The sequence below is a fragment of the Cynocephalus volans genome, chromosome 2, assembly GCF_027409185.1.
Source record: "Cynocephalus volans isolate mCynVol1 chromosome 2, mCynVol1.pri, whole genome shotgun sequence".
Taxonomy (NCBI): Eukaryota; Metazoa; Chordata; class Mammalia; order Dermoptera; family Cynocephalidae; genus Cynocephalus; species Cynocephalus volans.
Window position 1 is genome coordinate 24,512,502 of NC_084461.1, and position 72,089 is coordinate 24,584,590.

The following is a 72,089-nucleotide window of genomic DNA, read 5'->3' on the forward strand; positions in this document are numbered from 1 at the left end:
TCATTATTGAATGAAGCCGCTTCCCTCAAGAATCTTGCAGTCTAGTGGAAAGAGAAATATTCACATTTAGAGTGGAGATATGAACCAAGATTGGTGAGAGCACGGGACGGAATCCTGAGTAGGTGACAGGTGTCAGGGAAGGCTTCATAAGAACCGGATATGTGTTGAGACCAAACACAAACAAGAGGTAGGGAAAGTACTCTGAGCACAACAAGAGCCATATGGATGTCAACATCACCTCAGTTAGCTGCACATCTACAAAGCCCTTTGACTGAAAAGACATTCGCCTGTCACGATCCCAGGCCCAGCATTGCCTCTACAAATAGCTCAGTCTCATTATAAAGTCAGAAATAAGACTTGAATCAACTTGAGTGGGTATCCACTTAAAAGGGATACCCCAGTCTCGCATCCCACAGTGTTGTCCCAACCTGAATTTCACCCATGAAGACAACTTAATCCCAGACACTGAGACTACTTTCCCAGCAATGCCCATGGGCTGCCTCTCCTAAGGCACTGACACATTGAACATGGAGAATTTATTGCTTTTCTATCTTTAGTATTAGGGATTCTATTACATTTCCTGAACTCACTGTTTGCTCAGCCCATGATCCAGATATACATCTTGTTCTCTACCAAATATATACCCCTACACTTACATGCCTGAAGGGGAATCTTGAAAAGGTTGTTACTATGTCACTCTAAAACTTAATGGATACTACTTCTTTCTCAGGAAACAACTGCTTCATATCACTTTACCGCCTTGGACCTCAGAGAAAGGATCTCCCACTCACCAGCACCTTCTGCTACCGCCCACCAACTTTCCACTCTAAGTCTTCAGTCATGACCACCACAGCCACTCCTTTCCCTTGGTTACAAATACCACTAACGTTTGCATGCCAGGGCTCTTCAAAAAGTTCCTGGAAAAATCCATATTATCTTTTAATTCCATTTTTCCACAAACTTTTTGAAGTACCCACGTATATGTTACTGGACTATCAGCTCACGCCCTCCTACAAGGTAACCTGTGACATTGACCCAAAGAATACAGCAAGATATTACTATCATAAAAATATATATAACCTACACTTTAAAGATACCATGCAACCTCATCAGGATATTGATAGAGACTCAAAAAGGCTCAGAACTGTTTTCTTGGCTGATGTCATATAAGTGGGGAACTGGGTTATGGTTGGCCTACAAGGACTCTACTTGCTTTTCTCCTTTTTACGCTCATATTAAAATATTTTACACACTGTTTAGTGCAATGTATATCCTGCTCTCTAGAAGTCCCTTCTCCTTTTCAGGTCACTCAAATTCCCCAAATAATAGAGCTCAGGGGTCAATTGCAATGTATTTATTTATTTTAATGCTGTCTTGACTCAGTTTTGAAGCTCTGACTAGAGGTAGTTCAGCTCTCCTATTCATTATCTGCCTAGAAGCAAGGCAATACTGGGTGTGGGTCCTGCAAAGAGTGGACATCAGCTTGTGAGATAATTCCTTCATATGAAGGCATTGATAAGTTTTAATGCTGGTAAAGCCTGATTCCCTCACATGGCTTAGAAATTGCCTGAACTGGCAGAGAATGTTTAGAAAAATCAATGAATCAAAAATTCAGATTCTAAGATTCATCACTTTTCACTCGAATGCCTATGTTCTCTGCCTCAGAGCAATGTTCTTTTACCACCAGTCTCTTTACTTCTGTTTGAAAGACTTGAGTGCTGTGCATTTAATTGGCCATTCAGCCTTGAAGCCCTTTCAGTTATATCTGGACTTGGTTCTAAGCCCACAACTTGCCTGTATCTAGTGAAGGTAAGGTACCATCAAATCTTCCATACAGTTCTTCTCATTTTGTTCTGAAATCAATATTCACAGACTATACTTTTTAAAATACACACTCTAGAGTTGTTAGAAGTCATGCGACCCACAATCTTTTTAACCAAACTTACAAACACTGTTAATTTCTTACAGCCTTAGCCTCCCTCTGCAGATTATCTAGCACCACCTAGCACCACCACGACTCGTGTTAATACCACATTGCACAGATTGCTGACATCCGTCTTTACACAATAAAGAATGTTTTTTTTCTCATGCTTCTAAAATGTATAAGTAGCCCAATAAAAAGATCTTATTATTTTAAGGATCTATTTGTTGTGCCATTCATGATACCCTATCAATCAAACTCCCAGTAGGAAACATGTCACTCTCAAGTTAAAATACTTGAGAAACAGTTTAAGTCAAAGGATTATTTATAAGATAGGGGTGATATGTAGAGGAACTACAAAGGATATTTAGTACGCAGGGCCTAGAAACTGCAGGGAGCAGATACTAATCCTTGGAGAGATAGAAGGATCTGTATGAGAGCTACTTGACAGAAATTGAGGCAGAAACTGTGACACCACCAGCTGGAGCTAGGGAAATACCTGTAAAATATCCCAATCTTACTCATTCTTTTCTTTGAGCCATGCCCTTGCTCCTCATTGTCCAAATCCAAATAAAATTCCGAGACAAAAGGGCCCATTAAATGAAGCCTATGATTTTCATGGACAGAGAAAACAGTAGAGAAGTAGGAGGTGTTGTAGAGGGGCAAATGAATGATAGTCTGCAAAATCAATCAATCAATATTTTGCTCATGTGTGTGTAGGATATATGCTAACCTAATAACTGGAACTTGTGAATATGTCACATTACATTAAAAAATGGACTTTGAAAGTAAAATTAAGGTTACAGACCTCAAAATAGGGAGATTATTTTGGATTATCAAGGAGAACACAATCTAATCACACGAGCTCTTAAAAACAAAAATTTTTTGACTGGAGTCAGAGTTGAGACAGGAGAATTTGGAGTGATTCAAAGTGTGGAAGGCATTCAGGAAAGTCCATCCTCTGTTGCCAGAGATGGGCCTCCTGGAAACAATGAGAAGGAATCCAGAATTGTCAATGAGTAAAGAATGGCTTCTGGCTGACACCCAGAAAGGAAACTGGGGCCTTAGTCACACAGCTGGAAGGAACTCAGTCACTACCTGGATGAGCCTGAAGCAGATTAATCCCTAGAGCCTCTAAAAGGATCAAAGTTCTGACAACGCCTTGATTATGGTTTTATGAGGCCCTAAGCAGAGGACAAGAGGACCTAGATGAACCACACTGTGTAAGGCCGTTTCTGTTGCTTATAATGGGAATACCAGAAACTGGGTAATTTGTAAGAAACAATATTTATTGCTTGCAATTTTGGAGGTTGGAAGTTCAAAGTCCAGGGAACATACTTGGTGAGGGCTTTGTTCTTGGTGGTGACTGCAGTGAGGAAGGCTGTCACATGGAGAAATGGCAGAAACTTCTCACGTGCTCTCCTTTTAAAGCCATCAGAACCACGCCCGTGACTACCATTAGACCATCAATGGATTAATCCATTTACTAAGGCATGATCCTCACAATCTAATCACCTCTTCAAGGCTCCACTTTTCAATTATCATTAGAGGATTTCCCACCCTCTTAACATGGTTACAGTGAGGATTAAGTTTCTAATACATTAAACTTTGGGAGACATAATTCAATTCCATAGCACACACCTTACAGGGTCTGCTGATCCATAGAACTGTGAGATAATAAATGTGCATCATTTCAGATGCCAAGTTCATGGTAATTTGTTATGAAATCAATAGGAATTGTGTGTGTGTGTGTGTGTGTGTGTGTGTGTGTGAGAGAAAGACAGAGAGAGATACTTAATGGATATTTCCATTCCAAATTTTTCACAAGGTCATATTCAGAGTTGGCCTCTACATTTTAAAAATGTTTATATGTACACAACTTGTTTAATAAACAAATTTAACTAAACTCTCCTTCAGTTAAATTTCTAAATTACCTACAAGAGTATTCACACTGGCTAGGTAAAGGAGAAAAGAAACATCTTGAAAAGTAGTGCTTCTGAGAAGACTAGAGAGCCAATCTTCTAAGATGTACAGCAAGATTAATGCACTGGGGGCATTACTGGCAATGGCACCAATTTTTTGTCCATCCTCATCAATACTATTTATGCCTCTTCAAGTCATATCAATTACTCTCAGGGTTACTGGCCAAAAACTTTATTATGGTGGCTCCATATGATCACACTACCAAACAACCTAAAACATAGTTTCTATATATGAATGGGATATTTGATTGGCAATGTCAGAGACCAAGCAGCAAGCAAAGATATAGAAATCAGTTCTGGGGTACATCTTAAGAAAGCAATAGTCCTCATATGGGAAATAGCACTCAAATGCTAACACTGACACAGGGCTAGGTCCAGCTACCTGCTCTCTTTCAAAAACAAACCTCTCTAAAATCAAGTGTTGGTGAAAGTGAAAGTCAGTTTTTATTCAAGAATACCAGTGACTTGAGGAGTGATGTTAAGCTAACCTATCTCTCTGGTAAACCTAAAGGAGAATGGCCAGACTAAAGCTGATTCAAAGACTCAGATTTATTGTTGGGTTTTTAACGAAGGGGTTGAGGGAATGGAACATGGGAAGTGAAAAGCAGGAGAGTGGGGTCATGAGGCATGGGAGCTTTGGTGAGACTGTGTAAGATCTCACCAAAGCTCCTTCTGGTTTCTGCTCCTGTCCTTGCTGCTACCTCAGTGTCCTGCTGGAGAGGTGGAATCAGCATAGCTTTACTAATGTCTTCTTTGGTTTTCCAAGGTCTGGATAGTACGTGAGAGTCTGAAAGTTTGCAGCTTCAGGCTGGCTGGAAAACAACTTTACATTTATGTAAGTAATGTCATATTGACCCATAACCAAGATTAAAAATATCAAACAACCATGAGAAAAATGGAAACTCAGAGAAAAATGGAAACTCATGTATAACAAGAAAAAAACTGTGTCCTTTTAAAATTTGCCTACAGCCCATTCAGTTTTAGGTCCTAATATGGCTTTAGTCCTGCTAACTCCAACAACATGGCTACATATTCTTAGACTTGAAGTTCCTGCTAAATGTTACGTTTTTTTCAGTATAATTATTTTCATAAAAATTATGTTTAATTCTGTGAAATAAGCCTGTTTTTTTCTTATATCCAGTGCCACGGAATTTACCATATTTGTAACACGACATTCCAGAATATCTGAAGCTAAACAGAATTAGTAAGAATATACAAGGTAATATTTGTGTGAAAATACTTTTTAACCAGTAAAACCTGAATGATATATATCCTGGTATTTTCAAAGTGCTCCGAGATTACAAATACAGAAATTAGCTTTAGATAGACCATAGTACCTAATAGTTATAATATTAAACTACACCATTGCTTAAAATTCAAACTATTGGGTTCCATGTTTAGGAAGGTGAATAAAAGTGGCTATATGTTTTGGATCTTTGTACAGAAAAACTATCTGCTGCTCTAAACTGTAAGATATTTATTTCAAGTGATCTTTCTTAATTGTAAGATTCTTAGAAAATCTTCTTTTTAGGACAAAAACTAAGTTATAATATCTTCACATTTTGCTTTATAGCATAATTCAGTGCATGATCAGAACCATAATTTCTAAGCCTGCACTTTGCCTGCAGATTCACTGTAGAAAGCTCATTCTTATCATATGTCCTGTATTAAAACAGGCAGTTTACTCTTGTATACAAATAATGCATTAATAATAATGCATTAATAATAATTATGGATAATATTAATTAATATTTATTAATTGATAAGTTTAATAAATTAATATTTATTAATATTGTTGATATTAATAAAACTATATTAATAATAATAACAAAAACATTTAAAGGGAAAAGTACTCCAAAGTGAAATTTCCTAGGGAATGCATTAAGTTTTTAGAAGGTTGTTAGTTAACAAGGACTAAAGTTATTCATCCATTACTGTTGAATAGTGATAATGTGTCTTGTATGGTTCAACAATAAAGCCATATTTGAAAAAAGTAGAGTGAAATGAATCTTAACCTTGGTGGATCTTTGAACTTGTAGGATAGTTGTTTGATTTCTAAAGAGATGGGATAGAATCTCTGAAAAACAAAGAAAACCCTCTTTAGGTGTCTTGAAGAGAAATTTGTGTAGTTTCAAAGAGAAGGTGATAATGTATTTGCATCTGGTGAGAAGCAAAAGTAAGTTTGCACTGTAAATGAAATGAAGTAGCATGGGGTATGTGTAACCTTTTGCACTGCAAAATCTCAGTGAAAATGACACAGGTAATCCAAGGAATGACGTGGCATCACAAATAACCAAATGATCTCTGGTGGGGTATATGATGAATGCAAAATCACATATTTTGTACAATTATACTGTATGGCTGTCAAATGGGACATAAACAGCTTTCATACCCATTCTAAGCTAAAAATGTACCCACATACCGTCTAGTAATGCTTTGTGATGTTACTCAGATTCAGCAGAACAGAGTCAAATCCTGTCATAGTTTCAAATAACTACCCCATAAACATATTTTTTATTCAAAAAGTTAATTCAGATAAATACTAGACTTAGATCAACACTTCCTTTTGTATAAATGTTATGCCTCTGGGAACTTGTTAATAACATTGTATCACATCTTGTCTTATTTGTTTAATAGTTGAGATAAGCAGAATTCTAAGATGACTCCCCCAACCATGACCCACACCCTTATATAATCTCCTCCCCTTGAGGGTGGACAGAACCTATAAATAGGATGCAATATAAATCCCATGATTAGGTACTAACCAGTTGACTTTTTGTTAATCAAATAGTAGAGTGTTCTGAGTGTGCCTGACCTCATCAGGTGACATCTTCACAGACAGTAAACTGTCCAGTGATTCTCCTGTTCAACTAGAGGAGGAAAACAAATGGCCATGCTATGAACTACACATGGAACAGCATACACAGGGCCTCAGTCTTAAGGCCACAGGAAAATCACTTGTGCCAACAACCTGAAATTGTTTGGAAGAGCATTCAAGCTTCAGGTGAGATAACATCCCCAGCCAGTACCTCAATTTTAGCCTCATGTAAAACTGACCAGAGGCCACTGATCACTTGTGCCTGGACTCATGACCCATAAAAACTGTGAGGTAATAAATATATGATGTTTTGCAGTGTTTAAATGTGTGGTAATTTGTTATACAGCAATAGGAAATTAATACAAAAATATCTTACAAAATAATATGTAGTTTTCTTAAAAATTTTGTAATTGCAACAACTCGTTTTCTATACAGTATGTGTATTTTTCTGTACAGTATGTGTTATTAGTATGTGTATTCTAATAACAGAGTACCTGGGCTTGGGTAATTTAGGAAGAAAGAAATTGTATTTCTTACAATTTGAAGTCTGGGAAGCTGTGATATTGTGAAAACATATATTTGGTCCTTGTCCCCATCTCCTGACATACAATTTCCAAAATCTTTACAATCTCCAAAGTGATTATAATCTTTTCATATGCTAATGATGGCTGGCAAGCCCTAGGTAGCTTCAGGATGGGGACTGGTCACAGGACTTTCAGTCCTTTCCCCCAATCTCTGGGGTCTGGAGCGGGACTGAAGGTTAAATTGATCACCAGTGACCAAAAATTGAATCAATTGTGCCTGTGTAATGAGGATTCCATAAAAACCCAAGAGGCCTGGGTTTGGAGAGCTTCTGGATAGCTGAACTCTTGGAAACTTCTGGAGGGTGGCACACTTGGTGACAGCATGGAAGCTCTGTGCCCCTGTTCCCATACCTTGTCCTATGCATCTCTTCATCTATATCCTTTGTAATATCTTTTACAATAAACCGGTAAACTTAAGTACATGTTTCCCTGAGTTCTGCGAGCTGCTCAAGCAAACTAATCAAACCCAAGGAAGAGGTTATGGTAACCCATATTGTAGCTGGTTGGTCAGAAGTTCCAGAGGCCTGGACTTGCTACCAGCGTCTGTTGGGGGGGTAGTCTTGAGAACTGAGCCCTCAAACTGTGGGAACCAATGTTCTCTCTAGGTAGATAGTATTGCAATTGAAGTGAATTAGAGCACACCCAGTTGGTGTCTGCTAGAGAACTACTGGCTTGCTTGCCAGTGGGGAGAAATCCACCTACATTTGGTATCAGTAGTTGTCGGGCCTTATAAACTAACGCCACCTTAAGTGACATTACAAGTGAGCAATTATGGGCCCACAAGGGCGTATTAATATGGAAGCCTAAGACTGCGCCAGGAGGAAGTAAGGTGGGGGTGTCTGCGGGAACCTTGCCTTAGCCCTTATTGGCCAAATACGTGCTTCTGCGCTCGTGAACACTGCGTGGTTGCAATAGCTAGGCATTGAGACAGGATGCATGCCCTTGACCATTAAGCTGATAGGATTATGTAAAAAACCTCCCTTCCCCATTTGCCTTTAAAAGCAAGTGCTTATGTGATAATAAACGGAACTGCTCGACAGAACCCCTGTGGTGTCTGAGTGTCCTTTTAACCGGGCTGGTTGGGGCCGGCAGCTGTGCTCACCTCCCTTCACGGCTCTCTTCCCCCATCTCCTCCCAATGGGGACCAGAGGGAAAGAGTAATCTGGGCCATTCGCTCACCCACCAAAAGGAACGAGGCTAAGGCTGTTTGGGTCGGCCGGTGGCAGACCCGACAAGTAGTCAGAAATCAGTCTCCTCTCTTCTTGCCGATTGTGCTGCATGGGAGCAGAGGAAAGACAAATGTGTGTCTTTTCCCACTCTCACTCTTTTTGTTTTTCCCACACAAGTACAGAAGTCCATAGTCCAGGGGGCATATCTGGTGAGGGCCTTCTGGGTGGGAACTCTCTACAGGACCCTGTGGTGACAGAGGAAATCACATGGCAAGGATGACAAGAGCTCTTTTAAGGGTGGTTAGATGGTTTGGTTTAAGGATCAGGTTATTTTTTCATGTTTGGGTCGTTTGGGCTAGGGCTGGTTCAAAGTGGTCAGTCAGTGTGAAATCTTCTGGGTGTAGGCTGGATGCTTTGGGTTAAGCTACATTTTGGTGTGTCCAAGTACACTTTGTAGTACACTTACCTTGTTACAACTTGTCTCCTCTAGGTTTGTTGGTTGAAGCTCTGGTAGGGATTTGTCTGCGGTGGTGTTTGAGGAGGGTGACGGGCGGTGTGTGCGTGCTTCTTTAACATGCTCACTTGCTCTCCTTATATAGCCATGAGTGCCACTCCCCTGACAACCCAAACCATTAGCTCATTACTCCACAAATGGATTAATCTATTCACAAGAGCATAATTGTCACAATCCAATTACCAACTAAAGTCCCCACCTTTCAAAACTGCCATCATCTGATTTCCCACCCTCATAACACTGTTACAATGGGGATCAAGCTTCAATGAGATTTGGAGGGACGTTCAATCCACAGCATTCCACTCCTGATCCCCCAAAACTCTTGTCCTTCTCACATACAAATATGTTCATTTCATTCCCGTAGCCCCAAAGTTTTAACTTGTCCCAGCACCAATTCAAAAAGTGTATATCTCCTCTGTGAAATCAAACAAGATAATTTGTTACTTCCAAGATACAATGATGAAACAGGCATAGGGTATGTATTCCCATTCATAAAAGGGAGAAATAGCCCGAAAGAAAAGGATAACAGGATCTAAACATGTCAGAAACCCAAAAAGATAGGCATTAAATCTTTCTTTATATTTATTTTTATTATTTATTTATTTATTTATTTATTTAAATTTTATTTTGTCTATATACATTGTGGCTGATTATTGCTCCCCATCACCAAAACCTCCCTCCCTTCTCCCTCCCCTCCTTCCCCCCAACAATGTCCTTTCTGTTTGCTTGTCATATCAACTTCAAGGAATTGTGGTTATTATATCTTCTTCCCCCCCCGTTTTTTTTTTTTTTTTTTTTTGTGTGTGTGTGTGTGTGTGTGTGTGTGTGTGAATTTATATATTAATTTTTAGCTCCCACCAATAAGTGAGAACATGTGGTATTTCTCTTTCTGTGCCTGACTTGTTTCACTTAATATAATTCTCTCAAGGTCCATCCATGTTGTTGCAAATGGCAGTATTTCATTCGTTTTTATAGCTGAGTAGTATTCCATTGTGTAGATGTACCACATTTTCCGTATCCACTCATCTGATGATGGACATTTGGGCTGGTTCCAACTCTTGGCTATTGTAAAGAGTGCTGCGATGAACATTGGGGAACAGGTATACCTTCGACTTGATGATTTCCATTCCTCTGGGTATATTCCCAACAGTGGGATAGCTGGGTCGTATGGTAGGTCTATCTGCAATTGTTTGAGGAACCTCCATACCATTTTCCATAGAGGCTGCACCATTTTGCAGTCCCACCAACAATGTATGAGAGTTCCTTTTTCTCCGCAGCCTCGCCAGCATTTATCGTTCATAGTCTTTTGGATTTTAGCCATCCTAAGTGGGGTTAGATGGTATCTCAGTGTGGTTTTGATTTGCATTTCCCGGATGCTGAGTGATGTTGAGCATTTTTTCATATGTCTGTTGGCCATTTGTATATCAAGGAAGATATACAAATGGCATTAAATCTTAAAGCTGAAGAATAATCTCCCTTGATTCCATGCCCAACATCCTCTGCACACTGGTGTGGGGGTTGGATCTCCAATGTCTTCAGGCAGTCCTGTTCCTGTGGCTTTCCTGAGCTCAGCCCCTGCTCAGTTCTCACAGGCTGGTGTTGCAAGCTGGTAGTACTACAATTCCAGGATTCTGGTGGCAGTCCTGCCTTAATGGCTCTGGTGGGGGCTCACTGCTGCAAACTGGACCCCACATTTACACTTGGTATTGTTCTAGTGCTGTCACCTGCCCCTGACTGTAGAGCTAGGGCTAGGGTCTGGAGCTCACAGACCCCTCAAGCCCATTCACAAACCCTTCACATGCAGGTCTATGAGCTAGGTAATCAGCAAAAAGGTCCCTGGAGCCCTGGTTAAAGAAGGAATAGATTTTATTCAGCACACAGAACACTATGAGCTAGGCAGTATGAAGAGAAACTCAAAAACTCAACTGCTACTGGGAAAGACCAAAGAAAAAACTGAAAACTGAGAAGCTGCCAGCAGAGTAAACATGCTCTAGTTTTAGACATGAGCTCTCTGCCTGCCAGCCTGCTTCACAAACTGAAGAACACACGATAGCAATTAACTGGAAAGATACATGGGTGCACATGTGCACTAACTCCACCCACACACAACTTGTTTACAAGAAATGTGGAGGGAGCTTGACCACATTATTCTATTTTCCCCACAGTGACAAATCTCTTCCTGGGCCCCCAGGCTTTTCCATACATACTTGGAAATCTGGGTAGAGGCTGCCATGCCTCCAAGGCTCTTATATTCTGTGAGCCCAATAAATTATAAATCCCTATAGTGCAAAATAAAGTAGCAAAAGAGTAAAGACAGCAGAATATAGAAGGCAATAGCAAATTGTAGGATATGTATAGCAAATTAAAAGGTTAGATGTCAAACCCAGCAATTGGTAATAATGTTGAATATGGCTAAATACTTCATTTAAAAAAATAAGTCAAAAATCAATTTTTTTAAACATGGAATCAGTTGGCAACAACATATTCAGCCCTTCAGCCCTCCCCAGAAAGAAGAAAAAAAAGATCTGTATGGATCAAACAAAAATGCCAGCAGGGCACCACTTTGTGACCTGTGATGTAATGTTTAAGAATAAATTTAAGGTCTTTTTTTTTTTTTGAGATCATTCATTTCAATTCCGTGTGTAAACCCTTTCACTTTCTGTTTCATTCATTAATTTTTTTCTGTACATCATTACTTTTTTATTTTTAAAAGAAATGCTATTGAGCAGCTACTATGAAACAGATACCATTTCAGACATAATAAGCAAAATGACAAAAATATCCCATGCCACATGAGGTTATTTCTAATAGAAGAATATATTTATAATAATTAAAATATATAAATGTTGTACAAGCTGTAGATAAAAATCACTGAAAAAATTGAGGAGAGAATGAAAGTTTAGAGATGGGTAGCCAGTTGGAGGACTGTTTAATGTCCATATACTTTATTCCAGCCTATTTCCTATGAACTCTTGCAATTGGGTGAATGGGATATGGCACTTACTCTCAAAGAGCTTATTATTTGGTGAAGTTGACATACAAGGCTATATTCTAACATATACTGTGATAATTTATAGCATACAGTGAAGTACAGAGTATTAGGCAATCATATAGAAAGGCTGGAAGTAAGCTATGAAATTTTATAGAATGTGTGTAAACTATATTTTAATTAACAACTTTCAAATATTTGCTAGGCATTTTAAATAAATAACCTCTAAGTATCCTTCTAACCTTTCAAGAATCTATGATTTTAATTGAACAAATTTCCATTTGTTACTGTAGAAAAATCTTAAGAAATTCTGGATGGGAGCTCACCCTTATAAAACTTATGATCCCTGTGGTATCACACAAATCCTTGGAAAAGCATTTTCCCACATAGATTTTCATATGAAATCATGCTTCTAAAAACTTGTGATATTTTTAAACACAGAGAAAATTCAGTCCTGAATTTTGTGACTTCTCCACAAGTACGACAAACCTAAATATTTTCATTTTCAGAGTAACCAGATGACAAAGGTAATATGAAATATCTCAAATAAATTACAATGAATTTGGAGCCCCACATGAAGTCAGGAGTCCTCAAACTGTGTTAGAGAAGAATAGTGGGTGAGATATTAAGGATTTAGTCTTGGTGTAATATATAGTCTCTCCAGGAAAGAGAGGATCTACACAGAAAGGAAAATCTATACCCAGGATGAAGACTAGTGCTAGTCTTCATAGAGACTTAATAGAGAAGGCAAGAAATATGCCCAGAGTGACCAAAACATCTCAAATTTCAGAAAGCTCTTGCAAAACAAAATTCACCAACATTTAGAGTTATCATTTTGGAAATCAAGGGTTGTGTCCCCTGGTACTGTGACCCGTGAGGCAGTCTGAGAAGAAAGCAGGTTAGACCAGGGACTGCATAAGCTCTCCTGCTACAAGTTGAGTTTTACCTGTCAGAGGAGCTGTGGCTACACAAAGGATCCAGGCTGTAGAGAAGTGCTCTCTATTGTAGCAACAGAGGAAGGAGTCATGGAGCAGCAAAGCTTGAAAGCTTTCTTTCCTACTTCCACTACTTCCTGAAGAAGCTATTATTAACAGTTCAGGAAAATTCAACTCATTCTTAACATGAGAAATAAAACCAATTATACCTTCAGTAAAGACAGAAGTGTATGGGTAAATACATGGTGAGAAAAAATATGAAGAGTAAATTCATTTTTGTCTTCTATATGCTGCTTTCAAACTTTGAAGAATATTCTTTCAAGCTCCTTGATAAAAACCAGAGGGAGTTTTCACTTCATTGTTTAGCAGTAAATGCATTTGCAAGTTAGGTGACTGGTATCACAGAATATTGTTCTTTAGAGAGATTCTACAGTAAATTGAGACCATGTTAAAAGTTGTCATGTATTTCTCTACCAATTTAACAGTCTTGTTTATACTTACTAAAATACTTTCTGTACCTTCTAAAAATATCTGAAAAGTTCCCTGACTCTAAAAGCAAAGAGGAAATTACTGACCTGTTGAAAGAAGAAACAGAAGGCTGAATTAAATTGCTTTTCTAAGGGGCACACAAAGTAATTACATAGTAAGGGGTTAAGATCTGAAGCAAATTTAGCAAGATATAGTTGTTAAATGTTAAAACCTACAATATCGGGGGATTAAGATAAAAGCAAGCCACTCATTATCTATAATTGGTCACTTTTTAGAAAATAAATGAATGCTTTTTAAGTTATTACTTAGGTACAACTGTTAAATTTTGTTTCCCTGTTAAAAAATCAGTGCCAGAGATTCTCAGCTGAAACAAGTTAACTCTTCTCTTTTTATAATTTTCCATGACAAAGCTTTGAATGTAGTATCAACTTAGCATACCTCTGCTACCTGGAGTTGAGTACGTATATGTACATATAGGAAATAATACATATTGGTTGATTTCTCTGGTTAATTTGGTAAATTCACTAGTTGATATTTGTAATTGAATTGTTTGATTAATCAGCCAATGTTTTACAAACTGAAACATTTTACTATAAAGAGATCAAGATGGTCTTTCTTTCAAATTATCTTGGTTTCTATTAATAAAATACAGTCAATTTACATTTCAACTTCCTACCAAGGGTATTTCTACCTTTTCTACTTTCTAATCTTCCTTCCCAAGCATAGTACCCTCATGATGGCAGGAGGAAAGGCCTTGGTCCAAATGATTTTGTCTATGTCTTTGTTAGATTTTTCTGAATAGTAGATGGTCACAGGTGTGTCACTGTGTTTTGAAGTGATGGGTCTCAGTATGTGACTATTATTACTAAGTTCTTTTGGATGCCATATTAGCACCCACTGCAGAAGCCCAGGTGCTTGCCTTTATCCTTCAAATGTGAAAAGTCTGTATTTGGCGACTTCCTTGGGTGACTTCTTGCTATTGACCATACACTAATACTCTCAGAACTTATATCTCCATCATGTGGTATGATGGTCTTTTGCACAGCCCATGGGGGCTATAGGAGATCAGGAAACTATTTGGTGTTTATCAATCTAGTCTCTGTCTTAAACTTTGTTTTTTCTACTGCTTCAACTCTCTGCTGGATGTGGTGGGGACACAGAGTCCCACCTTATATGTTCCCATATTTTTCCTCTCCTGTCTGAGTTCCTTTGAGTGCTGTAATCATACTGGGTTTACTTCCAAAGCCTCTACATCCTGCTATAGATTTTTCTCTTATGCTTAGCCTAGTGGAAATGTCCTCTAAATTATAATCTCCCTTTTTCCTGCCCTATGACTTCTTTGTGCCACTCAGAAATAAACTGACCCAGGCTTAATGGTGAAGGAACTGCAAAGGAAAAAGAAAGTTCAAATAATCATACTTTTTTTTTTTTTTAAATAACCAAGCATACTCTTTCCTCAAGATTCCCCAGGTTAACCTTAAAATTTCCATTTGAACTAAACTCCTCTCAAGATTAGTAGGCCTACTAATTTATTCTTCTGCCTTATTTCCATAAGTTTCAGTGCCCAATCTGTGCATTTAATGGTAAGGGCTTAAAGTGTAGCTGGAAACACAAAATAGAAGAAAAAAAATGACTCTCATTGTAATATATTGTATGCTCAGGAGTAATGGTTATTAGCCAGGTACTTCTCTAAAATTTAATTTTCTTCTCTGAGGCATTCATCTTAATCAACCCAGTTCAAATAATTAGCAGATAATATCAGCAGGCTAACAACTCAGGGTTTATAAAGGCAATACAAGGATTTAAGAATGACAATTATGATTAGGGAATAAATTATATACAATTTATTAATAACTATCAAAGATGCAAATTAATAAATGTCAAATTAAAATGTTTTTGTATGTGTGGTTCTGTTAAAAACATACAATCCTTAATAACTAGGGAATTGCTGAGATGCTTAGGTGAGGTTGGATATAAATATTGACTTAATCACGATTCTCTCCTTTAGTTTTTCTGAGCTGCAACATTCACTGATCTTTTACACCCCTTATGTTCAAATGTCATGTTGATTCATATCAGTTATCTCTTTGTATTAGCACTTTTAATACCAATTGTATAGCATAGCACTCTGTCCTCATTTAGTCAAAGTTTATACTCTAAATATAATACGTTCAATTGCTCAATTTGTAGAGTAAAAGTATTCTTTCCCATTTAGCCAATACACAATTCTGTGTATTAAATGCAGAATAAAAGGATATTTGTTCACTTCTAATCAATCTAACAACTTCTAGTGGCAGCTGCTGTTAATGGGAAAAGTTGTTTATCTGCCTTGCCAGCACACAGTTGTGCAAACAAACCCACAGTGACTATAGTCCCCGAATTTCTATCTTTTTATGGCTCTCTGAACTTCGCCTACTCAGAGGGAAGGATTTTCCTTTCTCTTAACATTTGAGGATAAGTAGACCTCACTGAGGATGGCTATAATCTCATTTTTAAAAGAAATCTCATTGCAGACTATCTTTTGGCCCTAAGATGATGGCAGTAAAGTAATATTTGGTATTTCCCTGGCTCCAGCAGCTCATGTTGGATTGTTTAAATTGTTTGCTCACATTGTGACATTAAATACCTACCATAATTTGGCAAATATCTAACATTTGACATTCTGTCATTGTTATACTTGTTTGTCTAGAAAAATATTTGAGTTTATACGAAAATAACATTAAGTAACAAATTAAAACTTTCAATTAATCAAATACATATTGCATACAAGATTAAAAAATTTTTTTAAGTTGATATATTTATTTTTCTTTTTTAACTCTTTTGATGTCATACACAATGAGTTCAAGTCAAATTTTTCATGTGAATCTATATTTAAATTCAGAAGTAATAGTTACTATTTTCAGAATAATGTGCATTGTTACCATTTTCAGAAAAATTTGAAATGTTTACATTTAAAATTTGTTTTAAAGAAATTTATTTACTTTTTAATTGAAATATTTTGATTGTACATTTTTATGATGTATATATTTATATTTCAACACATATATACCATATGCAATGATCACATCATCATTGCAAAAATGTATCATTCCTTTGTGATGAAAATATTCAATGTTTAAATTTGAGCTTTAGTTTGATATCACTAATTAATATTAATGCATTTATTTATTAAAGGGAAAGGAGCATCAAAAACAACTAAGAAATATTCTAAAGCCAGCGACAGCCAGTGGCAACTCAATATTAACATCATGCCCTGAAAATTATTCATTCGATTTATATTGGGCTAGAAAAACAGCTTTAAAATGTGACTCTTTCCTTCAAGAGTGCATTTAGTATATCCGAAGTGTTGTAACACTGTAAATTTTTAAAGAATTGAAGAAAATGTTTTGGAAGTCACCTGACAGTTTGAATTTTCTTGAAGTTCAATTTATGTATACAGGATATTTCAAAATTCATCAAATATGCATTTATTCAAGTAAGTATCACATAATTTCTTATTATAGGATTACTTTATGTTAAATCTTTAAAACTAGCTTTCTAAATAGCATGTGAGATACCACATATAATAATTCGAAATGGGTTATCTATTTTCTAAATTATCTTTCTCTACTATATAGCAGTTTATTGGTTATCTTGAAATGACGGAAATTCTGCAGCAAAATGATTCTTGTATAAAATGGAATGTTGGAGCATTTGGGGGAATGAAAGAATTTCTATAAATGCAAGATAAAAATTTTATTGTTACAGAACAGTTTGCCCATATTAACATCTGTTCCTGTTTGGAAAGATTTTCCTCTTGGCACGGGAGGATTTTAACCATCCTACAGCTTTCAACCAGTCGCAGAATGTGTGGAGAACTACTAAAAGAGCTCATCACTCTGCACCTGTTCCGGCTACACAGTCCAAATTTGAACTGCAGAATGAAAGCAGAATAATACACACAAGGTGCAGTAGTTCTGCAAAAAGGAGTCACGTGTATGTGTCCAGTTGTCAAAATTCATGTATAGCCCACATAATGTAATAGTAAAAAGAAACTCATGAGATTTATAATTGCAGTGTTTAAAATTTTAGGACCATATAGTGCTGCTGAAATTTTTAAAAAGAATTTTAAGTATAATTAATTGTTAACCCAAGTTAAATGCTTCATATGCCATGCTTTCTACTCTTTCAAGTAAGTCATTTTTTGACAGACTATCAATGTTCTAGGAAATTCCGGTTGCTTTCAGTAACTTGACAGGTTCTTGCAAGTCATTTCACTGTGGATACCTAATCAATTTTGTTTTCATACTTGATACTGAGGCCTGCTGTAAACAAGAAAAGAATGTGAGTCAGAATCCAGAAATCCAAAGGGACTCCATTTATTGATATGTTTGTCCTAGGAGATTACACATAAAAATCTGATTAGGTTCAAAATCTGAGAGAATGAAGTTCTGCTCTGTAAAGTACAGAGATTTTCCCAATTCCATGGATTTTCAAGGATACTAACTTCTGTACTATAAAAAGACTCTATGCCTAAAGTACTCTCCTTTTCCCATATCATTGGTTTTACTCAGAGAAAGTATGGGGAAATAACTTTTATATATTTTCTTGAAAATATTTTGTTATTTTGAAAAAGTATAAAGATTCAAGAGAAATCAAAGTTTATTCTATTGAAAAGAAATTTGGCTCCTACAACCCTGTTTAAGTTGCTAATGTTTGGGAGTTACACAATGGTTAGCAAATAATATGCTGCATTCTGATGTTCACAAACCAGACCAAGAAAATAAAACTAAAAATAATAAAATTACTCATTGGTTTTCTCTAGCTTCTATAGAGGCTTAGACTACCTTCCACTCTACACAAGCAGAAAACTGATGCAATCATTAGGAGTAACCAGCAAGAGTCCAAGAAATGCGGATATTGCTTCTGCCGAGACTTGTTTTAATAAAATTAGCTGAAGGTTAATATTTACAAAATTCCCATCATGAACCTCAAAATTTTGAAATCTATTTTGGGATTGGCTTTTGAGCCAACGTGTCTCTCAGAGAGTGATGTGTTACTTACTACAGCTCAACTCCTGCCAATAGAAGTCATATTGGTGTTCATGATGGGAATCAAGGTAACACTAAAAATAATACAACATGAGAACCTCTTAAAACTTTCTTTCAGTGGATGGAAAATGTAAATTGTCTGAGGAGAGAAGCTTATAGCTATTGTAGATCAGTGCATCCCAGCACAAAGCATTGTTCCAGGTAAACTGCTGGTTCCAATCTATACCTCTGGTTGTTTTGCTGTTCTTGGTGCTGTTGTTTTTGAATATATGAACTAGCAAATGCTAACCAACACTTACATTGTAAAGAACATATAACATAATAATAATAGACATTATAATATATTATAGCATATAATATAATAAGCATCAAAATAATTGCATAGAAAGTGAGCTTAAATATAAAGTAATATATTTGTTTTGACAAATCAAATATTTCCAAATATGTCTTATATTACTATTGGGTGAAGGAGCTGGTTTAACTTATTTTATATATATATATATGTAAAGTATATATTATATAAATGGTATAATTGATATAAATGTTAAATATATGTAAATATTTCTGGAGAATGGTACATGTCTTATTCTCTAGCATTCACTCATATCCTATTCACATCATACTGAGGAGTTGATGGAAATTTTGTACAAATCTGAAACTAGCACTAATAATAATTATTTACAACAGAACCAAATTCTTCAATAGATCATTATGACAAAGAGGGTCCCAGTCTGAATTATAGTGCTTTTTGGTATCTTCATATGGGCTTAGTAACAAAATTATCTACCAGAATAACACTGTGATTTAAAAAGCATTTCACATGACTTATTGTACTTTATTTTCCAAAATTAAGCATGAAGTAGGCAGTATAGAAATTTTATTACCATTTATATAAAAATCAATAGTTGAGGAAAGTAAGGCTCAGAATTACTAATTATATAGCTCATATTAGTATCCTTTAATGTACAAATTAGAACAATTATCTTACAATTTCTCTTTCAGTTTTAGAATAATTCTTATTACTGCCAATGATAGCAAAATATAGTAATTGTGGAGATAAATAAATGATCAACAATAAAAAACATAGTTTAGGTTGCATGAAATCATAAGCATGCTTAAAATTCTTATTCCATTTTTATGTGCACTAATGACAGTATGTATGTATTCACCATCGTCTTTCTTTATAGATGAATAAGTGAGGACACTCTTCTTCCATATGTCTCCTTTATGTTCTGTAGCATTTAGTTTATGGTCTGCTGCCTTGGAAATCACATGGCTATCCTGGGACACTCTCACTGTCCACTCTGCTTTCAGCTATAAATTATAATTTTTGAACGACTCTGTGGTTTTACTGTCAGCCCATAGCCTGTTAGTGCGTATTATCATTCCTTATCGTTAAACAAATTCACAAAATCCTGGGATATTGCTAAGGTCAAAAATTTCTCCTAATTTTTATTTTTTTCTACTTAATTTGGAAGTATCATTTTGCCTATTGCATACCTTCATTTATCTAAATATAAAATTCAACAGATTTTAATTTTGTTGAGGCATTTTGAAAGCAGATATTTGCAACAAAAGCTGCTCACATTTACTGATATGTTTCATCTTTTGTACAATGGCTGTTTAATAAGATTATTTTTAAAGTCTACTTAAGATTTCAATTTTCTTGAACACACATCCCAAGAATATTTTGTTATTTTATTATGAAACTGAAATGGGGCCCCAAAATGAATCGCTATTGTGTCCACATGTCTGACACATTTTTTGACGAGTCCTTGAGGAGTAGTTTACGCAAGAATTTTTGTCGGAAGAATAAGGAACAATGCTAGTACACGAAGTTAAAATGGGATTAAGTAACATGTCATTTGTCATAGATTGTATACATGAAAGGAATTGAGCCTGCATATCATAGTTTTAAGGAATGTTGCATTTACCTGAGAGAATTTATGACACAAGGATCCAAACAAAACTGTTTTACAGGTAAAAGGGACATTTGCCACACATATGCCATAGAGTACTGAATGGGCCAGCAGAGAATCAAGCAAAATCATAAAAGATTTTCAGAAAACATGATAATAATCACCAAACTTATTGGTACACAACAACAGGAAATGGGGTAAACAATTTATGCTTATGCTGTTTACCAAACAAGGGTTGGTAAACAGCATAAGCATAAATAAACCAAGGTCGGAAAATTAAGTAGCTGAGTAGACTTTTCATTAGTATGTGTGAGGAAACACTTGGAACTCCAAAAGTAACTGACTGAGTCTTAATCAATGAAATGGATTCTTCAGTAAACTAACCTGTACAAATATAGCTCATGAAAATATAAGTTAAACAAGATATAAATAAATATATATATTCTATAATTTTGCATTATTCTCATTATTTTGCATTTTCTACCTAACGTAGATTCAAAATCATTGAATCAAATAGGCATCAAAATCAATCTGAGCCCACCATTTGATTTTGCCACTTGTTAGTATGCACACTTGAACAAGCTACTCTTTTTCTCTAACACTTATTTAATTGTGAAATTCATAAAATAATAGTATATATTTGTATCAGTGAGCATTTTTTTGTTTGCATTACATGTAAAAAATTGATTTAAAAAAAATTATATGTAACTTCAAATATCCAGAGGGAGGACTAAAATCAGACACATTTTGATCCAAAATTTTATAAGGCAGTCATAGCTCTGCCTCTTTTCTTCTTTGTTCCTCTATTAGCTTCATTTGGAGACGGGTATTATTTACGGTAGTAAGAATGGCTTGTGTGAATTTTAGCCATTAAAACACCATATCATTCTGTCTATAGGACAATTTCTACCTTCCTAGAAAATGATCTAAATTTAGCATGATTGGACTAGTTAAGGGCAAATGCCTAACCCACAGTAATGCAGTGTTGTAACTATATATGAGATTCTGATTAGCTTAGCCTAGGTAAAGGGCTTCACACCTTCAACTAGGAGTGAGGCAGCTTCCCTGGAGAAGCTGTTAAGTTTTGTAAGGAGGAAGGGAGGTACACCAAGAAGACAAAAAGGTTCATTATTGCTAAGAGGACAACCATCAAATCTACTATATTATCTAAGTGGGTTATCGTGAAAATTAAATGAGATAATGCACATCAAGTCATCAAGTCATTTACACAATCATGGTTCCTATTAAGCATTTACACAAACAGCAATGATGATGATAGTCTTTATATGTGATTTTAGAATATGGAAATATATTTTAGGCAGCTAACGCTATTTTTAGGCAACTTGGCAAAATGATTTTTGGTATGTAATTCTGGCCTGTTTCCTTTTAACATTAAAAACACTAATTTAATATAAAAATAACGGTTATTATACACACATACAGACCCCATGAATTCTTTGCTTACTGCCCTGAGCTGATTCTCTGAATTGGCAAAATAAAACTACCCTAAATTTTATACTTTTCTGCATATCTTACCTAGTCTGGAAAGATTTGTACAGCAAAATAAAAATCACTAACTAAATTCATCTCAGTGCTAATTACTGAACAAGCAGAGAATTTTGTCGTAAAGGATAAATAAATAAATAGAATAAATAGAACAAAGAATTAGACAAATGAAAAATATTATTTTAAAATTAAAGAAATTTCTCAGGAAATAAATCAATAACTGAATTACTGCAAAAATTAGGACATTGAGGAAAGTTTTGCAATTACTATTATTAGAAATTTGAAAGAACTATTCATAAAAGTAAAAATATTTTGAATCATAAAATATCATGTAAGGTTAGAAAATATGACCAGTACTTTAAACACATACTGGAGATGATGTGTAATCATTTCAATGACACAACAAATCAAATAAAGCTGCAGACAATTTTAAGATGTATTTTCCGAAAGATGAAGAATTTAAAAATAAAATGAAGAAAAGTAAGAAAGGATAAAGACTCAGCAAATCTAAAATGTGTATAATAGGATTTTAGAAGAAAATTTAAAACTCACAAGAAACAAAATAATGTTATAAAAAAATGACACTCCTGATGTGGAAGCAAATTTTAAAAAGCAAATAAGCTTGAGTTTCAAAAAGCCTTACAAAAAGCAAAGCAACGTGAATAAAATGTGACCTGAAAATTTTGAAAACCTGGTGGTAATATTTAAATTTCAAAGGCAAATATACCATTTGCAATCAGAAGAGAAAATGGCTTATAATAAGGAAGAAACAGATGTAAGTATGGGAGCTAACATGAAGGACCAGATTGTCGAATCAGACTTACACCAATCAGAGATCTTACCCAGAACCAAGCTTTACCAGTAACTTGAAAGAACAGGCAAATAAAGAGGCTCAGATACAGCTGGGATATTTTGGGGGCATTCTGCACATCTCCTGATCTTTCATTAGACACACTCTCCACCGTAGAAAGATGTCTGAGCTTTGTGTGTCCCCTCACACAATAGGAACCACTGAGGTTATGGCACAGCTCCATTTTATACCAAGATTGCTGAAGATTTTGTTTAATATTTTCCAGGGTATCATGTTTCCTAAATCTGTGGGTTTTAGGTTTGTTTACCATAAGAAATCCAAAACCAGGGATATTCTGCTAAGTGTTTCCAAAAGTAGAGCTTTCTTTTCTTCTAGCCAACACTGGTAGTCCATTTAGCAGGAGTTTCAGTTAACGTATTTACAAGATTAGATCTGGTCACCTAATTCTTTCCCTAGGAGCACTCCTCCAATACTCAGGAGAGAGACAAATCACAGTCCAGCTGCTTTAACTCTTTCCTCCCAAATGAATCCCCTCCATGCGAATCCGCTTCGTGTATATTATTTGGGTATTCTTTCATTGTTTTGTAACATTTTATTTTTCTAAAATAATGTTCAAAATGATAAGCTAACTAACAACCCAAAGATCACCACCAGGACTTGGAAGTTTCAATACAAAATAATTCCCCCTCAAACAGGGCATTTCTGACCATATGTGTTCTACCTTTTCCCTAAGACAGGCTTTCAGTCTCAGCTACGTTATGATTTATAATGAAGCTAATAATAATATTCTCTTACTAACATTTGCTCTTGGCCTCTACTTGCAGGCATATAGTGTGGGGTTTGACACAGAAAACTGTCTCTGTCACTTCGTAACAGAAGGATTCTCAGGTAGTCTTAACTAAGTTAGGTGAGGTAAATTTATGGCCCAACCTAAAATATCACTGGAATACATATTGTAAAAATAATATTATTGATATGGTATTTGGGACATTAATATCAACCTCCTTGGGAATGCTTATTTAATCTCAGAACTGAGAACACTGGATAAGAGAAACAAAAGAAAAAAATGAGATTGTAAAGCTATATAGTTGTGTAATTATATTATCTCCCACTCCAGATTTCAGAAACCTTATTTCTTTTATTCAGTTTCGAGATACATTAGTTTAATTATAAAAGCCAAACTTTTTAAAGCCACCTGTTTTAAGTAACAAGTGTTTGAATTGTCCATCCAGTCTTAGGTAAGACCACTGTTCTGCAGGAGTGGAAAGGCTAAGGGTATATCCATGTAATACTATTACAATTTGTAGCTGTGAACTACGCACTTTGATATATGTTGATCAGAAATAAATCCATCCAGATAGGACAGATTAAAGAGGTTTTCATTAAAAATCTTAAATTTTATTTTTCAAGGTTGATTCTGTTGTAGGATATATGGAAACTAGAATAGAATGGGTATCATTCAGATCTCACAAAGAGATCTACTGTGATCCATTTAATTCTACGCCCTGACTTGACCCCAGGGAGTTTTACTTACCACTGTTACCAAGTGATTTCTTTCCTTTTTATACAGGACACAGATCCTTGGCGTGTTAGACTCATATTTTGTGATTGGGTTCATGGGCTTGTGTCATCTTTTAGTCTATCAGATGCAAGTAACCACCCACACACCTAGACCCAGGTAGCTCTTTCTAGGGATTTGGCTAAGGCTTCAAATTTAGACTTACAATTCTTTCTGAGTCTGTGACTATGTTTTTTTGTTTGTTGTGTTTTTTATGTCTTTTTGTTTGGTTTTTGGTGGTCATCTGCAAAATCCACTTTATTTCTTAAAATTTGCATGGAAATTTCCATTCTTTCTGGCCTATTTGCCTAATTATAAATTGGTGCTATTGGTTTTACCCTAAAGTTCTGTGAATGTCCAAATGGTGCTCTGAGAGCAGGAGTTTGGCCTTTGTTCCACTGGCAAAAAAAAAAAAAAAAAGTTTTCTGATTCTGATCATCAAAAGACTTGTCCTTGCTTTCATGTCAAGGTTGTACCATCTCCAATGTGTACTGCTCCTGATTTCCAAGCAGTAAGTGACCTTCGATCCAGAAACTCTCTTCAGTGAGTCAGGTGGACACTCTGCCTTGGCTGGGATGGAATCACAGGACTTGGACCAGTGATGGACACAGAAGATCCTTGGAAGCTTCTAAGACCGGCCCTTTGTGCTGTCAATCCACCTATTCCTGAAAGCAATAAACTCCTCTTGAATTACGCCCCCTTTATTGTGTTCTTCAGTATAATTCACTTTATGATTTTTGCTTACGATTTTTATGAAACTTTGCTGTGTAGCTCCCTACCTTGTTCATTTCTCAAAGGCCATTTCATCCTGTACTGAATCAGGCCTATATCCCACCCTCATTTCAATCCCAGTGTCAGAGCAAGATCTTGGCCTTTCATTCAGTCTTGTTCAGATTTTGTGGCTTTAATTAAAGCAATAAATTCAGCCCCTTATTTGAGAATTGTCTGTTTAAAACAGTACTCTCATAATTGTATTTGAATTCTTTTAGACTAAGATACAGAGAGTAAATTTTCCGAGGTGCTTAGAGAGTGAAGAGTGGGCTGGAGCTGCTCCTTTCACCCATCAAACTTTGATAGTAAGTGGTCAACCCTTAATAGAAAACTCCATGGCATGTATTTTTTCAACTCTGCTTTCAAAACCCAAGTAAACAAATCCACAAAGCTGATCAACCTGGCATTTTCTTACCTGTCTCTTTCTGCTCCCTTTCTTTTCTAAGGTAATGTTTTGTTCTGTTTTGTTTTTTTCTCGTACAAGAAGTGATTGTCTTAGTCCCTGTGGACTGCTGTAATGGAATAGCATAGACTGAGTAGCTTATAAACAACAGAAATTTACTTCTGACAGTTCAGAATCCTGGGAAGTCCTACATCAATCTGCTGGCAGTTTCTGTGTCTGGTGAGGGCAGTCTTCTCAGTGCATCCTCACATGGCAGATGGGACTAGGGATCTCACCAATGTCACCTTTATAAGGACACTAGTCCCATTCATGCAGACTCTGCCTTTAGGTCATAATCACCTGAAGGTCTCACCTCCTAATACCATCACATTGTGGGGTAGGATTTCAACAGATGAATTGGGGGAGGGGCAGCAAAATCATTGATCCAGTAAAATCCTTCCTGCACAATATTCTACTGCTTCCCAAGAGCAAGTGTATATAAGGCACCAGGCACCCAAGATTAAGAAACCCACTGCATCACTACATCTATCAATAGCCCCGCCAATGGCATTACATTTAGTTTGTCTCTATCATAATCCTAAAGACAATATAAAAACAATAACATTGCTAACATATCAACCACTTAGGAAAAAGGATTCCATTGATGTGGAGAAGGATAGGGCAATTTCTCTCAGGGTAGATGTGCCCAACCCTTGCATTGACTCACTGCTAAAAATTCACTGGCATATGCCTGGAAACTCCTAACCATACATGTTTGCATTTTGATGATGATCTGTTACAAACTCAAATAATCCATTCTGTTCAGTAGATTAAAAAATTAGTGATGAACATTCTCAACATTAATTCTAATATGTGCTGTTGTGATCCACCAGGTTTCTGCCAGTATTATTCTATAAAATGATCCAGCTATTTTAAAGACTACACTCCTTGAATCCCATATATCTGTATACTCTTACAGATAATTGATTATCTTGCGTTACTTTCCAAGTGAATATGAAACTTCTCCACATCCATGGATGGTTAAGAAGGCTTTCTAGTGACAGAAGAAACAGTCTTAGAAAAAAGATTTTTCTCCCATTTTTATCTACTCTTTTTTTATACAGTTCTAGACTAGATCAGAACTGTTAGTATTTGTAAAAGATAAGAAATAGAGATTGTGCAACCTTTTTTTGAGTCTTATACTGAGCCAATTTCATTGGGTCTTTTTTTCCCAAATTTCACTGATAAGATTTTCTCACATGACTTTACCTCATCATTTGCCTTATATCAAGGATGGATAGGCAGCAATTTTATCTTCAGATTCTCACGACATTTTTTCATTTCCACGTTTGTTCCTAAAAAGTGCCCTTGCTGTTATGATTTATGCACATGAAAAGCAATTCTGTTCACAAAGCCAATGTAATCTAACACAAAAATTAAATTCTCAAATCTGAAGCAAACTAGAAACCTTCTCTAACATTAAGTTTTACTAATAACCTAAAAGATTAATTATACAAGAAGCAAAGGCAAAGCAGGGAGAGGTCTAATACATTTAGTGTGGTTCCTCTCGTATTTCACTCTCACATTGGACACACTCTCTTTGGCCACTGTATAGATGAGGTCACTAAGTGTCATTTGTAGGTCACCTCACTCGAAAGAGAGAGTTTAAGTTATGAAGCATCTTTGTTTGATACCCAGATAATTTCAGGGATTTCGTGACATTTTCCAGGGTGATGCTTAATAAATCCATAGATTTTAGGTTCGTTTACTATACACAATCCTAAACCATAGTCATTCTGCTAAGACTAATCCACAGATAACACCCTCCTCCTAGCAAATATCAGTAGTCTATTTACCAGAAGATCAAAATTTTAGTATATTTACAGAGATAAGGCAGAGTCACCAAATTTCTTTCCCCAGGAAACTTTCTCCGACAACTTTCCCTTACTGTTTGGAGAGAATTTGATTCCAGGCCAACTGCTTAACTACTTCTCTCACAACCCAAGTTAGGTTTAGGCTATTCCATAATTCTAAAATCTAGAAATGAACAGAAAAGAACATTAAAAACTTGATGAAAATTGAATTTGATCTGATATTTCTAAATCTAAATAATACGCTTCCCACTTAGAAGATAAATACAAGTATAGATAAATACAAAAAAAATGCTTTGCAAAAAATTGCTATTTTACATATTCATTCAGATTTTTTTAGTGCTTATATATCTTCTTTTTCTAATTAAAGTCTGATGTAATTTCTTTTTAAAAAAAAAAAGTTTAGTTCCATAAGACTTTGTTCTTGTATATGTGGGTAATAAGGACCCAATTTTATATTTCTTCCAAATGGCTCTCTATTTTCATGTTATCTTTTATAATGTCATCCCAACTCTATCGATATGAGATACTCCCTTTTTCAAACAATAAATGTCTATAATAAGATGGTTCTATTTCTGAATTTCTAGCCTATTCCATTGGTTTTAATATTCACTCATGAACAAATACCAAAATATATACATGTATTTTATTATGGAGTGGATCAGTCTGTTCAGGCTGTTATAGCAAACTACCACAGGCTTTGTGACAAACAAGCAAAATTTATTTTTCACCATTTTTAAGGCTGGGAAGTCCATGATCAAGGTGCTGGTTGAGTCAGTACCTGGTGAGGAATCTCATCCTGGCTCATATATGCCACCTTCTCACTATGTCCTCACATCGTTCTTACTCAGTGAATGTGCAGAGAGAGAGAGAGACAGAGAGAGAGAGAGACAGAGAGACAGAGAGAGAGAGAGACAGAGAGACAGAGAGACAGAGACAGAGAGAGAGAGAGAGAGAGAGAGAGCGCACTCTGGTGTCTATTCTTAAAAGGACACAAATCTTATCTGATCAGGGCCCTAGAGTTATGCCCTCACATAACTTTAATGACTTTTGTAAACTCCCAGTCTCCAAATATAGTCACACAGGAGATTAAAGCTTCAACATATAAATTTTGGGAGGATGCAAATATCCACTTCATAACATGAAATATTTATCATATATTTATATTTTAGTATACAGTAGAACTACTACCAACCACCTATTATAATACATACATTTTAGAGTTATTTTTGCTATTTTTGTATATTTTTCCTTATAAATGCTAGAATTTTTTAAAAAAGGGATTTAATATAAAGTAAGTCTAAACAACATTACCAACAAAGTATTTCATACATAAGCATGTATTTGCATTTATATGTATCTGTTTGCTTCCCTAAAACAAAAACATACAACTTCTGCTATGGTTTGAATGTGTCCCTTGAAAACTGTGTTGGAAACTTAATTCCCAAAGCAACAGCATTGAAAAGTATGGCCTAATCAGAGGTGTTTAGGTCCTGAGGGGTCTGCCCTCATGAACGGATAAATGCTGTTATCATTAGTGTTGGAGCAGGTTTCTTAGAAAAGGTTGAGTTTGGCCCCTTTTGTTTCTTTTTCTTGCTCTCTTTCACCCTCTCGCCTTCTGCCATGGGATGGTACAGCAAGAAGTCCCTCACAAGATCCCGTGACCTTGATACTGGACTTCCCAGACTTCAGAACTGTGAGAAATAAATTTATTTTCATTATAAGTGACCCAGTCTCCGGTATTCTGTAATAGCAGCAAAAATAGAACTAATATACTTCTATTTTAGAAAAGATGGACATTTATAAAAGTTAACCTATACAAAACAATTGTTAGTCACAATAGGTATCAGAAAGTAAAATTAATAAAACCCAGCCCATGATCAAAATCTCCTGCAGAAAAAGAGACAATAATAAGAAAAAATAAAAGAATAATGAACTTCCCACTCTTGATTAAACACTTTAATTCAAATGTGAGATGAAAATAGAAAAGAATTTCTTTCAAACAATGTAAATAAATATAATACAAATTGGAATTTATGGGATACAATAGAGAGTCATGTTAAACATACATATAAATTAATTTTTAAAAGTAAATTAAATAGCCACTTAAAAATATTTGAAACTTCAACAAAAAATTAAGGCCAAAAAGAAGCAGAAAAAGGATATAATATAAAAAGTAAATATTAATTACTTAAAATACTCATAAAATGGAGCTGTTCAATGAGTTAAGATGCTGAATATCTTATTTTTAAATATTCAAAATTGACACACTGCTCACTAACCTAATAAAGGAAAGAGAAAAAGAATTATAAATGCAAGAAATCAAAAGGTAGAAATAAGAGCCGGCCCGTGGCTCACTTGGGAGAGCGTGGTGCCGACAACACCAAGTCAAGGGTTAAGATCCTCTTACCAGTCATCTTTAAAAAAAAAAAAGAGAGAAAGAGAGAGAGAAATAATTACTAAAATGAAGGTAATTAAAATATATATATTTATATATAACAATATAATTTATATAATTTATATATAAGATACTTATTTCTAAATCTATGTAAATAATTTTCAAAATATTTTAAAAATATAGTTTTTAGAAACATACAATTTCTAAAAATGACCCCAAAGATAATATTTTTAAACAAATCCATTTCCAACAGTGGAATAGAGAAATTTTTATGTGAGAAACAGCCCACAAAAAGTGCAACTGGTCTAACTGGTTTCAAAGGTAATTCTATCAAACATTCAAAATTCCTAATCCTGGGCTACTCAATTAGCTTAATATAAGATAGAACACTATGCCTATCTTGTTCTGAGTTCTTTGTGGAAACGAATCTACAACAAAACAAAACAAAACAAAACAAAAAACAATTAAATAAACAAAACAAACAAAAAAATCCCTCCTTGATAATTTGGTAGCACAGCCTTTTCAGGACAGAGGTGTTTGAATTCCTACTCAGTCTTTGGGAGAACCCCCTGCTAATAATAGAGTTTTGAATATTAGTAAAAATTTCGAGGAGTATGGTATTTCCAGGGTCCACCTTCAAACAAGAGAAATAGAAGCTGATGGATAATCACTTAGACAAATCTAAGAGGCCTTCAGCCATCTCAGCAGCAACTTTGACCCTTTTGGTATCTTTTATCTTTCAATCCTGTTTACTGGAGTAACTCATAAACTACCTTTGCCTTCATCTTTAACTCAAGTTCTAATTTTGGGGAGGCCTCAAACTGAAATAGTTAGAGTTAATAATCTGTAATAGTTTGTATCTCTAGATTGGAATACTGTTATATGCCCAGAAGATTTGGAATATGATTTAATGCTTGCACCTCATTCTATTTGTTTAGAAGCAGCCATGTGGAGAGAATGAAATTCCTACCAGTTCTTCCAGTTACCTGAGTTTGAACTCTCCATGAGAACTTTAGAGGTACTTCACTAGAAACTTTGGAAGGGCACCTGTAGGGAGAACAGTTTCACACGAGCCCAGGGTGATTCAATGACCTCCCTCAAGGAAGACTTAAAGGGCAGCTAAAATGCTGTTATAAAGAGAATATTTCTTCCCCAATGACACTTCTTGGAAACAAATAAGCCTCACTGCTGTTGCCACTAGAAAACTCAACAGGAACTCTGCCGGAAGCAGCCTTTTAGGTTGGAACAGTTGGAACCACTTGCAAGTTGTTTGTAATATTTATATTGTTTTTCTGAGAATGGTTAATGAAAACTTATGGCCACTCAATTCAGAGAAATATTTATCTCACAAATAAAATCTTAATTGTATAGGTGATGGTTAATTTTATATGTTAACTTGAGTGGGCCATGGGTGTCCAGATATGTGGTCAAACATTTTCTGGGTATTTTGGTAGGAGATGAACATTTGAATCAGTACACTGAGTGAAACAATCCTTAATAAGAATGGTCCGCCTCCAATTAGTTGAAGGTCGAAATAGAGCAAAAAGTGACTTTCCTGTGTAAGAGGAAAGTCCTCACTGCTTAAGGTGAGACATCTGTCTTTCTTTGCCTTCAGAATTGAACTGAAACGTTGGCTGTTCTTGGGTCTCAAGTCGGCCATCTCCATCAGCAGCTCTCCAGCTTGCCAACTGCAGATTTCGTGTCTCCTCGGCCTTCATAATTGGATCGCCACTTCTAAATTCCTTATGTGAATGTATGTGTGTATATATATGTCGGATCAGCCGACCCGAACAGCCCTAGCCTCATTATCAGTCTCTCCCTAGGTGTCCTTTCTGGTGGGCCTGCAGATGGCCCGGATTCCTCTTTCCCTCCGGTCCCCATTGGGAGGAGACAGGGGAAGAGAGCCGTGAAGAGAGGTGAGAACAGCCGCCGGCCCCAACCAGCCGGTTAAAGGACACTCAGATGCCACGGGGGTTCTGTCGAGCAGTTCCATTTATTATCACACAAGCACTTGCTTTTAAAGGCAAATGGGGAAGGGAGGCTTTTACATCCTCCAATCAGCTTGAAGGTTATGAGAGCATGCATCCTGTCTCAGTGCCTAGGTATTGCAATCACACAGTGTTCACGAGCACGGAAGTGTGTATTTGGCCAATAAGGGCTAAGGCAAGGTTCCCGCAGACACTCCCACCCTACTTCCTCCCAGCGCAGTCTTAGGCTGCTACGTTAATATGCCCTTGTGGGCCCGTAATGGCGCCACTTGTAATGTCACTTAAGGTGGCATTAGATTTTAAGGCCTGACATATATGTATACACATATATACACTTGTGCAGATATAGAGACTGTTATAGATATAGATGAGCCATCTTCAAAAAGTTCATTGAAAGATTCATATTATCTTTTAATTCTATTTTTTCATGAACTTTTTAAAGTACCCTCATGTATGTATTTATGTGTGTGTGTGTGTGTGTGTGTGTGTATCGCATTGGTTCTGTGTCTCTGGAGAACACTGACTAATATAGATTTTGATACTAAGAAGTGGTAACAAATATACAAATATGTAGAAGCAGCTGTGGAACTGAGTAATGGGTATAGGTTGGAAGAGTTTTAAAGTCCATACTAAAAATATGCACATTAAGAAAAATCTAGTGAGATCTCAAATGGTAATGAGAAACTTGTTACTAGAAGCTGAATGCAATGTGGTCCTTGTTAAAAGTGGCAAAGAATTTGGATAAACTTTGTTCTAGTGTTTTGTGGAAGGTATGAGCAAATGAAATTTGGGAAAGTTTCAACCTATTATATTGTAAAAAGTGAGAGAGCTTGTTCTGAAGAGAACACTGAGGGTGTGACTGAACCATCATTTGATAAAGAGATCATGGGTGCAACTCACGAACCTAAACACTCATCTTAGCAGAGGCCGGGAAAAGAGCTGAAACTATACCAGCAAATGCCTTGTCAGTTAGAACTAAAGAGAAAAGAAAAAAAGAGACGTGCAAAGGAAGGTTATTAGCTTTCTCAGATTCTACAAGACCGTGTAACTATTTGGCTGAAAACACTTGATATTCTTCAAGGACAGGAAATAATGACCCTGAAAATGTTTTAGAGATCATCAGGGCTGCCACTCCCGCCCCAAGTCCAGGGGGCAATGCTGTTTCCTCCCTGTTTTCAGTGGGTGGAGCTATAGCAGAGAACCCAAAGGGTGAGACCACCCCTCAATGACATGTAAGTAATGCTGTCCCCCAGTGGGCTTGAATGGCAGAGTATCCAACCAAAGACCATTAGCCTTGAGCTTTAAGCTCTATTGAAATTTGCCTTGCTATGTTTTGCACTTGTTTGGGACCACACCTCCTTCTGCCATTCTTCCAATTTCTCCCTTTAGTAGTGGGAATGTTTATTGTATGCTTGTCCACCATTGTATTTTGGAAACATCATAATTTATCTTGTTTCATGAGTTCGTAGCTGAAGAGGAATTTTGCCTCAGAATGCGTCATATCTTGAGTCTCATGAATATATTATTTAGATGATATTTATTTTTACTTATTTATTTATTTATTTAAAAAAGATGACTGGTAAGAGGATCTTAACCCTTGACTTGGTGCTGTCAGCACCACACTCTCCCAAGTGAGCCACGGGCCGGCCCATATTTACATGATATTTAGATAGGAATTGGACTGTAGACTTTAGAATTGATGCTAGAATAAGTTTAGGCTTTGGGGGCAGTTGTAATAATATGTATTTATTATGCATGTGAGAAGGACATGAATTTTGTGGGAACCAGGGAATATTATGGACTGAATTTTGTACCCTCTAAATTCATGTGCTGAAACCCTAATCCCCCCTGTGGCTGTACTGGAGATAGGGCCTCTAAAGAAGTGATTAAAGTTAAATTAAGTCAAAAGGGTAGAGCCCCGATTTGACAGAACGGTGCCCTTAGAAAAAGAGAAAGATACACCTAAGCTCTCTGTCTCCAAGTGTGCGTGCCAAGGAAAAGCCATGTGAGGAAATGGGGAAGAGAGGCCATCTGCAAGAAGGAAGAAAGGCTTTGCCAGGAATTGAAGTGGCTGGCACTTTGATCTTAAACTTCTCAGCCTTCAGAATGGTGAGAAATACATTTCTGCTGTTTAAGTCACATAGTCTGTAGTATTTTGTTTTAGCAGCTCATGCAAAGTAAGACAGTGGGTTTTATAGCCACATGAATCCCCAACCCTAGTATCCAAGAAGCCTCTGCCTAAGTGCGTTATGACAGTCATGGTGAGAAGTTGAAGAGCTACTCAAAAATATCAGTTACCCCTAGGAAAATGTGAGTGGTCCTGCACAGTGCTGGAAATTGCTGCTTATATTACTAGCTAACGTTAACACAGGCTGTCACTGTCAGTTTCACCAGCTGCTGTGAAACACTGTCTCTGCAATGGTTTGACAGTTGGTGGAAAAACTGCTGGTAGGCCTAGCCATCAAGGGTCTGAGTCAGGAGATTTCTGTCAAGTGTGTCCACATCTGCCAGGAGAGACTGCTGTCAAGAACGGCCCTTAGAACAAAGAAGATTCTATACTTCACTTCTAGAGGGAAAGTGACTGGGAAGTGAAAGCACTGAAAACATTTTAAATGAGGAAAAGCTGAAGGACTAGATAATGTTTAACTTTGAAAAGTTAACAATTCGGCTATGTGGTAAGTCTATTTAAATATGAGAAGCAATCCATCACAGAGAAGGTATTAACTGTGTTCTATAGTTTCTCAAAGAGATAAGATTAGAATGTATGGGTGGAAACTTCAGGAAGACAAATAATGACTCAGTATAACTTTTCCTTTTACTTTCAGAACTGTCCAAAAATTGAATGACTTTTTTTAACTTGTTATTTTGAAATAATTTTAAACTTACAGAAAAGTGCAAAAATGTACAGAGTTCTGTATATTCATTACCCAGATTTTCTAATGTTAACATCTTACATAAACATAGCACACGATCAAAACTAAATAAAATAAAATTAAATTAAATTAAAAATTATCATGGCTAAAGTACTATTAACTAAACTACAGGCTTTATTTGAATTTTTTCCACTAACGTCTTTTTTTCTGCTCCAGGATCTAATTTAGGATCCCACATTGCATTTTATTTTCATGAGTCAATGACATTTGGTATCTACTGAAGCCTTGCTATTTTGTTACTAAAAACATAAATTCATACTTCATTAGTATTAGCTACATATGCTATTTTAATAACCACACATTAGTTATTTACAACTATTTTGTAATAAGACAAGTTAAAATTAATTTAGATTAATAAGTTTATAATTTTGAGTGAATAGCATATTAAAATTATTACAAAAGATATTGGCAAGAACCTACTCATGCATTTTCTGAGATTCCCTGCTATGGATGAAACCCTGGTGATGAAAATGGTAATAATAAGGAAGTACTTACACACAAAATCTTGCACAAATCTCAATACATACCTCCAGGAATTGGACTTTATTCATTTTGTGCATCTTGATGAATAGAATAATGTTTCATACTTCTACGTAACAGCTGGTCAGGCTAACTATGCCTGACTCATGCAATTATGAGTGCCATAGATAGATGGGGAAGTTTGTAATATAATAAGCTCATAATATATTTTAAAAATCTGTATCTTTTAGTGGTTATTTTCAAACTTCTTTTCCTGAGAACTGCATTGTTCCATTTGTCATTGATTCTATAGACCCAGACATCAGTGTCTTTTAATCTGTAGCCTTGTTAGGTAGATGGGAATACATTCCATATTTTTCAGTATTCAGTTGCCTTTTGGGTTTGGCCAACAATAAACCAAAGCTCTAGAAACTGTTAACATTATATGCTTATTATAAACATGACAAACACCAAAAAAAAAAAAAAAAAAAAAAATGGAATTTATGCATTATGCCTCCCAAATGCTAATGCCCATTTGAATTGAAGATGTTAGGTTTGGGGTTGTTTGTTTTATTTATGCCATTTTTTTTCCCCCTCAAAAAAAGTTGAATGACTAAGTGCTTTCATGACCAGGGAGCAAACTAGTTATACAAAATGGAAAATTTGAACTCTACAATTCCTATTAGTTCTTTTCTTTTTTTCCCCCTCTATTATTTAAAAAACTTGTGTTCTTCCAATTAATTTAGAAAAGTCTCTTTTCTTTTGAAAGTTTCTTCTTGACTTGTCTGTATACTCATTTTGGGTCATCATATGTCCGTAGCCACTTAAGTGGTGGCAATGCTCTCAGCCAAAATAAGAGAACCTCAAGATAAAGCTGAGAGTTTGTGGGAGACAGTCAAAGCCTTTGGACTCAATAGCTCCTATCCACATAGAAAGCTGTCCTCCAGAGATTCTATTTGGATGGGTCTGTGTTTTGTCTAAATGATTTCTGTTATAAAGGCAGAATAACTGACATTGAAGTAAAATTAGCTAAAAAATTTGTTGATGAAAAATATACTGATAATAATATGATTTTATTTTATTTAGATATCTATGACTTTTAAAAACGCAGAAGCATGTTAGAATTTACTAAATGAATTTTATTAAAATGGCAAATATAGATGAACTAATAATAATGAGACTCCATTCTGACTGGGTTTTACGTGAAAATATTGCTGTGGAAGTTAAACTTTCAATTTTTTTATAACAATCAGGCAAATTAAAGTTCTTAGGCTCTGGCCCTGTTCTGATGCATAGAAAATGTAGAAAAGGAAAATATACATGGTCAGAATCCTCCAGAACTGCTACATTTCACAGACTGGACTTTAAATATTTCTTGCCCTGTTACAAGGGGGGAAAAATGGTAGATTAGTTGTTTGTAGAATTCTCTTAGTTATTTATTACTTAAAATAAATAGTCCTCTAATGTGATGGTATTTCAAAAACTTTAAGGAACAATTTGTATTATCTTTCAATTCTATTTTTCCACAAACTTTTTGAAGTACCCTCACATTTTACTTGAAATCTCCAAAAATTTCTCTCCAGAGGAAGCCTTAGCTTTCTTAGCCTAAGCTTTGAAAGATCATCAACTGATTAATTAGGCCCACCAGGATAATCTCTCTTCCAAATGAATAAATCAAATTGTTCAGGATATCTCCAAAGTTAGTCACCAGATTAGAGGCTGTGATTGACTGAATATGTCTCCCCCAATTTTTTATGTTAAAATCCTCACACCCAATGTGATGATATTAGGAAGTGGGGTCTTTGGGAGGTATTTAGGTCATCATGGTGAAGCCCTCATGAATGGGATTCTAAAAAGAACCTCATAGAGCTCTCTTGCCCTCTTTCCTCCATATGAAGATACAATGAGAAGTTGGATATCTGCAATTTCGAAGAGGGCCTTCACCAGACACTGACCATGTTGACACCCTGATCTCAGAATTTCAGCTTCCGGAAGTGAGAAATAAATTTCTGTTGCTTATAAAACCACCCAGTCTACGGTATTTTGTTATAGCAGCTCAAATGAACTAAAACAGGAGTTTTACTTACAACTGCAAAATTCCTTCGCAGAAGCAGCTAAATAAGTGTTTGAATAATTGAGCAATGTAGATCATTCTATTCAACTTGACATAAAATAGCCATAACAGTGAGATATGGTTTCCTGGAAAATTTCACATATATCATGTAACTGGTATAAAATGGAAATGTTTCATGATTGATATGGTCTTTCTTTGGAAGTCATATGACCACATGCATTGCTTGAAGATCTCATATGTTAATTGTAATACAAGAGGGAACCTGTGGTTTGGTATTGGTGATTCGACAAGTATGCATAGTTCCTGTGTCTCCTGATAATTTATATCCTCGAAATAACTGATAAAACATGACATTAAGATATCTAATTTTTGTACATATGATCTAACAATCTGACCCTTACATTATCTCAGTCTTGTAAATTTTTATAAGCTAACTTTAGTGAGGGGGAGATGATGAAAATGATAAGAAAATGGGCTTGTTGGACGTGTGCTCTTGGCACTTTTAGGGTCTCCTACGTGGACCTGCTTTCACCCTCTAGTCAATGCATGCGGAAATCAGATTCTGTGCAGCTCAGGGCATAAGTGGCTGAGAAATTCTAGGTGGGTATATAAATTGGGTCCCATGAGAGAGAATTTTTCATAAGTCCTCTCCATAGTCATGACTTTGCCTTAAATGGTTCATAACAGTGACACAATAGAATACCTTAATAGGTTGCAAATCATATGTGATATAATATAGACCAACAAAAATTTAAACATTTTAAACATTCATACTTCCCACTTAAAGCCTGGAAATAATATTCACATAACTCACCTAATATTATTTGTTTCTAATAAATGCAATGTCGTCATATAAACTATTTTGTTTAATAGCCCTTAAGGCTAGAAGGAGTGTGATCACGTTTGATTTTAAGGCAGATCATTGTGTACTTTAGCCATTGTATAAGAACATTTATACGTATTACTTCATGTCTTTAACCTGGAACAATTACCCATACTTTAAGGCCTTACATGCAAATCTGCAGGGTCTACTTGACCTCCCATACTTTTTGTCAAGCAATATGATCTTATAACTAGGAAAAGTATTTAATTGTTATCAAAGATGTTCAAATAAACCTGTTCTCAAGAGACACAATAATGATTTACTGTATGTAACCAAATGACTAAGAGAGATCAAATGTGCATGTCACAAATAAATGATTGTTTTGTAATGATAAAAATGCTAATTACCCTGAATAGATCAGCATATATCATGTACAAGTATTGAAGTATAACTTTGCACCCCATAAATATTTAAAATCAATATGTTTCAATACAAAAATTTTAAAAAGAAGATGCATTCTTTGCATTCTTTGGTACCCCAATTTTGAGGGTTAAGGCAATTTTTAGGATAAGTAATAGCAATAGTTCTTATAACAAATCCATTTACTTTCTCATTACCTATTGCTTCTATGGTATATTTTACTCCTAATGTGGCATTTCTTATGTCTGGTCACAGGCTCTGCAGTGCTTTTGTTTTGTTGACAATGGAATTATAATTAAGAGTTCTTTTCCAAAACTGGCCGTCTGAAGCCACAGCTTGGGCTTGCACATTCTTATTTTGCATGTCTCTGGACAGATCCTAAATCTACTCTTGTTTTCCAATAAACCAGCTACATCTGGAGGATCCTGATTTGATAAATCTCTGTAGTAAATGCTGGAAATATAGTAAGACCTCACCTCCTTACTAGTGCTGTTCATTTAGGTAATATTTTTCTAGTAAGAAACTAGGAGATGGTCTACTCAACTCCATGTATTTATCTTTCTTCTCCACACCACTGCCTTGATTCTACCCTTCCAATAATTTGCCTGTGCTATTGTAATGCTCCTGTATTGGAGGTCCACAAAACCATTGTGATTTTCAAGGTTTGTTAGAAGGACTCACGAGACTCAGTGGATGAGTATAATTGAACTCATGGCTAAGGTTTATTATAGTGACTTAGTAGGAGTACATAGCCAGATCATAAAGGAAAAAGACATGGGCAGATCCTGGAGGAATTCAAGGGCAGACTGCCTTATGCTCTTTCCTTCCTATAAATGGTCACGCAAAGCTCATTCTCCCTCAAGCAATAAAAATGCAGCAACATGTGTGTGATGTTTCTGCCCAGGGAAGCCCATTAGAGACTTAATGCCAAGGTTTTTTAATGGGAACTAGTCACAGCATCCCCCTCTGCTTAAAATGTCTTCAAGTTTCCAATTCCCAGGTGAAAGCAAGAGTGAAGCATAAGTCATATTGTTTGCACAAACAGTCTAGGCACAATGATGCACCCTTATCATATAACACTCTCACTGATGGTGGCCGAGGCCAACATTGCAAGCAATGACAAGCTTGCTGTGTTCTCTTTTCTGTGTAGTCTCCATGTGTTTTCACTTTCTGTGATTGCTTTTTCCAATCCACTTTCTACATAGCGGGAAAAATTTTCCTTAGCCATGAATTAAATTATGATCTTAAATCCCTCAAGGCATTCCATAAATCCCTGCCAGGTCTAGAAGGTAAGTGTTGTAGCACTCTTCTCAGACCATTGTTTTTATGTGTCCAGATAATTTTTGCCACTTACACTCTGATTACGTCAGTTCTCACATCCTCTCCTATTATCTGTGGTGTTTTAGAGATGTGCTTATATGCCCATGTGAAAGTGTATGTGTTCATTTTTCCACATAATACAGGGGTTGACAAACTTTCTCTGTACGTGGTCAGATGATCCCTATTTTAAGCTTGGCAGGCATTACAGTCTCTGTCACAACTGCTCAACGTTATCATGGTAGTACAAAAGCAGCTATAGAAAACAGGTAAAGACCTAGGAGTGTGTTTTCCAATAAAACTTTATTTATAAAATCAGGTGACAAGGTAGATCTAGCCCTTGGCCACCGTTTACTGACCCCCAATTTAATATAAATTGCTAATTAATATTACCAAACAAAAATCATTGTATGTGTATTCTGTTTTCAAACACTATTTCAGTCCAGATGATTTTCACAGCAAGTAGAGTGAGAACATAAAGAAAAAAATGAGGTGTGAGAAATATCTTCATATAAATCTCCTTCTACCACACTTTTGTGTTACAATTCGCTGAAAACCTTTTAGCTGCTTGGAGAGGAATGTTTGAATTAAATTCTTTCAATTTCCTCTCACCTTATATGAGTGGAGTAGTAGAGATTTGGGTTGAATGACATATTTGTTTTTTTAGATGAATGGCACAGCTTGAAGGAATTGAGTATCAGAAATCCCAGGTAATTGTCTGTTTTCAAAGAAAGACGTAGGACCCTCAGGAATAAGCCTTCAGAAAAATTGTTCTTAGTGATTACTAGAGCTACCAGTAGTTCTCTACTTTGGCTGCACATTGGAATTTTCTCAAAAATTGTAAACAAGCACCAAATTAATTCATCCAGAAATGAAAGAGTTTACCCACCAAAAGTATGTTTTAAAATCTCATTAAAATACTGATTAAGATGCTAAGTTAGATTTGGTAAATTATGACTTAAAATGACAAATTCCTCCTATTCCTACATAAAATAGCTAGTAATGTATGACACAATAGAAATAAACCGTCACACCAGAAGATTAAAAGAAATACAGATTTTTTTTTTGACATGATCTTACATTTTATTTTTTTATTTTTTTTTTACTTTTATTTTTATTTTTTATTTTATTATTATTATTTTTTTAAGTTTTATTTTGTCGATATACATTGTGGCTGATTATTGCTCCCCATCACCAAAACCTCCCTCCCTTCTCCCTCCCCCCCCAACAATGTCCTTTCTGTTTGCTTGTCGTATCAACTTCAAGTAGTTGTGGTTGTTATATCTTCTCCCCCCCCCCCCCCGGTTTTTGTGTGTGTGTGTGTGTGTGTGTGTGAATTTATATATTAATTTTTAGCTCCCACCAATAAGTGAGAACATGTGGTATTTCTCTTTCTGTGCCTGACTTCAAATTGGATAGACAGTAATGTGAAATAGATTCAGAGATATAGAAAGGTTTGCATTTTCTTAGATCATAGGAGGGAAAAGAAAGGAAATGAGAATAATTACATACGAGGGGTCTTCAAAAGTTTACGGAAAGATTTGCATCACGTTTTAATTCTATTGTTTAATAAACTTTCTGATGTTCCCTCATATAAGGTTCTGGAAATATTTGTAGGGTAACATAAATGAAGAAATGATTTTAAAACAGATTTTAAAAAAAGTGATGTCAATTTTGTGAACTGGTGAACAATTCTGCTTGCTTGTATCTAAACATCTTATTGGTAGAATAGGCCACATTAACCACTTAGTTCTTCAGGTGTATCTAAAATAATATTTATAGTAAAGATACAGTGAAACCAAGTAATGATCCTCAAAACTACCTATCTGATTTCTGTACCCCAGAATTTACAATTAGCTAGTTAGCAACCAGTTAGGCTGCATGCATTTCATGAGCTCACAACTAATACGAGAGATGTTTTGAACCCAGTTATAACATTATTGAGAGACTTTACTACATATGTTTAACACTTTGCTCAGTAGTCTAAGAAAGTAGAGATTAACATTTTTTACTAATATAACAAATTTCTGCTCCACTTGTATTCAAATATTAAGAAGTTCAGTGTTTGTTACATTTGTGAGAGTGTTTATATATCTTTGCAATAACCCCCCAATAATACCTATATAGCAATAATACCTATAGTTATTATTACAAAGTAAAAATGCTAATTGAACAAAAACCTAAGAAGGTAGAAAATGACAGTGAAGCAGTTACTTAAATAATTTGCTTAAATATATGTAAATTATTCTAATTTGTCATAAATAGCAAGGAAATGAGAGCATAGAAAGATAACTTTATTTATTTATTTATTTTAAGATTTTTTTTTTTTTTAATTGCAGTTTTGGAAGAGTTTAGCCCTAAAGATATTGCGCTGATTGTATGCTTTCTCAACTGGTTAGTGAAAAATATTATTCTTTTGATTGTTTAACAGGACACAATGCAGAACAAAGATTTTGCCCAGAACAGAAAACAGAAATAAACCCCAGGAGGTAAGCATATGCGGCCCATGTATCATATACTTCCTTATAATGAAGAAATTCTAAGAAAGTAAAGAAGGAAATAGAGGAGGTGGAGGAGGAAGGGGAAGAGAAAAACAAGAAAGACAATGAGAGAGCCCATGTTTGTAATCATCTGGGGTGAGAACAAGATATCCAGAGTCAATCAGAAGAAGAAAGTTAAAATGTGAAAGTGAAAACTATCCTCGTGTTATTTTGAAGGCTACTACTGTGCCTATAATTATGTTTTGGGAAGGTCTTGTTTGTTGGGAGGTATCAACTCTGTACTCTCAAGAATGAAAGAGGACATATAGTTACTGAGAGAATGTGCTTTTGTGATGAGATAAAGCTGGACTGATACCTTGGTCCTTATTACATTTATACCCTTGTTGAAGTTACTTACATAACCATGAAGTCTCAGTTTCCATCCTTGTAAAAAGAGGATAACAATTTTCAATTTATAAACTGGTTGAGAAGATTAAATCAGGTCATACATACAAAGTGCTTTTCAATTTTTCATGTTATTTTATTACCACTTCTGTCATCTTACTGTCTAAAGGCTGACTTTTGTTAAAACCATAGGGATTCTCCTTATAGCTATTTCTCAGAAGCTATAGTCTCTAAATATAGGCAAAAGTATTTTCAATATTTTTCATCAAAGGAAAATGACTTTCTAAAATTCACTTTGACTATGGACATTTACACATTTTTCTTCCTGGTTCTGCCTGTTGGTACAAGTGATTCCTGGAATACTGCCAAGTTAGTGTCAACAGTATGTGACAGACAAAATAATGCCATCTCGGTAGGAGAACTTGTCTGGGTGCTGGGAGGGTCTGCAGAAGAATATGTTCTTTACTCTGAGAGCAATGTGCAGCCTCTACATAATGAGATGAGAGCTTATGAGAATGTTCATACTGGAAGCTCTGTGGGGACAAGCAAAATGGAGAAGATATGATCAATCTTTCTTTGTCAGCTCTCCTTGCAACAATACTCCCTACCAGATTTTTCTCCCAAGAACAGAATTTGCCCCAACTCTAGCAGCAGCAGAACTCTGAATAATATTAAAATATGTTGATTTCATGGTTGTTCTTGTGGAGGAACTGGAATTTATGGTATTTTAGAAAAATATGGGCATATTCAATCATTCAGTTTATTGTGACATTTTTCTTCACTCTCACTTTTGTGGTTCTGCACTCTGTGAAACCCATATTCAATTACTTTCATTTTCTTCTTTATTTTTAAACATAATCTAGAGTGTGAATTTGTGTTCACTGATTCTAGATAACATACAGAATTACAGAGAAGGTAACAGAAAATTCCGATGCTTGGGTTGTTTTAAATAACATCACATCTTCACAGTCATTTTGAGTAATACTAAGGAATTATTCTAAAGGCCTATTAGAAAATTCTTCCACCTTGTCTCTATAATATTAGTAGGGAGAAAGGAGAGAAAGGACTTTTTTTTTTTTTTTAATGAGTAATGTTATAGATCAAATGTTTGTGTCCCACCAAATTTACATTGAATTTTAGGGCTTCAGTGTTGAAGGCCAACCTGTAACGTGATGGTATTTGGAGATGTGGTCTTGGGGGGGTAATTAGGTTTAGATGAGGTCATGAGAGTAGGGCTGCAGTGATGGTATTAGTGCCCTTATAAGAAGAAACACTAGAGATCGATCTCTCTCTTTTCCCTCCATGTGAGGATATAGGGAGATGGTCATGTGCAAGTCCAGAGAGCCCTCACCAGGAACTAAAAATGACAGCACCTTGATGTTGGACTTCCCATCCTCCAGAACTGTGAGAAATAAATGTCCATTACTTAAGACACACACGTTATGTTATTTTGTTATAGCAGCTCAAGGTGACTAAGACAAGCATATCTTCTTAACCTTTCTTTTCTTTTCTTTTTCTTTTTTTTTTTAAACCATGCATGGGTTATAGAAACTTTCTCTACTGGAACATACAAATATTTAATTTCCCAACAATGTGAAAACTGCTTCTTTTCCACTCCCTCAACTTTTCTCATCAGTGAGCCAAAAAAGAACAGAAGTCAAAACATCAAATGCCTGTAGGGTATTTAAGTAAAATCTTCCATTTTAAAATGTTGATAACTCATTCAAACAAAGAGAACCTATGGAATGAAGTGAGTTCATGGGCTTGTATGACTTTTTGAGCTATAGTTTCATTTGAAGGGCATACTTCTATAACATTGCATTCCTTACACATCAAATTCAATCTTCAAACTGTAAGTATATACATCTTTCAAACAGAAAATGTATGTATAGAGATACACATATATTCACATATGTATGAATGTATACACACATAAATGTTCAATGACCCAGAGTATAATAAAGTGCATCGCATCAAAAATTAGAACTGCTTTAGTTGAAGTAACTATCGCACAATATTTTAAAAATATTCATACCCATTTTTGTCACTTAGAGAAACAAGCAACTAGAAAGATTAAGAAATTTTTTTAAATAAGTAATCATCTACACTCCACAGGAGGAATTTCTTGAACTCAGTTAAAAAGGGATAAATAAATAGAACAATTCCTCTCTTAAAGTGGAATTTTTTTTAGTTATTTCAAGAATTATTAAAGTGACTTTAACTAAATAACAGAAAAAAGTCTCTGGAAAACTAAATAATTACCTTCAAAGATATTAACCTAAAAAGGTTTTTCATCTCTGTAATAACTTAGATAACCTAGGGAGTTTTTGTCAGTGCAAAAAAAAAAAAGTCTTTAAATGCCGTTTAGCACAGACATAAAGATACACTCCAGCCTACTGAGGAAAGTCTACTTAATTTTATTGATTTTTTTCCTTCAGTTTAAATTCCCTACTCTCCCTGGTCTTTCATCATTTTTTATTCAGAGGTGAATAAAAAGTCAAAATTCAATTTTACTATATCTTTTAGATTATTATTTATAATCATATCCTGGAATATTGAATATCATTAGCTACCCATTTAAAGTTTCAACCCAAGAAGCAGGCTTTAGTTTTCTCCAGAGGAAACAAAATTTCCCATTTATTTTATGTAGTTTTTATATTTTTGAACAGGTAAAACCATTTCTAAAGGAGAAAAGTAGAGGCAATGTTTACTGTTATTAAGCTATGAGTGGGTTTTAAAAAACGTAAATGACTTTTGATTAGCATTTGTAATAGGTACCTAGCTATCATATAGAATGCTCTTTATTATAGAATGGTGATTACTCTTCCCATGCATATCCCTGCCATATTCCACATACAATTTATGCTGTTTCTAAAAAAACATCATTATTTAGACATTTAAACACTTGAACATTTTTAGAAATTTAGACATTTAAGAGAGGCCACATAGTAGGTTTTCTATTCTTTCTTAGCTGTATTGAGGTATAAAGACAAAAATTGTATATATTTAAGGTACACAACATGATGTTTTGATATATGTATCAAATATGTATATATCAGAAATAATTACACCAGCCATGCTCATTAACAAGGTTTGTATGTTGAATGTCCCTCTTCCTGGGATTTAGATTCTCACTATCCCTTACTACTTGAATCAGTTCAAGAGAACTGGATTTAAGGATTAACAAAAATAGGCATTCCAATACACACTCAAAAAAATGTGCACAGATTAAGTGTCAGATTAAGTCATAGATTTCAGTCTGGGGAATATTTATGAACCCATATTGTTATGTCTCCCCACCCCATCCTCTGATGAGCACTCACTGTTTAGCAATGGCTGCCAGCATGAACAGAGTCGAGCACATGATCTCATCGCAGGACTAAGTTATTCAGACCCCTTGCAGCCTATCCACATATCCAAATATTCCAGCTTTTTTTTTTTCATAAACGTTTTCAAAAAATACTTTTGGTGAGCTATTTTACCCAGACCTAACTTCTAAATTCTAGGTAGAAATACTTCCTATGCCATTAATGCCATATCACTGTATTACCCACTTATATGTGATTGCAAGCATTGCACACTCAGTCACACCACAAGTATATCAGGTAAATCATAAGGCTTAGAAAAAATGGATAATGAGGTAATAAAAGGAAAAAAAACTTATATATGAGTAAGAATTCATTCATAGCACAAAATAGACCAATGAGTTTTATCATTAATCAGATTCCATATTGAATTAGGTGTAATATCAAATAATATCCACAATTATCTGAAAAGTTTTATAAAAATATTTGCCCTCTTTCAACAGCATATTTTTACTTTGCTTCCCATGGGTTTATCACCCCCCTTCCCTTGGGTGATGCAGCTACAAAAGGATTACTCAAAGCCCATCTCTTCTGAGTAGTGAGAAGCCCCAAAAGGGTTAATCTCCCAGAACACTCAAGAGTGAGGCATCCCTTCCTTGGGAAATTAACCACAAATTTGGGTTCTCTTCCCACATTTATTCTCCAGACCAGGAAGTTACGGGAAGAGAACATAGGTGCAGTTATAGTTTAACAATATAGGCTGGTAACATTCAGTAAAACAACCAAAGTGACATTCCATAATGCAATTTGCAAGAGTTTAAGTCAATCCACCAACAAAAGCTTGATCTTAGCAAACATTTTCTCTCCCTACAGAAAATTCCCAGTATCTTTTACATATTAATCAGTAACTTGTCTGTCCTTTAGCCAGCAACCTTGCTGTGTTACAATTATTTATCTTACAACAGAGACGATAGCCTGGGGAAAATTCCCTGTCTTTTGCAAGGTCAACATTTTATAAGTACTTTTAAGAAGTTAGGCTAAACCTGAAACTTCAAGGCTTTGGAAAACCAGGCCCTGTGAAATACATTTGCTTTATGTATACTCCACAACATATTTCTCTGAGGATGGATATTTTTTTACATCCTGTTCAACCAAAATAGCATGGTACAACAACATATTGAATGCAGGAGCAGATATGAGAATCCACCTGTCTTCTATTAAGTAAAACATTAATGTAAATAATGTCACTCTTCTCACAAATTGTTGTTTTGGAAAGTTTTTAAATAAAGTTGTCATTTGTGTAAACATTTACTGGGTTTATTATGGTTATTTTAAGTGAATTAATAAGTAAATATAAATATATCAGTTTTAATATCAAGTATGGTAAACATCATTAAATATATCCCACATCATTAAATGCTCTTCATATCCTCAACCATTTTTAAGAGTATGAAACATTTTTGAGAAGAAAACGTTGGTGAACCACTACCATATATTAAAACATTTTACATTTGGAAAACAAAGATGGTATCTATGTTTTAGTGACATACCCAACATTATATAATGTGCCTTACTGTTTTATTTTTTAATCCCTTCCATTTGATCTTTTGAGGTTTGCCTTTATTTTTTTGGACAATCTTTTTTTTTTTTTTTTTTTTTTTTTATTCTTTTATTAACTCTGTCAACCCAAGTTTTATATTCTCTGATATCTCACAATCTCTTCCCTGATGTGTTGTAATTTAAATTTTAACACATCTTGTTATAGGATACAGATTTGTTATGATTTTTTAGTCATGGTTTCATGTTTGTTTAAAATATTAATACACCCAAATGCAATATTTTTTTCTTGATAAAAAGACCTTATTTTCACTTTTTTTTCTTTTCATGTTATTTTTATTTTAAATTTATATGGCATATTTAAAAAAATTTATTAATTTTTATGAGGTAAGCTTTTTCCTGAACCAAACATTTGAAGAAGTTTGCATTGTAGAAAGGCTAGAACCATGTTCCTGGGAAGCTGCAAATTTTCTTCTTACAGATGTTTGTTTAGTCTTTATTTCTTTCTAGCAATTGACTTGAGGGACTATTTTATTAAAGAAGGCAGAAATCTCTCTTTTCTCTTAGTGTTGAAACGACACTGTTTGCTGCAAATATGGCTTGCCTGTGTATTCACATATGAGATTTAAGTTAGTTTCTCTCATTTTCCTTTAAAACGTATTTCTATATTCATGAAGAAAGAGATTTAGGATTTTCAATAGGATCCAGAAAATAAATTTACCATGTTAGAAAAGTTTGACCACTTACAGTAATTTTGAAGTGCAAAACATTCCTATATATACAACATTTTCCAAATAAAATATTATATTTTGCACTTCAGATATGATTTCCTGTGATCATATTATATTTTATTCATAGATGTATCTTTAAAAGCCAATACATGTAATATATTTACATATATTTAGAGTATTTCTATACATCTCAATTCATTGTTTCATGTTATTTTCTATAGAATGTAACACTGTTTTTAACTTTAACTTTCTTTCAAAGCTCACAAGGCTCCTGTGTTAAAGTATTACTGTAAGTTCATTTGTGTCACTTTGAAATTATTTTACTTATCTTTTATTTGTTCAAGTAAATATATGCCAACAGTTATGAGGCACAATGGTAAAAAGTAACATATTTTCTGATATTTGTTATTTAGGTTTGAGGTGGTATCAACTTTTTATTCTTCGATGCTAATAGAAATCCTATTTTATATTTAAGTATAACAACTTATTACATATTTTTATAATGTTGATAATGTGGATATATACAAAAATATTTGTACATAGATATATCCATGTTTTGTTTATATGCACACATCTATATAGTGTTCCTTTTGACTTTATGTATGTGTGTGCATATATGTGTTGATTTTGCCACAGAAAGCTTAGATTTTATATAACTACATCAATACATTTTTCTATACATATCCTTTTATATCTATATATTTATTATGCTTTAATTACTACTGCTTATATTTTTACTTTTCACTTAGTTTAACATTATATATTCAGTGAAAATGGAGAGTTACATCACAGAGAAGTAGAACCTAAAGTTATCCATTGGTTTTATATAGATATTTGAATTTTAAAATATAAATGTCTCTCGATTATTTGATATTTCTCTGTGATGATCATATCTATGATTTCAAACAGATGCTTCTACTTCTTTATTAAACCATACAAAAGCCACGTCTTTTATTTTCTCTTATTAAAATTCTTGTTTTATTTGATAGTTTTGCAAAACTGCCTCAAATACCCTCTGCCTGTTTAATCTTTAGATGGCCTTAATGATTGTTCTTCATCATTTGTCAAATATAGAACTTACTTATTCAATTCTTGAATTATTGTGTTTCAAAAGTTGTGTATGTAAAGTCATGTTACATAAAAACAACAAAAGTGGTGTATCTAACTGCTCAAGAAACCATTAACTTTGGTGGATAACATAGTTTGCCTCCTGCCACCTTGAAGGTCATGCTGATTTTATTGATCTAGTTTTTTATTTTTTCCCATTAGGTTTCCTTTTAAAGGCAATTGTGCTGAAGAAGCAGCAGTACTCACTGACAGCTTTCTGCTTCATGTCACCCATGGAGATCTTTAGTTCTCTGTGGTATTTTCATGGTTTAGGCTGCTAATGAGCTGTCTTCTTCAGGGTGATTGTCAGATCATAATACTATGCTGACTTGGTAAAGCCATTCCTAATTTTCTTATGTGTGCACTTGTATAGAATGGTTATAGGCTTTCTAGTGTTTCTCAGAGTCTAATATCTAAAGGACTTGTGATGATGCTCTTGGTCTATTGGGCTAGAAAGTTTCCTTAGACAAACTAAGAAATGAAAAAATCTATCCTGGGCTTCTGAATATCTTGTCATTTTGCAGAACCACACCCCTGACTACCATTTTTAATCCATTCACTATGGTGTGGTCCTACAATCCAATCACCTCATCAAGGCTCAAAAATTCAATTACCATAACAGGATTTCCCACCTTCTCAACAGTCACAGTGGGGAAGAAGTTTCTAATACACAAAACTTGGGGAACATAATTCAAGCTTCAATGAGTTTGGGTGGACATAATTCAATCCACTACATTCTACCCCTTTTTCCCCCAAACTCATGTCTTTTCACATGCAAATACATCCATTTAATTCTCAAAGTCTTAACTTGTTTCAACACAAAAGTCCAAAGTTCAAAGTCCCATCTGTGAAATCAATATTATCTACTTATAAGATACAATGGTGGGGCAAACATAGGGTACAAATTCCCATTCTAAAGGGGAGAAATACCCCAAAAGAAAGGATAAAATGTGCCAAATAAGTCTGAAACCCAGCAGGTCAGGTATTAAATCCCAAAGCTGGTGAATCAGATACCTTCACTCCATGTTTGATGTTCTCTGCATCCTGGTGTGGGGGTTGGATCCCCAAGTCCTTGGACAGCTCCACTCCTATGGCTTTCCTGGTCTCAGGCCACACTTCAGCTCTCCTAGGCTGGCATTCCACTGTGGTAGCTCCACAAGTCTGGGGTCTCCATGGAGGTCCCGCTCTCAATGCTCCACTAGGCACGGCACTGTTGGGGTTTCTCTGCTGCAACTCTGACCCCACACTTCTGCTTGGCATTGCTCTAGTGAAGGCTGTCTGCAGTGACTCCACCCCTGAGACAGATCTCTTCCTAGGCCCCCAGACTTTTCCATACATCCTCTGAAATCTGGGTGGAGGCTCCCAAGCCTTCCCAGCTCTGGCATTCTGCAAGCCTGCAGACCTAACACCACATGTGTTAGGGTAGTTAGTCAGACAAGAACGGGTAGGAGAAATGAGAGAGAGAGAAAAACAGAAAATAACAGGTCTGGTAGCCCACGAACACCTGTCCTAGGCCTGCTTCAATTTGCCCTACCCGGACCATGGAAAACCCATTTAGCAGTCAGAATGGGATAAACTTCCACCACATTTTAACCACAAACTGTTGGTAGGGACTTTTCACCTCTTGAAATGTGCACAGATACAAAAACTCAAGACCGCAGATAACCTTTGAACATGCTAAATACTCATTAAAACGTATGCATATGCAATCCATAAATACATATCATTATAACATAATGAATTATAGGTAAGGGCATGCACAGCAGAGAAAGAAAGAGGTAATCCTTAAATGCCAATTAAGATGCCAGTCAAGCAAGCTCATGTTTATGCAAAACGAGTAGATAAAAAATTGCAGGTAAACACTCACAGGGCCACCTTTTCACTTGGAGTTTGGCTCAGGTCACATCTTGCCCAGGACCTGACACATTCTTGCACAGCACATTGCACTTAACTTTCCCCCTTTCTTTAAACTCTTCTTTCATTCTTGCCAATAAAGCTTACAATTTAACTGTGCTTTGGTTTCTGATTCTTCATTAATGCAAAGCAAGAAACAAGGACTATCGGCCTGCTGGGCACTGGTTGCCCAGTAACAAAGGGTCTCTGGCAAGGCTTTTGGCTTGTATTTTCTAAAGCTGTGCATCCAGCCACACCTGAGGCCATTTTAGCCATGCCTGGAGCAGCCAAAGCAGCTGGGATGCTGGTGTGGGCAGCAGCATCCCAAGGTGGCCCTGGACAAATGAACCTATTGAGGGCACCTCAGGCCTGTTCCCTAAGACTATTCTGTCTCCCTAGTCTTTTGGGCCTGAAATGGAAATGCTGGTCCCAGAGGCTTCTGCAGTGCCTTCAGGGCCTTTTCCCCTTCCCTTGATAATCACTTTCCTTTGTACTAATCTTCATAGCACCATTGGATTTTTCTCATGAAAATGTTCTCTGCTTCTCTACCACATGGCCAAGCTGCAAATTTTCCAAATCTTTATGCTCTGGTTCCCTTTTAAATTCATGACTTTGCTGCCATAACTTAGCATAGGCAGCTTCCTTAATGCTTTGCTGCTTAGAAATTTCTTCTGCCAAATACTTTGGCTCACAATTCTTTAAGTTCCAACTTCCACAAGGTCCTAGAGCATGGACACAATGCAGCCAAGTTCCTTGCCAGTTCACAGCAAGGGTGAGCTTTGCCCCAGTTTCCAAAATATCCCTTCTCATTTACATCTGAGACCTTCTCAGAATGGCCTTTACTGTCCATATTTCTATCAGAATTCTCCTCGCCACCACGTAACCTGTCTCTAAGACATTCCAAATTTTCCCTTATCTTTTTGACTTCTTTTGAGTCCTCCAAACCCTTCCAGCCTCTCCTCAACGCTCACTTCTAAAGCCATTTCCACATTTTCAAGTATGTGTCATAAGCAACACCCCAACTCTCAGGTACCAATTTCCTGTATTAATCTGTTTCTGTTGCTGATAACAAAATACACGGAACTGGGTAATCTGTAAAGAAAATGAGATTTATCGGCTACAGTTTCAGAGGCTGGAAGTCCAAAGTCCAGGGAACACATCTGGCGGAGGTCTTAGTGGTCGCGACAGTGACCAAATGGTCTCACATTGCAGAAAATGGTGGAGCAGAGAGAGCAGAGAGAGAGCAATCTCCTCATTACTCTCCTTCTAAAACCTTCAGAATCATGCCCCTGACCACCATTATTAATTCATTCACTATGCGATGGTCCTACAATACAATCGCCTCTTCAAGGTTGCACCTTTATATTGCCATAATGGGATTTCTCACCCTCTTAACAGTTACAATGAGGGCCAAAATTCTAATAATGAGACTTGGGGGACACAGTTCAAGCTTCAGTGAGTTTTGTGGGGCATAATTCAATCCACTACAATATGTAAGATTAGATAATTTCTTTTGTATGCTCATTAGATCTGGTGTTGGTATTGAGACATGCTGGCTATAAAAAATAAATGTTGTTTTCTTTTTTTTGTTATATGTCCTGAAATTGATTAAAAAGTCTTTGGGAAGATCTATTCTTCAAATAAAACTAAACAGTTAAACCATCAAATATTGGTTTCTTTTTAAAAAAAATTCTTATGTCACATTTTCAATATTCTATAGTAATTGGTCTATTAATTTCCTTTGAGGTTAGTTTTGGTAATTCATTCTTAGCTAGAAAATTATCTTTTTCCTCCAGGTTTTCAAATTTGTTGCATACATGGTTCTGCTATTAGGCTTGTAATCTTGTCTATTTAGTTTTTCACATTATTTTCATTCCCACCCTTATATATACCTGTTCTCTGCTTCCTCCCTCCACTTCCTTTTCAGGATCACTTATTGTTATTTTATTTAATTTTTAAATGACCATTCTCTATATTTATTTATTCTTTCTTATTTATTATTATTTAGCCTTGTTAATTAATGCCATTTTTAAAATTAATTACCTCTTTAGACTTTTAATCTGTCTTTATTTTTCATCTTTCAATGATCTCAGGATGACCTTTTTCTTAATATTGAAATCATTCAGGGTGAACATTTTTTGGTCTAAAAATAAGTTTCCGGGCCCAGCCCATGGCGCACTTGGTAGAGTGCTGCGCTAGCAGCGCGGCGACGCTCCCGCCGTGGGTTCGGATCCTATATAGTACTAACCAGTGCACTCACTGGCTGAGTGCCGGTCACGAAAAAAAAAAAAAAAACGACAAAAAAAAAATAAATAAATAAAATAAAAATAAGTTTCCTATAAGCTATGCTTATGCTATGTTCAAGATAAACTGAAAAAATAATTTTTGATGTCCCTTTTGATTCAAAGATTATCTAGAATTTTATATTTCCATATAGTTGCTGGGTTTTTTTTTTAACTCATTATTAGCCACATCTTCTGTCTCCATTATATCATGATAATTAGAGGTGCTAATTTTTACTTCCTCCTAATTATTAGCCATTTTTGCTTGTTATGTTTTTGATTTTCCAAAATAGATTGAACAATTCGCATAAAAGCTAATATTTTTGAAGATGTACCATATCTAGAATACATTAAACAATGTTCAAACAATTAGTTTGTATCAAATAATGTTGTAGATCATATTTCATATCATTTTGTTCAAGACCCTGTGCAGTTGATCACATAAGTATGGTATTTAAGTGAACCAGCCTTTTGTTATTGACTTGCTGTTGAATTTTGTTCCACGTGCTGCTAATTATTGTATATTGAATTTCTATGTGCCTAGTGGAATTTACAATGGTGAACACATCCGGAACACTTATAATTACACAAATAAGGGAAGAGATGTTTTCTTCTATTAATTAGCTATATTGATACCTCCATCATAAAGCCACCCTAATGACAATAAGTTCTTAACCTCATTGGCTGTACTAACTCAAGTTTATGGGCTCCAATGGTGAAGGTGTGACAACTTATTTCTATGATATGTTTGTCTATGGCTACCAAGGGATTGTGTTGTTCAAGACACTTTCTGAAAATACCGTCCCTCTGAACACACCGGTTGTGTGATCTCTTTGGTAGTAGGCAAAGACCAACAATTTAAAAGAATTTAGTATGAACAAATCTAACTCTCAGTTCACAATTAAAACAGAAATCTGGTTAATAATACTTCTTTTATCTCTCAGTATTACCCAATCACATAATGAAGGAGTGCATAGTCATTTATTAAAAATTATTGAATATATATTCCTGGTTATTCAGAAATCATCCCACTTCTATTAGTTTTGTTAGAAAGGGAAGGGCAAAATCACACCAGATTAAAGAATAAGGTTTTGTTCCTGGCCTGGTAAATTCTAAGGGAAATTAAAAATCTAAGCCGCATGGTGTGTGTGTGTGTGTGTGTGTGTGTGTGTGTGTGTGTGTGTGTGTATATATATATATGTCACAGAACTGATGATAAAAAGATACCTAGGCTCTATTACTAACAAAAGCAAAAATATTTACGTATAGAAATACTATATACATATATTTAGAAATAAGATTGAGATGATCAGGAGAAGACTTATACTCAAAACATTCAGTGAGGAAGCACATTGGTTCAAAGGAAGCACTTGAGTGCGGATATGGAATCAGAAAATTGTTGGATCCAAATATCCTAATTCATTCTTGGCTAAAATGGAAAGAAACTGCAGATCACAGATCTCTTTTGCATTTGGTGTCAAAATTTGGGTGGAAGTAAAATTATTTACACAATACTATGATTATAAGGAGTGTCTGACTAATTACTACTCTTGGCCTAAAAATCAGGGATGGTTTAAGAGGATGATTACATAAGATAATTGCAAATGAGATGAATTTCTTGAGTTTCATTTATATCTTTTGTATAACCTGTAGTTATAAAATTGCATTTCATCCATTTACTTCCAGGAAAAAAAGACAAACTTTCTTGTAATAATCTTTCTTGTGATATTCTGCAATGTGTGGACAGCTCCCAGGGAAAACAACCATTACCACCAAGTATAAAATTACTTTGGTGATTAATTTCAAATTTGCTGTAATCAACAGTGTTCACAAGAATACTTTTTACAGGAAATTAGTTGACTCAAACATAGGTCGTCACTGCTTTTGATCTATATCTTGCTAACCATAAACTTACATTGACTACCATGATATAAATTACAAATTATTTTCTAGACAGAAAACATAACACTGGCTGAAGCTACTCCTTAAAATTAAAAGATAATAAATTGACTCACACTAGATATCCACCCTCAATTTAAAGCTTGTTTCTTCCGTCTAAATGCCCATAATCACACTGAGAAACTACTTTATTGTTGGTTTGCTACATATAATTTATTTTGAGGAAACGTCTAGTTTTTAAAAATCAATTCAACTTTTTTTGCTTCTGTTAAGAGAGACATATGGTTTATTTCCTTTAATTTGTTAATATATTCATTCATATATAGACTCTCCTTCCATGATAAACTCTTCCTTATATTGATGTGCAGGTACTTAATGCATTTCTGGTATTAGTCTCCTATTATTTAAAGAATATGAAGAGCTATGTTCGTAATTGAGATTGGCTTCTCTTTTATTTTGCAGTAGTGTTCTTGTTCAGTTTTTGTAGCAATACCATATAAATCTCATATGAGGTGGTAAAATTCTTAGTCCAGTCTCTTGCCCAGTTTCTATAAAAGAAAATATCTGTTTCTTGAATGATTGTTAGAGCAAGCCTGTGAAATTGTTTGGTTTAGTGCAATTTGGGTGCATTTTCTATTTTTTCTCAAGTCACGTACACTGGATTGGATAGCGTCCCCAGAATTTATGTCCACTTGGAACCTTAGAATGTGATTGCTTTTACAAATGGGTCTTTGCTGACATAGTTAAGATGAGGTCACCCTGGATCAGGGTGGGTGCTAAATTCAGTATCACTGGCATTCTTAGAAGAGGAGAGGACACACAGTCATACACACAGGGAAATAGTAATGTGAAGACAGAGGCAAAGATAGCTGCGGTGCAGCTGCCAGTCTAATGCTAAAAATTGCCAGCAACCACCAGAATGTAAAAGAAAGGCACTGAAGAGATTTTCCCTCAGAGCCTCCAGATTCCTGCTAACACATTGATTTCAGGCTTCTACTGTCAACTGACTTGGAAGTTATCAATTTCTAAATTACAAAGAACCTGATTGCAGTTTCAAAGCATATACAGCAGTAATGAATATAACTAAAGAAATAAGACAAATCCAACCATATGTTGGATGATCTTTAAAACACATTTCTATCAAGACTTGGGAAGGATCTGAGAATCACCTTCTTGAAAGTGACCACGAGAACCTGGACTAGGCAGTTAATTATTGGCAACAATAGCAGTAGCCAGGGTAACATTATTTTGGTTTTCTAAATCTCAGTTCTTACAGAGTGACCTGAAGAGGGCTTGGTAACTCTGCAAACTCAGTGGATGGCATTAAGGAGAGGAACCTGAAGATTAGACAACCCAAATCTGTAATAATGGGCAGTGAGCCTGCCTGACCTTTGCTTCAGAGAGACATATTATATTTATTATACTGGACAATAAACAAATTTGTTCTTTTTTTCTAAAGAGAGGCACATTTTTATCACCCATGGATTTTCATTATGCAAATATCCTTGAAATCATCTAGAATAAAAGCAATCAAAGACTCCGCTTAAAACATAAGAACTACAGGGAGTCCTTAAAAAGTTCATAGAAAATGAGTAGTATGAAAAAATGATACATTCCATTATGGATTTCAAAACTTTTTTGTACCAGAACAAGCTCATGCTAACTTATTATAACATGTGTAAACAGGATCTAGTTTGAGTTACTGAGAAGGATAAGGTTTCAGTTTGAATAGAGTGCCTATATAAGCAATGTGAATTCTACTGAAATTGAAACAAGAACAAGCATCAAACTTATGATGAAGCTTGAGTAGAAGAATGGCGAAATCATTGATGCTTTGGGGACAATGTCCCAAAGAAATCAACAGTTTATAAATGGATAACTCATTTTAAGAAGGGATGAGACAATTTGGAAGATGAAGCCCACAGAGGCAATCATCCACTCGATTAGCAAGGGAAACATCAATCCTGTCTATACCCTGATTGAAGAGGACAGACGATTACAGCAGAAGCAATAGTCAACACCACAGACACCTCGATTGGTTCAGCTTACTCAGTTCTGACTGAAAAAATGAAAGTTTAGATAACATTCCACTCAATGAGTGCTCAAATCAGCTGCGGTACAACAAATCTGTTGTACCCACATCAGCTACAGACAAGAGCAGAGCTTTCAATAACATTTTAAATAAGTGGGATCAAGATCCTAAAACATTTTTCAAAGCATTGTAACAGGAGATGAAACATGGCTTTACCAGTATGATCCTGAAGAGAAAGCACGATCAAAGCTGTGGCTACCAAGAGAAGAAAGTAATCTAGTCAGAGAAAAAGCAGGCCAGTCAAGGACAAAGGTCATGGCAACAGTTTTTGGAGGATGCTCAAGGTATTTTGCTGGTTGACTTTCTGGAGTGCCAAAAAATGATAACATCTGCTTACTATGAGAGTGTTTGGAGAAAGTTAATGAAAGATTTAGCAGAAAAATACCTTGGGAATCTTTACTTGGTAGTCTTTCTCTACCACAACAGTGCTCCCGCTCTTTCCTCCATCAATTTTGCCAGAGTTTCAATGGAAATCATTAGGCATGCACCTTACAGTCCTGATTTGGCTCCTTCTGACTTCTTTTTGTTTCCCATCCTTGAAAAAAAAATCTTTAAAGGGCACCAATTTTTTCTTCAGTTAATAATGTGAGAAAGGTCTGTCCAGTTAGCTCAGTTGGTTAGGACATGGTGTCAATAACATCAAGGTCCAGGGTTTGACCTCAAATTAATAATGTAAAAAAGACTACATTAACATAGTTAGATTCCTAGGACCTTCAGTTCTTTAAGGATGTACTAAATGCCTGGCATCATTAATTACAAAACTACCTTGAACTTCATCAAGCTTATGTTGAGAAATAAAGATTGTATTTTTTATTTTTATATTTTAAATCAATTTTTTCATGAACTTTTTAAAGTCCCTTTGTATGAGACATCATGGTGATTTATCTCCAAAAATATCACAGTGACTGAAAAAACAAAAATAAAGAAGCAAAAATGATATACAGGTTTTGATCCACAAAATTAACAAATGTCACTTGATTTGCATATGTAGAAATGCAGCACAAACATTTTATTTTCAAGGGTACTTGGAACATTTACTAAAACAGACCATTTAATGGGACATAAAGCAAGTCACAAATAACTTCAAAGAACTGAATAATTTCTTTATTATTTTTTTTTATTTTTTTATTTTATTTTATTTTTTTAATTATTTTTATTTATTTTTATTTTTTAATTTTTATTTTGTCGATATACATTGTGGCTGATTGTTGCTCCCCATCACCAAAACCTCCCTCCCTTCTCCCTCCCCCCCTCCCCCCCAACAATGTCCTTTCTGTTTGCTTGTTGTATCAACTTCAAATAATTGTGGTTGTTATATCTTCTTCCCCCCCCCCCCGGTTTTGTGTGTGTGTGTGTGTGTGTGTGTGTGAATTTATATATTAATTTTTAGCTCCCACCAATAAGTGAGAACATGTGGTATTTCTCTTTCTGTGCCTGACTTGTTTCACTTAATATAATTCTCTCAAGGTCCATCCATGTTGTTGCAAATGGCAGTATTTCATTCGTTTTTATAGCTGAGTAGTATTCCATTGTGTAGATGTACCACATTTTCCGTATCCACTCATCTGATGATGGGCATTTGGGCTGGTTCCAACTCTTGGCTATTGTAAAGAGTGCTGCGATAAACATTGGGGAACAGGTATACCTTCGACTTGATGATTTCCATTCCTCTGGGTATATTCCCAACAGTGGGATAGCTGGGTCGTATGGTAGATCTATTTGCAATTGGAATAATTTCAAATATGTTTTCTAACCAGAGTGGAATTATAACAGCAATTGATAATAAAACAAAACCAGAACAACCTCGACTGTTTGTAAATTAAGCAAGAAATTTTGAAAAATGCATGGATTAAAGAAGAAATCCAACACATAAAAAATATATATTTTATATTAAATGCTACTGCTGAAACATTAAACAGACAAGATGCAGCTATATCAGTTTGAAGCAAGAAATATTGTACTTGAGAAAAACAAACTGCAGTGGTGTTCCCTGTATTCTCTTACTCAGCAATGACAAGCAACACAGAAGACTGACTTCTGTGACCAAATGTGTGGGGATTTCTCCTCACTGGTAAGCAAGCCAGTAGTTCTTCAGCAGACACCAGCAGGGTGTACTTCATTTTAATTCCCACACTATCTACCTGGAGATAGTGTCAGATTGCACCGTGTGAGGGCTCACACCTCAAGACTGCCCCCTACTTCAAATGCCAGTCCCAAGCCCAGGCCTCTGGAACTTCTGACCAACCGGCTATAAATCAGGGTTCCTACAACCCCATCCTTAGGTTCAGTTAGTTTGCATGAGCAGCTCACAGAACTCAGGAAAACACGTACTTACATTTACCAGTTTATTATAAAGGATATTACAACGAATAGAGACAAAGAGGTGCATAGGGTGAGGTATGGGAGAAGAGGCATGGAGTTTCCACACCCTCCTCCAGTGCACCACCCTGCAGAACTTACATGTATTCAGCTATCTGATAGTTCCTTGAACCCAGGCCTCTTGGGCTTTTATGGAAGCTTCATTACATGATTCAAGCATGGACAACTGTGTAGAAATGTAACTGGACAAATTACAAATCGACCAATGTAACACAATAGAAAGCCCAGAAATAAATCCACACATTTACAGCCAAATGATTTTTCAGAAAGGTGCCAAGAATACACATTGGAGAAAGGACAGTCTCTTTAATAAATGGTTCTGGGAAAACTCAATATCCACATGCAGAAAATTGAAACTAGTCCCCTATTTCTCATCATATATATACAAAAAACAAACAAACAAACAAACAAAAAAACTCAAAATGGATTGAAGGCTTCAATTTAATACCCCCAAACTATGAAACTACTAGAAGAAAACATAGAGGAAATGCTTTATGATATTGGACTGGGCAAGAATTTTTTTGGAGAAGACTTCAAGAACACAAGCAACAAAAGCAAAAATAGACAAATTGAATTACATCAAACTAAAAAACTTCAACACAGCAAAGGAAACAACCAGCGGAGTGAAGAGACAACATACAAAATGGGAGAAAGAACTTGCAAACTATGCATTTGTCAAGGGGTTAATATCCAGAATACATAAGGAACTCAGACAACTTCATAACAAAGAAACAAATAATCTTGTTTAAAAATGGGTAAATGGTGAGGATATGGAGAAAAGGGAAACTTTGTATATTTGTTGGTGGGAATGTAAATTAATACAGCTATTATGGAAAAAGGTATGGAGGATCCTCAAAAAATTAGAAATAGAACTACCATATGATCTAGCAGTTCCACTACTGGATATATATATACAAAAGAAATGAAATCAGTATGTTGAAGAGATATGTGCACTCCTTTGTTTATTGTGGCATTATTCGCAATAGCCAAGATATGAAATTACCTTAGTGTCTGTCAACAGATGAATGGATAAAGAATGTGTGAATATATAGACAATGAAAGACTATTGAGCCACACAAAAAGAAAGAAATTCTGTCATTTGCGACAATGTGGATGAAGGTGGAGGACATTATGGTGAGTGAAATATGCAGGCACAGAAAAACAAATATCAAATGTTCTCTGTTATGTGTGGAATCTAAAGTAGTTAAAATCATAGAAAGAGTAAAAGGGTGGTTATTGGAGCTTGGGCGTTGGGGGAGTGGTTGGGGAGAATTGATCAAAAATACAAAATTTCAGTTAGACAGGAGAAATAAGTTCAAGAGATGAATGAATGATGACTGTTAATGACAGCATATTGTATTTTTAAGTATTCTCACAACAGAAATGATAAGTATGTGAGGTAATGCATATGTTAATTGGCTCAATTTAGCCATTCAACAATGTATATAAATTTCAAAACATCATGTATATATAATAAATGTATATAATATGTCGATTTAAAAAACAGAATAAAATTAAAATTGGAAAATCAATCAATCAATAGTAATTTAAAAAGTTTGGCATTGGGGCAAATATAATTAATAGACTTGTAGAACAGAATAGAAACTATGGAAATGGCAACCAAACTTGTAGGCTTTCTATTTATGGGAACAGGTAAACTGTAGATCACATCTTTTCAATAAAAAATGAAATATAGTCTTTTCAATAAATGGTGTTGTGTGAATTTAATGCGAATATAAAAATATATGAATGATAGTCCTATTTGTTACCTTATTGTGAAAGTGCAAGTAAAAGATAAAATAATAAAGCTCCCTAAAAATAACTTAGAGGTTGTTTGTATGATCTTGAGATAGACAAATATTTTTTAAACAGGATGCAGAAAGCACTAACGATAAAGGTAAACATAGAAAAAACGGACTTCATTACAATCAAGACTCTTTGCCCAAAAGACATCTATAAAAGACTTAAATTTCAGTCAAGGAGTATATTAGAAATAAATATAAAAGTAACACAAGGTAAATATCCAAAATATGAGTATATAAAGACTTCCCAGACACTAATAAGAAAAAAGGAATCTATTAGAAAAACAATGGAGAAATTTTTGAGTAGGTACTTCACAATATTATGGCATCTAATAAGCTCATTAGAAGGTGTTCAATCTCATTATGCACCAGGGAAACAGAAATTAACCGCAATGTGACAATATTGCACATCTACCAGAAAGGGTAAATTTTTAAAAATTGACAATGCTGTGTGCTGCCAAATATGTGGAGAGTTTAGATCTTCCATTCATCGCTGGTGACAGGGTGCACTGGATTGAATTATTTCCCTCCAAAACTCACTGAAGCTTGAATTCGGTCCCCCAAGTTCCACATATTAGAAACTTGCCCCCCACTGTCACTGTTAAGAGAGTGGGAAATCCTATTAGGGTAATTGACAGGTGGAGCCTTGAAGAGGTGATTAGATTGTAGGACCATACCATAGTGAATGGATTAAAAATGGTGGTCAGGGTTGTGGTTCTGAGGGCTTTAAGAGGAGAGTCTGTCTGCTCTCTCTCTGCTCCTCCATTTTCGCAATGAGATCCCTGCCATCACTGTTGCCACCACCAAGAGCTTCACCAACTGTGTTCCCTGGATTTTGGACTTCCCAGCTTCAGAAACTGTAAGCAGCAAATTTTGTTTTCTTTATAAATTATCCAGTTCCATGTATTTTGTTATAAGCAACAGAAATGGGCTAGCATACAGGGTATGAATTGGAACAACCACTTTTGAAAACTCTAATTATCTGCTCAAATTGAGCATGCCATACCATATAATCCTTAAATTCCAGTTCTAGACATATATTTTTAACATAAAAGCACACATATATATATAAACGAAAAGACATATACAATAATACTAAACCACATTGTCTGTAATAGGCACAAGCTGAACACCAGTGAAGTGGCTGTCAGAATGAAAAATGAATAAGTAAACTGCGGTGGAATCACATAGTAATGAATAGTGATAACAAAAAATATAAGTGTGTGCTACATAGATAAACTCAAAACATAATTTTAAACAAAGAAAATAAGAGATAAAATAATCCATTTTCCATTATTTCGTCTATATGATTCCATATACATCAAAAATAACTCCTTGTTCAGAAATCATAATCAAAGTTACCTGTGGAAATGACTATTAAATAGTGACTGAGAAGGCACAGGATGGGGGGACTTACAGATTTCTGGTAATATACTCCTATTATGGGTAGTAGAAGGTGGTTCATGATGCTGTACTTTTATGGTTTGTGTTTTTTTAATTTATGTTATCATTTAATAAAATATTTAATGAAAAACCAGTAGCATATGTACATATAAAATAAATATTTAGAAAATATGATTTTTTGACACAGATTACAGTAGTGCAGGTTCAATTTTATGCTACATTTTTAATGAGAGATAAGCCCTTTTTGAAGAAAATGATATTTGAAAAAGAAAATACTTACAAATACTCAAATAAATGTAACACTAGACCATGCTAATTCACATAAACAGTTATATTTACTGACATTTTATAATGTACCTACTAAGTCAATATAATTCCTGTTGAAGCTCAAAACTTTTTGCTAAAATTTCATCTACAAATGTATATTTCTAATAAAAATATCGGTCTTAAAAGAAGAAACCATTACATAAAAAGGATAAATTCCACTACATTAAAATTCAGAAATTTTATCAAGACATTGTAAATGATGTGTGAATATTAACCATGAATTGAGAGAAGATATTTGTAACATGACAATAACTCTTACAAGTGTATAAGTAAATGATTAAAAAAGTTTCAAGTGGAAAATATGTGAATAATGCATTATGTAGAAATATGTGAAATTATCTTTTTGTGTATCAAAAAGTATTGAATATTAACAAATTTATGCAGGGCTGCAGAATGATACCTTCCGTAAATATACAAAGACACGCAAAAGCAAAAACACAGTATCAATGGATATCTAGGTATTTGATAAAACCATAAAACCAACATGGAAAAAAATTTATCTTTGAGTAGGAAGGCAGAAGATGGGATGAGTAAGGTTATAAGATAAGAGGATTTAAAAACAAAATTGGTATTTTTTACCCTAAATTTGGTATTGCACACGTTTTCATTTTATAAATGTTTTATGTTTTTCATATATTGAATAAGTATCACTTTACAATCACTTAATGTTTAATAAAATATTTTGAAAAATTTTATTCTCTCTTTAGGTTACAAATATCCATTTACAGCATTAGTTTCATGGGATGTAAGATTTTCAGATAACTTGCTAGATCCCAATTAGATTCTTACATAAAATGAAATCTATATGTTTCATAAAAACAAGGTCATTCGAGTTAATAAAAAAACTTTGATTTTGACATATAATGTTACCTTATTATGAGTACACTTATTATTCATATTAATTAAAAATGGAGATACATGGCTTCAGAAAAATTTTAAAACCAAAAAGAAATTTTATATTGATAAATATGATGTGTTTGGTAGACAAGACATTATGATTTATAAAAGCTACGTAAGAAAATGTTAAAATTGATTTTAGCAAGGTTATGAATACTGTACAAAAAAGGGCTCTTTTTAAATATATAAAAATATCATGTTTTTCAAATATTATCATAACCAATACTTTAAATGTTGACATCTCCAGGGCTGGCCGGTTTGCTCATTTGGTTATAGCACAGCCTTGTAACACCAAGGTCAGGGGTTTAGATCCCTGTACTGGCCAGCTACCCCCCAAAATAAATAAATGTTGACATCTCATATCCAGTTTTCTGAAATCATGAACTGCACAATTATAGCACCAATAAGAACTTTTTTTAAAAAGCAAAGTAAATGAAAATTATACTTCTACTGTATTTAATGGTGATATCTTTACTAGTGACAAAGTATTATAACTATGAGTCAAAAATGTTTAAATATGTATAGCTAATTTTTTAATATGTTTTGATTTACAAAGTTTGATCTAGAGCTAAAAGATTAATAATTAAAGGTATCAAATAAATCCTATATATTTTTTTTCCTTGTCCTGTGAAACATTTTCTAAGAAGATTTGTAGCTGGCTCAGTGAAAAACATGTGAAGTCTTTATGGTGCAAAGTGTTTTTTTTTTTTTTTTTTTTTTTGAACTCAGATTTTAGCCTTGTCTTGGAATACAGATTATTTTCCATTAAAAGTTAGACTAGGAAAATCAATCTATTTTATGCAGGCCACCAAGTAGTCATTAAATTGAAACCTATCTGTCTTCCATTTTATTCTGATGTCCTAAAGTGACATTATTTTAGCAATTTATTTTCTTTTCTTTTATCAATTTTAGTTAATATTTCCCCTGTGACTACCCTTAGCTTCTATCTTTGGAACTTTATCATCATTACATGGTTATTATTTTTTCTGTCTTTATTTCAACTAAGTTTTAGAATCGTTTTGGACTAATACAATAATTCTGGAAAGGAAAAAACACAGCACTATAATACAACAAAACAAAAATAGATCTCAATAAAGATTTCTATATTCCAGCAATACTATTCATCTTTCAAAACAACATTCTATTGAAAACTCATTCTCTTGAGGGAGCAATTCTAAAGAATTTCTGCTACTCACAAGCCAAATTTCAGTGTTTATTTTACAACAAAAAATAAGGTTACAAAAAGTCCAAATCAACTTAGATCAGCAAATAAACTACTGTGATGTATAAAACACAGCAAGGCAGAGTATTTCTCATGTAAAACTTTTTGTCTAATAATAAAGCAAAAGCAACCCTAAGTGCTTGAATATTTTTATCTAAGAATAGAACCAATTGTGGCATTTCTGGGAAAGACAAATTTTCCCCCTCTTTATTGAGTCAATAATAATTAAAAATTAACAAGACCAGCATTCTGTGTTTGTACTGTCCGACAATTTTAATCTTGATGAGATTATTTTCTTTAGAAGGTATTTTAACCAAATGTGGGCACACATGAAGATATATTATAAGAATGGGAAGAAACCATAGAGATCATAAAACATACATCACACATTCGTTACACATAATTATGAGCACATACATTAATCAAGAGACACTCATTTTATGAGGGTTTTTGCTCTCTACTTCTCTCAACATTCACTCCTCAAACCCTCTACCTCTCATCCTATCATCAAATCCAGTGTCATAACATACTTAGGAGGAATTCATAATTGAACAAGTCACCGTCTTATGTTCTCATGGGGCATATAGCCTGTGTAAAGAAAAAAAAATAATATTCAAAAATAGGTAATAATATGAGACAGAGATGGGTAAAATTAATAAAATAAAACATTGTAGCATTAGAGAGGGAGAGAGGTAGGAAACTTTAGACAGGTGTCCAGGGAAGGATTTTCTGAGACTGAGACAGGAATGATGACAGGTAGCAATTATGTACACTGTGGAGTAAAAGAGAAGGAATAAAGCCAGGAAACTTATGCAGAAACTGGTTTACCTTAATAAGGGATGCAAAGACAGTAGCTTGGCTGATTCAGAATGAGGAGAGGGGATGGTATTAACGGTGGACTTTGTATTGCAATGAGATGTCTGGCTGGTCTCAGTCTGAGAGGATAAGTTAATAAATGGACCACGTTAGGTCAAGAATGGTATCAAGGGGTAGATGACAGACCTGTTCGTGATCAGGAAGGTTTGCTTAAAGTGACAGCTATGGATATGGTGAGAAGTGATTAAATGCAGACCACCTTTTATTTTATTTTATTTATTTTAATATATTTATTAATTATTATTATTATTATTATTATTTTTTACATTCTAAGATTTTGTTGTGGAGCAGTTGGGAGGGAGGGGGTAGGGTGGGAGAAGGAGAAAGGGGACATGGCCGAGGCCCATGGCAACCCCCTCATTCTATCAGGGGAACCCAGGGGGCTTCTGGTGGCAGCTAAAACTGAAAAAGAAAGAACATGCTGCAGAGTTAAACACATGATGTTCAGAAGTAAAGAGCCACAAAGTCAGCCCACTTCCAAGATATCCCAGCATCCTCACCTCCAACAAGTGTTCTGCATTGCTATGGAGAAATAGGCGCTTGTTCAGCTCTGCTGTGCAACTGCTTTCCCAATGCTGTGTGTAGCTCTCTGACCTGCTGGCACTCACACTCAGAGTGGCCCTTATTCTATATGTCAGGTCATTTGAATGCCAACAAAATCTATCATCGTTATGCATCTGTTATGAAAAATATAGCATAGCAGGCGGATAAGAAGCCTTTATAGAAGAACAAATCACAGCGTGTCACATGTGAGGATAAGAGCCTGAGTGATCCTTTGTTCCCTGCCATCAATGTTGCCCAGTAAAATCTCTGTGCTTCTAGCTTATTATGTCATAGGACATATGGAAAAAGGAATAAAATGAAAATGTTTTCTGGCTTCAGGACTGACCAAGTAGGTTAATTCATTGAGATGAGGAATCTAAGAGGACTGTGATCTCTGTAGGAGAGTTCTATAATTATTTTGCTCTTTTTATAGTTTATTTAAGGCTGAACATAACCACATAGATTATGTAGTCAATCCTCTCATTATGAATGATTTTAAAATATGGCTCAAAAACATGAAGTGGCAACTCATCCAAGGCCACGCAATAAAATACTGGGGTAGCTAAGACTAGGGTGTTTTCCATTGACAGCACAGTGCATTTTAGTTTACCATTTATTGGTCAAGAAAATACATTAGTTAAAAAGTGCTTAGAAGCTGACTTCCCGGAAAACATCATGGGATGCCTTTCTTGTGTACACTTATGTTTAATTCAAATCTCAAACTGCTTTTGGAATGAAAATGAGTGTGTTCTTCTCAGGTTAAGTGGTAACATTGTGACAGAGAATGATTTAAAATGTAAGCATTTTTATTAGTTATTATGCAGAGTGTAGAACAGAGATACAATCTTCTGGGTATTAACATTTTATTGTTTTTCTAAGTAGAAAATGCCTTGGCATTCTAGAGATCATGCCGCATAATGAAACACACCTTGAGTTTGAAGTCATTTAATTCTACCTTGGCTTAGCCCCATTTTGGCTACTGAAACTCACACATGCATTCAACATTACTGAGCCTCAGTTTTTTCGGTTTTGGGGATTTTTTTGTGAATTATCAATAAGATAAAAGAGGGTTACTATAAAAGTTAAAAAATATAGCACCTAAGAAAACGTCTAGAGTATAACATGTGCTCATCAAATATTGGATTTGACCAGTTCCAGAATGTAAGGTAGCATGCACTTTAATTTCAAAAAGGGTTGTTCTTTGAAGGAACCTTGAAATGCCTATTTATGTTTTTTCAGGCGTAACTACTCCTACAATCTCTCTTATAGGTGTCATTACATGCAATTTTAGAAACATGACTATTCACATTTGAATTACTGAGGGAATATAAAAAACATAAGAGATGCTAGAAAATATGCTTAATGATTGTTCAGCAGAAGATTTCCTTGGGGAAAATTTAATCATTAAAACTTCCTAAGTATTTCATTATCATCTCATGCAATTCCCTGAATAACTATATCCCTTGTTAACTCACTAATTTATTCTGGGCTGGTCCTACTGAATAATATCTCCAGATGTCTTTTTTTTTTTTTTTTTTTTTTTTTTTTTTTTTTTTTGGCTAAGTAGCAATACCATCAATTATGGAGCTTCTTTTGACCTTTTAACATTTCTATTTTCTACCTGGTGTTGATGATTAATATTGGAAAGATATATCTCATGCAGAAAGAATTTTATCTGAGTGAACCCATAGGTATAAATTCATGTGGAAGTAACAGTTTACCCTAGTAAATGAATACTGAGTGTGTGGTTCCAGGAAGGAGGTCTATATCTGGAAAAATCTCGAACAGTTACTCTATGCATCTGGGGATATAAATACAGGTATAGAGCTCTCATATCTATGCCCCCAACTTTTCAACAGAGCTTTCATGATTAGTGCCCCAAATTAACAAAATATTATTAACAAATAGGAAAGTCTGATGCAGTTTGTTTTCCAGAATACAAAGGCACTTCACATTTTATAATAAATATGAGAATATCATAAAAGTGTATGTAAAATAATAACATATGTATGAGAATAATAAGAAATTTAGTAAGTGTCATGGAACTTATTTTATTCATTTATTTGTTCACTTATGAACACATTAACAAATATTTGGGGGCCATTCTTCATTCTTTTTCTACTATCTGAATTGACAGATTCAAGGGATATTTAAGTGAAAAAAATGACCAAGAAATGTTGATGGCTTAAATAAAAGTGGAGAAGGACAGGAAAATGATAAATTTGGCTCCTAGGTTCTCAAATTTAAATAATTATGATTATGTCATGTAATAAAATATGGAACACCATTAAAGGAAAAATAGGAAAGGGCAGTACATGAGTTTTATTTTGAATTTGTTAGTTTTAAAGTGTATTGAGACTTCCAAGTGAAGATGTCATAGAGGAAGATAGATACATGGACATGAAGCTCAGAGGACAGAGTTGGGCTAGAAGTATAAATCTGAGATATCTGATTAAAGTGACAATTGAATTCACTGACATGAATGGTGTTTCTTATGGAAAAAAAAAATTGAGGTAAGAAGAATTATGTTCTACAAAGAAGATTTAAAGGAACCCAAAAGGGGTAAGAAAAAAAAAAAAAAAAGAAAGAAAGAAAGATCAGGCAGAAGGGACCAGTGACATAGAAGAAGATATAATAAAAGAAGCCAGGAAAGGTGAGAGTTTCAAGAAGAGTGTGATCAACAATATGAACTTCTGTGAAATTTGCTATCTTTTAAGTCACTATTGATTTTAGCAAAATCTATTTTGGGGGAGAAAGATAAGTGGAGTCCAAATTAGAGTGGAACAAAGCTTGAGTGATAAAAAAAATAAGTACAGCAAGTTTCAATGACTGAAGAAGTTGGCTACATGGGTGAGCAGAGACACATATGATTGCCGCATAAGATGTGAAATAGTTTAGTTTTGCTTGTTTTCTTCTATGGAACAAAAGGCAAATCTCGAGCATCTACTTAAATATATAAGAAAGAGAAAGAAGTATGTAAATAAATTTTAGAAACAGAGGTAGAAAAAAAACCAGCAAAGTGTGATGTTGTAAAAAACAAACAAACAAACAAACAAAAAACCCAGGAGATGGTGTTATTATATGCAAAATGAAATATTCAACAGGAAGGAGATCATATAAATGCAGATGAACACAGGGGGAGCTGTTGTAGTGGAATAATGAGTTTGGAAGGGATTGAATTTTTGGTAGGAAAATGTAAAGGAATGGGCATTTTTTTTTTCTTTGCTATACAAGGCACTTCAGCAAGTTTTCAAACAACTAGGGGAAAAATGACTACAGAAAGAAAAATTAATATTTGTAGATATAGAACCCCTGTCACAGAAATTGAGATTGGCCTTAGACTGTACAAGAGACATGGCCTTATAAGGGCTGTGAAGGATATGAGGATAGTATATATGAAAGTATAGCTTTTATATAAACTGCTATATAAATTAAATATATGTACACAAATATGCTAGTGTATATACATTTACATTTACACTAGGAAAGGTATAAGCTTTTTACCTTCTTGCCCTTCTTTTGATAATGGTTATTTACATCATTTTACAAAGTTGCTCTACTACTTATGACAATTGGTAACTATAAAGTGGATGGGAAAAATATCAAATATTTCTTCCAGGCCTAAAATACTATGAGGACAGGATTAACTGCGTTATAGCTACTATCAAAAGTAAGGGACATGAAGAAAATAACCACCCTGGTATGAGTGCTTTTTCTTAGAAAACTCCATTTTGTTGTAGGACACTTAACAGTCTACTTAGCTTTTACAAGGCCCAGAGCTAATTGGATTTGATCAAACTATGGCAAAACCTCTACAATTATTGAAACATGAAGTATATCCCTCAGAATTAGTTGACACTCATATCTGTCATTTAAACATTTATATTACCGGTGTTTCATAACCATTATTTCAAAGTCACTGTATCTTTAGGCTTTGTGGAGATGTGGCAATATTGGAGGACAATCATTGTGGGTTGATATAAAAAAATCAGTGTCACCACATGAGTGTAATTTTTTTCAGGACTAAAATGGTAAAATGAAAGGGAGTACACTACAGTATAAAGAGTATTTATTTTGTAAAAATATCAATTCAGTTTTATTATTTTTTAATTTAATTTAATTTTCATTTTTCATTTTTATTAAAGTATACTTGATAAATAAAAGTTGTATATATTTAGAGTGAACAACATGGTGTTTTGATATAGGTATACATTGTAGAATAATTAAATCAAGCTAATTAATATATTTATTCACTCACATACTTATAAATTTTTAAAATGTATTCTCTTAGCAAATTTAAAGCAAATGGTGCATTATTATTAGCTATAATCACTCTGTTGTATAATAAATCTTATTCTTTCTGTATAACTGAAACTTTCTACCCTTTGACCAACATCTCTCCATTATCCACCCCATTTCCCTAGCTTCTGGTAACCACCATTCTACTCTTTGATTCAATAAGTTTAATTTTTTAAAATTGCACATGTAAATGAGATCATGTAGTATTTGTCTTTCTGTATCTGGCTTATTTCCTTTTACACAATATCCTCCAGGTACATCCATGTTGCAGCAAATGACAGGATTCCCCCCCGCTTTTTTTTTTGCAGCTGACTGGTTTGGGGATGTGAACCCATGACCTTGGTATTACATGGCTGCAGTCTAACCAGCTGAGCTAACTGGACAGCCCAGGATTTCCTCTTTTTAAAAATCTGAATAGCATTCCACTGTGCATAAATACCACATATTTTTTATCCATTTATCAGTTAGACTCTGAGGACAGAAAAAGACTTACGTCCTAGACCAGGCAGTCAGGCAAGGAGAGTTCCTTTTTACACATGGGAGGGTCAGCCTAATTGCTCTAGTTAGGCCTTTTAACTGATGGGACCAGTGCTACCCATATTAGGGAAGGCAGTCTACTTTATTCAGTCTACCAATCCAAATGTTGAGCTCATCCAAAACCACCATAGAAACACACCCACAGTAATGTTTGAACGGATATCTGGGAACCTTGTGGCCCAATCTAATTGATGCATAAAATTAACCATCACACCTGTGATTGCTCTTTCTTTTTGTTCATGTGGATTCCAGTTACCCTCTGTAGTTACTTCCTTTCAACCTAAAAAGAACTTCTTTTAGTATTTATTTGAAGGTGGGTCTGCTAACAAAATTTCTTTTCATTTTTGTTAGTTTCACAACAAATCGGGGAAAAGGTACAAAGTTATCCCTT